Source organism: Vipera berus, assembly GCF_964194415.1.
Source record: "Vipera berus genome assembly, chromosome: 2".
Taxonomy (NCBI): domain Eukaryota; kingdom Metazoa; phylum Chordata; class Lepidosauria; order Squamata; family Viperidae; genus Vipera; species Vipera berus.
This window is the reverse complement of record NC_138203.1, coordinates 60,155,622-60,227,710: the sequence shown is the minus strand read 5'-3', so window position 1 is coordinate 60,227,710 and position 72,089 is coordinate 60,155,622. Positions and strand designations below refer to the sequence as shown.

At 38.0% G+C, this 72,089-nt stretch overlaps 2 protein-coding genes across 2 annotated transcripts; one reads left to right on the top strand and one right to left on the bottom strand.

Annotated features, from left to right (window-relative positions):
- Positions 1-4,035: 4,035 nt before the first annotated feature.
- S1PR3 (sphingosine-1-phosphate receptor 3) lies at positions 4,036-5,166 on the top strand (the record flags this gene model as incomplete). Its single annotated transcript, XM_081315831.1, has 1 exon — positions 4,036-5,166. The coding sequence occupies one exon, from the start codon at positions 4,036-4,038 to the stop codon at positions 5,164-5,166; it is 1,131 nt and encodes a 376-aa protein (XP_081171957.1).
- A 12,022-nt stretch (positions 5,167-17,188) lies between these two features.
- Positions 17,189-59,216, bottom strand: SHC3 (SHC adaptor protein 3; the record flags this gene model as incomplete). The annotated part of the gene is made up of 12 exons (XM_081320554.1): positions 17,189-17,317; positions 20,158-20,453; positions 26,694-26,888; positions 27,588-27,684; positions 29,355-29,508; positions 30,960-31,086; positions 32,492-32,543; positions 33,459-33,512; positions 35,012-35,131; positions 38,244-38,307; positions 43,852-43,922; positions 58,695-59,216. The coding sequence occupies 12 exons, from the start codon at positions 59,214-59,216 to the stop codon at positions 17,189-17,191; spliced, it is 1,881 nt and encodes a 626-aa protein (XP_081176680.1).
- Positions 59,217-72,089: the final 12,873 nt, after the last annotated feature.

Here is a 72,089-nt window from a genome sequence, read left to right as displayed (position 1 = left end):
TTGCTGGCACATTTAATTGTTCTCATCTGACCGAAGGTTTAAATAAGAGGCTCTCCCATAGTTTTGTCAGGTTCTAGCAATCAGCCTTGTTTTTTCAACTTGAAGCCCTCTTTGCTGGCTGGAAATTCTTGGAAATGTATCCAGACAACCCCTGATGGAGAGGCTTTATGTATTTAACCTATCTTTTGTTTGGACAATAGAATTGATTCCAGGTCCGCCTCAAGCAAAATTCCCCACTTCTAGTTTTCTGATTTTAAGTTGCTGTGTTTGCATAAATATTAGAATAGCAGCAAAGGGTGTTGCGTTTGGTAATTAGCAACTTAACTGAATCTCCTTATAGGAGCTACGGGGAAAAATGGCAGGGTTGGGATCTAGGAAACTGGAGCTTTTAGCTAAGACTTTGTTGGGAGTTTTTACTGCCACCAGCAACTATATAAAAGAGAGGCAAATGGTAAGCAAAACTTCCATCGGTAAGGCCAAAGTAGCTTGTTGGCAAGTCCCTTCCCCTCCCCCTCCCTATCTGTATTTTTCTCTGCAGTTCTCTTTCCCTCCTTCCCCCAACTCCGAGTTTGCAGAGAGCATCCCAGGGCTCCCAGTAGCTGAATCTGAATATAAAACTTATATTTGGAAGTTGAAAAAGAGAGATGAAAGCCTTGCTTGCTCTGCTTCCAACCACTTCTCTTATTCCCTATTCCTTATTCCCGACATTTGTACTTCCAGAGTACTAGTCTTGCTATTACCTTCTGAATACCCACTATAGGCTTGAATGGGCAGCTCTAATTATTTAAGGCCATCAGGAGGCAACAGGAGCTGCCTGTTTACTGTGTTAAAAGTCTGTAGCAGGGCCAAGAGTTGTCTATTCACCTTCAGTGAAGGTGTCTTAGCCAATGATAAGAGAAAGTCAATGGCAACCTTCATATTGCATATTCTCCTCCTGGGGAATTCTTTCTTTCAATCTCTTTGTGTAATTAGGCTATCTTCTCCGTACAGTACTGAATAATAATAATAATAATAATAATAATAATAATAATAATAATAATAATAATAATAATAATAATAATAATAATAATAATAATAATAAAGTTGGAAGGGACCTTGGAGGTCATCTAGTCCAACCCCCTGCTAGTGGTAGGCCAAAAAGAGAAGGAGGGAGAGCCAAGCATCCCCTCCAATGGATGCAAACATTCCTCATTTGCAAGAAACAGTGCAAACTCCTCCTATTTTTGCACCAGGACTCGGTGCTTAAAAATGAATGTGTATGTCCGCTAGAAATTTGATTACAGCAGGAAGACAGTAAGCAACAGACCATGTCAACTAATATTGACTTGGTATTAGAAATGTCAATATAGTATTAATAAATATGTGTGCTGGCATTGCGTGAACATCCACTCTCCTTTTCCCTTGACTCTGATGTTTGTATATTATAGACAACTTCCATGCCAGAGCTGCATATTTCTTCAAAGTCAACCCCAGAGTTTCTCTGCAAATTGCCACCAAATTATAATTTCTAATATAATAGTAGAGAATAGCTAGAGAATAATCATACTTAATTTTAATCATTTAACAAGCCAATGCATGTTGTGAAAAGAGCTTTTGGAAGCATACCGGGCATTGCAAGAGAAGAATAGAATAGTTGTCAGACTGGTTAGGAAAGAGCCTGTGCCAATGCCAAATCTCAATTTTATGCCAGTAATCCTCTTGGCGTCCTTTATCAATTCTGAAGCATGTCATTGGTGGTTCATTCATTTTCAATCTGATTCATTGTATCCTGGTCAAAAACTCAGTTGCTAAAGAAGTCATGATCCTTGGACACTCTGGGTTGACTGAAATGCATTAGGTGGCTTCAAGAGGAAGGAAGAACTGAAGAGTGTGCATAACGAGAGACCTCTTCAAGGAGGACAGGTGATGCAATAATGTCTTTTTCGACAAAGACTGTCCTCTTCATCCAGTCATTTCAAATTTGATAATGCGGAGTTGTAATTTTTAAATGACCAGAGAGTGCTGTAATGGCTTGCCTAATAGTCAATTTCTTTCTTTCATTTTCTCTGGGCTGTGCAAAGTTTGAAGACGTATAGCTGTTTCATAAAGGAACATGACCCTCTCTATGCTCTAAAGAGCAAAGTGAGAGTTTCCTGTAGTTCTGGTGTGGTTCCCCCCCACCCCCCCACCCCCGCCTAGCTCTGAATACAAGTTGATGATCTTGGCTGAGACAAAGAAAAACAATAGGAGTGACTCAATGGCATGGAGTATCATATTGGGGCAAAGCATGGCCACTTCACACATTCAATAATGCAGTAGTTAGTTAGTTAATTAGTTAGTTTCATTCTTTACTTTTATATAATTGGCTTAGATGAGCTTTGTTGTTGGGCAGACTGAAAACATAACCATGGGAGATGACAATGGCCATCCATAAAAGCCCTGTGAAAAATAAATTATTTTTTTGGACTGGATGAATTGGTGCAGGACTTGGAAGAGTATGTTGACTCAGATGCTTTACCTAATGTAATGTCAGAACTGCTTTCTTAAGACACCTGGGCAATCGAACTACTGTGTGATTTTCAATCTACTCTCTGTGCTTAATACTGAATAGTCAGCAAAAAAAAAAAATAACAAGATGGCTTTTAAATAGATGGATTTTCTAATTACAACTAGTGATGCTGTCAAAGCTGAATTTCTACACAGGGATTCATAGCCACACTGGCTAGATCAGGGGTGTCAAACTCAATTTCATTGAGGGCCGCATCAGCATTGTGGTTGCCCTCAAGGGGCCGGGTGGGTATGGCCAGGATGGGCGTGGCCTACTGGGTGGGCGTGGCTAGAGTGTGTATGGCCTACTGGGTGGGCATGGCCAGCTCTACATTGTTCGCATCAAGGGTGCCTATGGGGGCCTCGCAGGAGTGGGACAGTTCTGGGGGTCTCTGGCAGAAGGAGGGTCTCTGGGCCAGGGCCAAGGCAGTGGGGGCCGTTCCCTCACTGTTTCCAGGATGGCTTCGCGGGCCACATGAAACCACTTCACGGGCCGGATCCGGCCCCCAGGCCTTGTGTTTGACATGTCTGGGCTAGATGATGCTACAAGTGCTGCTGCCCCCTCTTTTTTTTAAAAAAAAAAAAAGTACAGTTGAAATGTTTTCATCTAATTAAAAGGGGAAGGAAGAGATCAAACAGGGAATGTGCAAAAGAGGGCAAGGTAAGAAACAAGAAGTGGAGGGGAGAGAAATTGAATGGTTCACCAGGAAGTATTTTTCCTGTGAAGTGAAGGAAATCTATTTCAAGTTCTATGCGACATTTTCCAAGGCAAGGTTTGTATTGGACTGCAGTCTGTTGCGTAGTTAAGATACCATTTCAGACAGTTGCAGTCAGGACCAATTAGGAACAGCCTGACAGCAGTTTTGGGGTGTTTTGAAAAGACAAAAAATGGAGGGGTTATGAATTTATATTAATGCATTATTTATTATTGCCAGAAATGAGAAATCCTTGTGGCATTGTTTCTCTCTTATGCTCAACTAGTTTAACAGGCCCTGAATTCTATTCAGATGACTCTGGATTGTGGCAGGGTGGAAGAGATGAGGCCAGGATCATCCAATACTGTACTTCAGGCAATTCCTACACTAATTCTGTCCTTCCCCTTAATATGTAATAACTTGCTCAAGTTCTTCAGTCCTATGTGATGATATAAAATGATCTTAGCTTTTTTTGGCAGAGTGCCAATGTATTTGATAGGGAAAGTCCTTTATAATAGTGGCCTCACCTGTTTGAGATTATCTCCTTTGCCTTGAGGATCTGATTGTTCTCTATTTAAAGTGAGAGTTTCCTGTTTCTACTTTGTTACAACATGAGATTTGGGAAGTTAAGGCTATTGACTAACATTGTCTTTTACTTGTTTTTAAAGGTCCTGACCCCAGAGCCTGAAGATGCTGAGACGCATCCAACTTGGAGACATCGGTAAAGAACCGCACTCTAAAGAGTGTGGTGTGGGCTCCCCCTTGTGGAACAAAAGTTTCTTGATGTTAAAGTGCATCTCTTTCAAATTAAGTCATGGCTATTGTTAGCACAGCACCCCCTAGTATCTTTTTCTTTCCGGAAAATGAAGCCATGGACCCAGTGATAGTACTTCATTACAATTATACTGGAAAGCTTAGCCGTGGAAAAGAAAAAAAACTGACAATCATTGCACTTCTCATTATCTGTGGCTTTATCATCCTGGAGAACCTAATGGTGCTGATTGCCATCTGGAAGAACAACAGATTTCACAACCGCATGTATTTTTTTATTGGCAACCTGGCCCTCTGTGACCTGTTGGCGGGAATAGTTTACAAAGTGAACATTTTGATGTCAGGAAACAAAACCTTGAGTTTGTCTTCAAGGATCTGGTTTATTCGGGAAGGCAGCATGTTTGTGGCGCTGGGTGCTTCTACATTCAGCTTGTTGGCTATTGCCATCGAACGGCATTTGACCATGATCAAAATGAGGCCATACGATGCAAATAAAAAGTACAGGGTTTTCCTGCTTATCGGAACGTGCTGGCTTATCTCTCTTTCTCTGGGAGCTTTGCCCATCCTTGGTTGGAACTGTATTGGCAATTTAAGAGACTGTTCCACCATTTTACCACTATACTCCAAGAAATATGTGGCATTTTGCACCATTATCTTCATAGCCATCCTAGTGGCCATTGTAATTCTCTATGCCCGCATTTACATCTTGGTGAAATCAAGCAGTCGGAATGTCACCAATCACAACAACTCAGAGAGGTCCATGGCATTGCTGAGGACTGTTGTGATTGTTGTTGGGGTTTTCATTGCCTGCTGGTCCCCCCTGTTTATTTTGTTGCTGATTGATGTGGCCTGCAAAGTGAAAGAGTGCTCGATTTTGTATCAAGAAGATGGCTTCATAGCTTTAGCGGTCCTCAATTCAGCTATGAACCCCGTCATCTATACTCTGGCAAGCAAAGACATGCGCCGAGCCTTCTTTCGCCTGGTGTGTGGTTGCCTGGTGAAGAACAATGTTGCCATGTCTTTGCCTATCCAGCCCACCCCAGATCAGAGTCGAAGCAAATCCAGCAGCAGCAACACACCGAAACTGAATGATAACTTTGTGCAAACAAAAAGCTTGTCGTGCATCACTGAAAAGAATAAACCTCCATTTTATAATGGAAATGTCTGCAAGTGAAGTCTGCTGAGAGGGCACTTGGAGGATTCTTGTCCTGTGGCTTTTACAGAGCCAAAGAGAAAGGGTGTCGGGGTTTTTTTTAGTGGAATTTCATGCACTTAACTCATAGGAGGGGCAAACTTGAGATGGCTGCTTAATTCTAAGTGCCTATTTTGAGCACTGAGTTTTGGTTCTTCACCAACTGATTCAGGAAAAGTTTGGCTGCCTCTGCAAGTTGTGTTGAGGGTTGTGTAAAGAAGTGCTATCCTGATGTGGGTTTTTTTTTATGCAGTTCAATTGAAAAAGTGTACTTGCTAGAGAAATAATGTATAAATGGCCACTGATTAAAGCACTACATGAAATTCACTTCTTATATTCCAAAATGCAACTGTGGAAGTCTTTCTCTTATAGGACCCCAGCAGAGTCTTCCTCAGCCCATCTTGCACATACCCAATCTTTCTGACATCCATCTACAGTCAACATTTAGGATTTAAGAATGGGTCTGAACACTTTAGCATCATATGACTGGCTTCCTCTTTGGTAATAGAAATATCTATAAATGTTCTGTGATGTCCTAGTAATTCAGCAAGCAGTCTGGAGAAAGAGGGAAAGAATCTCATGGCGACGGCTGATCAACCTGCTGTATATATGTACAAAATGCCCTTCTCAACGGTTACTGTTCATTGGCCATAGGAGATGAGACTGTCCCTCCTCTATCCTGCAGTTTATTCTATCCAGGCCGCACTGCACTGTTATTGATTTCTGTTAACACTTTCACAAATATTTATTCACACATTCTGAGATTAGTTAGATAAAGAAATCAGAGCTTAAGTTAGAATGTGGTGGTTTATTTTGCCAGGCCTGATAAACAGTCACAGATAATAGGAAGGCTCAGCATTTGCTGTGTTGAAGTACACCGATCAAGGCATTCTAGGGGGAAAAAGGGGGGATTTTAAGCTGAGGCACCAACTTTTGTTTTTCTTTGTATTTGTTTTTCTTTTATTATGCCTGCTGTGTGGCATAGGTTTACATTATATGGCATTATAATATGCTAGTCTGTATAATATAACTAGAGACGCGGTGGCTCAGTGGGTTAGGACGCTGAGCTTGTCGATCAGAAGGTCGGCAGTTTGGTGGGTCGAATCCTGAGTGCCGCGTAACAGAGTGAGTGCCTGTTATTCGTCCCAGCTTCTGCCAACCTAGCAGTTCGAAAGCACGTAAAAATGCAAGTAGAAAAATAGGGACCACTACGGTAGGAAGGTAACAGCGTTCCGTGCGCCTTTGGAGTCTAGTCATGCCGGCCACATGACCACGGAGACGTCTTCGGACAAGCGCTGGTTCTTCGGCTTTGAAACGGAGATGAGCACCGGCCCCTAGAGTTGGAATCGACTAGTACGCATGTGCGGGGGAACCTTTACCTTTTATAATATAACTCCTTAATGTAATGAGTACTGTGAACATGTAATCTTCAAATATTTTTTAAGTAAATGAAGAAAACATCTTTATGTAAGTTTTGTGAGACAAAAAATAGATGTTCAGCTAATCCAATCAGTCTTGCATTTACCAATGCAAATTTCCAATGCAAATGTAGCAGTTGTGACTAGAAGCCATTTCTGTGTTATTCTGTAAAAAAAATCATAATCATTGTTTTGTCACTAAAACAGTTTTTTTTATTTAATATAGTTTGATGGTAAAATTAAAATGTGACTTGGAATTTCATGTATATTTCATCTATATATTTTAATGTGGGTTTTGGTTTTTACTATTTGGGAAGAATGTTACAGATTGAAAAATCAGTCTATTATTCTTGTTCATAACAGAACCAGATAAATGGTCTATTGGAAATGATATGATTTTCCCCAATATAATGAGAAGACAAAGAAACAGGAAAATTGTGACTGCTTAGACAAAGATGTACAAATCACAAATCATATTTCACAGGTGATATTGATTGGTAGTTATATCTAGTTCAAATTGAAATTTTTTCACTACATTGAAATCCTCCTTGTTTGGAGTCTTCCTAGATATTAATCTATGCTTTCTCCATATGATTTGTCTGGATGGAAGGGAACAGATAATAAATAGGAAGAAAACCACATTTAAGTTACTGAAACAGAAAAAAGTAATTTGAACCTTCCCTCCCCACACACACACACTGTAATGAAAATATACGTAGCATTCTGAGGGTTATTTATTCACAATTTTCCCAGCCAGCTTCTGACAAGCAAAGTCAATGGGGGAATGTGAATTTGCTTAATGATTGCATGATTCACTTAACAACTGCAGTGATTGCTTAACAACCATGGGGGGAAAAATGTTGTAAAATCAGGTGCCACTCACTGAACAACCTTGCTTAAGAATAGAAATTCTGTTCCTTTTTTGTAAGCTGGGGATTCCCTGTGTGTGTGTATACACAGACACACAGACACACACAGATAAAGGGTATGACTGACTGATGAGAACATAAGTTCGAAATGATCATCTCAGCCTCCCAAATTCTTTATTAGCAATTTGAATAATTTACATTATATATATATATATATATATATATATATATATATATATATATATATATATATATATATATATATATATATATATATATATATATATATATATATATATATATATATATATATATATATATATATATATATATATATATATATATATATATATATATATATATATATATATATATTTGTTGTTAGCTGCAGAGTCATGTCCAACCCATCGCAACCCTATGGACAATGTTCCTCCAGGCCTTCCTGTCCTCTACCATCTTCTGGAGTCCATTTAAGCTGACGCCTACTGCTTCAGTGACTCCATCCAGCCACCTCATTCTCTGTCGTCCCTTTCTTCTATTGCCCTCAATCTTTCCCAGCATTAGGCTCTTCTCCAGTGAGTCATTCCTTCTCATTAGGTGGCCAAAGTATTTGAGTTTCAATTTCAGGATCTGTCTTCTAAAGAACAGTCAGGGTTGATCTCTAGGATTGACCAGTTTGATCGCCTTGCAGTCCAAGGAACTCGCAGGAGTCTTCTCCAGCACCATAGTTCAAAGGCCTCAATTCTTTGGCGCTCAGCCTTTCTTATGGTCCAACTTTCACTGCCATTCATTGCAACTGGGAAGACCATAGCCTTGACTATACGCACTTTTGTTGACAGGGTGATGTCTCTGCTTTTTAGTGTGCTGTCTAGATTTGCCATTGCTTTCCTCCCCAGGAGCAAGTGTCTTTTAATTTCTTGGCTACAGTCCCCATCTGCAGTGATCTTGGAACCCAGGAAAATAAAATCTGTCACTACCTCCATTTTTCCCCCATCTATTTGCGAGTAATTGAGAGGACCGGATGCCATGATCTTGGTTTTCTTAATGTTAAGTTTCAACCCAACTTTTGCACTCTCCTTCTTCACCCGCAACAAGAGGCTCTTTAGTTCTTCTTCACTTTCTGCCATTAGAGTGGTATCATCTGCATATCTTAGGTTGTTAATATTTCTCCCGGCAATCTTAATTCCAACTGTTGATTCATCTAGCCCTGCCTTTCTCATGATGTGCTCTGCATATAAGTTAAATAGGCAGGGCGACAGTATACAGCCTTGCCGGACTCCTTTCCCAACTTTGAACCAATCATTGGTTCTGTGTCCAGTTCTCACTGTTGCTTCTTGACCTGCATATAGGTTTCTCAAGAGACAAATAAGATGGTCTGGTACTCCCATCTCTTTAAGAACTTGCCACAGTTTGTTGTGATCCACACAATCAAAGGCTTTAGCATAGTCAATGAAGCAGAAATAGATGTTTTTCTGGAACTCCCTAGCTTTCTCCATGATCCAGCGTATGTTGGCAATTTGATCTCTAGTTCCTCTGCCTCTTCGAAATCCTGCCTGTACTTCTGGTAATTCTCGATCCACATATTGCTGGAGTCTAGCTTGTAGGATTTTAAGCATAACTTTACTAGCGTGTGAAATGAGTGCAATGGTGCGATAGTTTGAACATTCTTTGGCACTGCCTTTCTTAGGAATTGGAATGTAACCTGATCTTTTCCAATCCTGTGGCCACTGTTGAGTTTTCCAAATTTGCTGACAAATTGAGTGTAGCACTTTTACTGCATCGTCTTTTAAGATTTTGAATAGCTCAGCTGGAATACTGTCACCTCCACTAGCTTTGTTGTTGCTCAGCTTTTTTAAGGCCCACTTCACTTCACATTCTAGGATGTCTGGCTCGAGATCAGTGACCACCTCATCGTGGTTATCAGGGATGTTAAGCTCATTCTTGTATAGTTCTTCTGTGTAATTTTGCCACCTCTTCTTAATCTCTTCTGCCTCTGTTAGGTCCCTGCCATTTTGGTCCTTTATTATGCCCATTTTTGCATGAAACATTCCCTTCATCTCTCCAATTTTCTTGAAGAGATCTCTGGTCCTCCCTATTCTATTGTTTTCTTCTATTTCTTTGCACTGTTCATTTAAGAAGGCATTCTTATCTCTTCTAGCTATTCTCTGGAATTCTGCATTCAGTTGGGCGTATCTTTCTTTTTCCTCCCTTGCCTTTCGCTTCCCTCCTTTCCTCAGCTATTTGCAAAGCTTCCTCAGACAGCCATTTTGCTTTCTTGCATTTCTTTTTCTTTGGGATGGTTTTAGTTGCTACGTCTTGTACAATGTTGCGAACCTCTGTCCATAGTTTTTCAGGCATTCTGTCTATCAGATCTAATTCCTTAAATCTATTTGTCACCCCTACTGTATATTCAACAGGGATATGATTTAATTCATACCTGAGTGGCCTAGTGCTTTCCCCTACTTTCTTCAGTTTAAGCCTAAACTTTGCAATGAGAAGCTCATGGTCTGAGGCACAGTCAGCTCCTGGTCTTGTTTTTACTGACTGTATAGAGCTTCTCCATCTTTGGCTGCAGAGCACATAGTCAATCTGATTTCTGTGTTGACCGTCTGGTGATGTCCATGTGTAGAGCCATCTCTTGGGTTGTTGGAAAAGAGTGTTTGCTATCACCATCGTATTCTCTTGACAAAATTCTATCAGCCTGTGCCCTGCTTCATTTTGTACTCCAAGGCCAAACTTGCCTGTTATTCCAGTTATCTTTTGGCTTCCTACTTTAGCATTCCAATCTCCCATGATGATAAGGACATCATTTTTTGGTGTTAGTTCTATAAGGTGCTGTAGGGCTTCATAGAACCAGTCAATTTCATCCTCTTCAGCATTGGTGGTTGGGGCATAGACATGGAGTACTGTGATACTGTATTGAATGGTTTGCCTTGGATTCGAACTGAGATCATTCTGTCATTTTGGGGATTGTATCCCAGTATTGCTTTTCCTACTCTTTTATTGATTATGAAGGCTTCTCCATTTCTTCTGAGGGATTCTTGCCCACAGTAGTATACCTGATGGTCATCTGAATTAAATTCACCCATTCCTGTCCATTTTAGTTTGCTGATTCCTAAGATGTCGATGTTCAGTCTTGTCATCTCTTGTTTGACCACGTCCAGCTTGCCTTGATTCATGGATCTTACATTCCATGTTCCTATGGAGAAAAAATCCTTACAGCATCAGACTTTCCTTTCACCACCAGATACATCCACAGCTGAGCGCCCTTTCGGCTTTGGCCCAGTCGCTTCATTCTTTCTGGCGCTACTAGTACTAGCCCTCTGCTCTTCCCCAGTAGCATATTGGATGCCTTCTGACCTGAGGGGCTTATCTTCCAGCGTCATATCATTTTGCCTTTCGGTACTGTCCATAGGGTTTTCATGGCAAAGATACTGGAGTGGGTTGCCATTTCCTTCTCCAGTGGATCACGTTTTGTCAGAACTCTCTGCTATGATCTGTCCATCTTGGGTGGCCCTGCACAGCATAGCTCATAGCTTCATTGAATTACGCAAGCAGTTTGGCGGGTCGAATCCCGAGTGCCGCGTAACAGAGTGAGCGCCTGTTACTCGTCCCAGCTTCTGCCAACCTAGCAGTTCGAAAGCACGTAAAAATGCAAGTAGAAAAATAGGGACCACTACGGTGGGAAGGTAACAGCGTTCCGTGTGCCTTTGGCATCTAGTCATGCTGGCCACATGACCATGGAGACGTCCTCGGACAAGTGCTGGCTCTTCGGCTTTGAAACGGAGATGAGCACCAGCCCCTAGAGTCAGAAACGACTAGCACGCATGTACGGGGGAACCTTTACCTTTACCTTAAAAAGGGTTTAGACCATGGGTTTCTCCCTGTGGTAAAGAATAAACTATCATAAACTGTCATAAACTATCTGATATCCTCCATAAGTTTTGAACTAATTTCATCATTCTCAGCAAACACAGCCAAAGGTCAAGGATACTGGGATCAAAATATACAGAGGACACCATGTTGCCTATCTTGTTCTATAACTATATTTCAGGCCAAGTTAAAACTTCAGAATATAAAAACTGCACTGTGCATTTCATAGACTGCATTGCAACTAGCAACTTATCAGTACTAAGTCCAACTTGAGATCATTATTTGATTGCCAATGCTGAATTTCTGAGAAAGTAATAATTATAAATTAGTACTCCAAGTTTGGTTTGAGTATTTAGTTTTGGACACGATATTTTTTCATATGTTTCTGGTGATTCAAAGGTTTGGAACTGTTCGTTTTGAACAGAAAAATGCATATTTTGGGAAGTGGGAGAGAAGAGTTGCTGGCTGACAATGATCTTTCAGCTGAAGCAATGTTTCAATAAAATATTAAATCAGATGATTAGAACAGCACCATTATATTCTTTAGAATTATAGTTACTTGAAAGATTCCGTATTCTTCATCTTCTGTTTTGAAGAAGAGCTCCAGAATTTTTATTAATGAGTTCAGTTTGTGAGCTCTTACCTTCCTATCCTGTTCAGGCAAATGCTTTGTTATCTTAGATGATAGAGCTGTACCATTACAAATCTGGAAATATAAATTTGGAGAAAGCTGTAATATTGCATTTGCACACAATTCTAAGTAACCATCTGATATGTCCTCAGGACAAAGTAATCATCAAGAAAAAAAAATGTATTCTAGATATAGACAGATAGGATTCTTATTTTTAATGAAAAATTGAATCTTTCAGATTTGCAATTTGCTGAAATTGTGGGCAGGAAAAGCATGTTTTCTATATTTAATTCCCGTTCAAAAGTAGCCAAGAGCCTTGTTTTCTTTATTTTCTAATTTCTTTTTTAGAAACTGCCTAGGATGGTTAGCAGCTGTTCTTTGTGAAGTGAGTTGAATCATAAGCAATGTTTCATCAGTTTCCAATTTTAAAACTCTGTAAGAAATTATGTTTTTTCCCCCCTGAAATAAGTTGGGAGACAAAATACCATTGTTCAAATGGTAATATAGCTTATGAAGAGATGACTTCTGGCAGCTGGGCTGCTAGCAAGGAGGACTGTTCGGTTATCTTCTCCAGATGTTAGTTTTCCAAACTAGAAATGGCTTTTTGCAAGATTTGTTTAATGTGACCTTGCTACAAATACATAGCATTTAGAGGTAAATATTGACATTATAGAAAGTAAAAGGTTTTGGGTTTTTTTGGCTTCCATGATTCCTGGAATGTTGAGATAGATATAGACAATGCAAAAGTGGCTATAGATATAGAGACAATTGCATTTGTTTGAAATGAACAAAGACTTTGGGATCTGAAATTCCAAAGATACAGCAGACACATATCACTATCTATCTATCTATCTATCTATCTATCTATCTATCTATCTATCTATCTATCTATCTATCTATCTATCTTCATCTTCATATTTATTTTTCCATTTCTTCCACAAACAAATCAACACATATACCGCAATACATAAATACATACACGTAAGTTTGGGTGCTGCTCATCCATTTCCCCTTACACTGTATCCACCCTCCTTCTCTCTCTTTCCTCTTCTCTACTTTCTTTCTCCCTTTCTCCTTTCTTGTTCTGTACCAGCCTGCTACCGGCCCTGCAGAAAAGGCAGGGACAACCCCTTTTACAAGAAGGCAAGAGGCTGGAATTACGCCTGCCAAATTTATTGCTACAAAAACAAACGGAACAAGACAAACCAAGAAACAGGAGCTTTAAGAAACAGGAACTATCCAAGCGGTTGCCTTCAGCAAACCAGCCCTCCCACACATTCCCCTTAAATACAGTTCAGGGCGTGGCCTGTCTCTGCCTCCTTCCGAGGTGCCCCATTGCCTTCCTCTGTTTACTCCTGATTGACTGCCTCCTGCGTCGGGCGTCCTTGAACAGGGCCAACTGTGGGTCATCTTCATCCACGCTGTCAGGCTCACACAGCTGGGTCTCCGTGGTGACCAAGTGGGAGGGGCCTGGCTGAGGGCTCTCATCAGCAAGATCTTCAACACCCCCAGCAAGGTCTTCAACACCCCCCTCCTCCTCTGAGTCGTCCGACCCAACTGCCAAACCCACAGGCTGACCCTGAATCACAACATTTCTTTCCTACTTCCCTCTTCTTCCTCTCCTCTCCTCTATCCCTCACCAATCCCCTCCCGTTTTTCCCCACTTCTCTTTTCCTCCAACCTTCCTACTTCCTTCCCCCTCCTCTACTCTCTTCCCTCTCTCCTCTCCTTTCTTTCCTCCCATTCCTCTTCCGATACAATTCAGGGGTGAGGTCCGAGCAGCTCCTCTCCTTAGATTTTCAATATCTATATTAGGTATGATAACGTTAATTTTCTATTACATCAATATTTCTATGAATCTGACCTTCTCGGTATATACTTCTATAAATTTTTATACTACCTCCGTTATGCAATACTGTGTCGCCTGGGTCTCCCTCCTTATCTCCTCCTTTTTCTTCCATCTAAATTAGTGTTAGCTGTCTTTTAAGCCTATTCTCTTTTTCACCCACTCGTAAAATTTTCCCAAAATTTCATAATACTCTGACTCTGTCTTATCTTTAATTATCATTGTTAATCTATTCATTTCTGCACATTCCATTATTTTCCCGACCACCTCTTCTTCTGGAGGAGCTTTCAGTGCCTTCCAGTTTTATGCAAACACAATCCTAGCTGCAGTGGTTTATATGAATAATCAAATATGTGTTCTCTTTGCTATATTTCTCTTTTAAAATACCCAACAGGAATATTTCTGGTCTTAGTTCTATATGTTGTATCATCTTTTCTATCCATATCTGATTATATTCCAATAGGTTTTAGCTTCTGCACACGTCCACCACATATGATAGAAAGAGCCTGGTATTTCCAACATTTCATAGATCTGTCCTTAAACATTTTAGCTAGTCTTTCTGGAGACATATGCCATCTGTAGAACATCTTATATATATTTCTTTATACGCTGTCGCCATTGTCAGTTTATAGTTTCTTTCCCACAATTGCTGCCATCTATCTTATTCAATCGTATATCCAAAATTTCTTGACCATTTTATCATTGACTCCTTAACTTGCTCCTCCTCTAATTCCCTATATAATAAGTAGCTATACATTTTTTTATCCATTTTTCTTCAGTTCCCGTAAGTATTTCATCTAACTCTGTTCTCCCCAAATTAAAACCATCTATTTTAGCATCTTTTTCTTATCTAGATTGTATTTGCGTTCTCATATACTAATCCATCTTTATTCCTTGTTCCTCTAATTGTTGTTTGGTTTTCAGCTTCCCCGTGTCTGTTAGTAGGTCTTTATATCTTATAATGTTTCCCATGTTAAACATATTGGGGTGTATTAACGCTTCCATCGTTGAGACCCGATCTGGAATCCTCAAGTAATGCTTTCTCTTTATTTTCTCCCAAACCATCAATAAAGAATTCCTGATATGACACTAGGGAGATGATTAATCCACCTAAATTTAATTAATATATTTCTTCTTAGGCTATTATTTTATGCAGCTGATCCAAAAAAGAAACCTTTAGGTTGCCAGAAAATTATTTGGTGTGTATACCTGAAAGAAATGTTAGTCTTAGCTTTGTGAAGATGAATTGTAAACTGCTTGAGTCCAATTAAGTCAGAATTCACTTCCAGAGTTCTGAAATACCCTCAGATCAGGCATGAAAGATCAAATCCACATATGAAGGTCCAATTAAACTGATTTATTGCTAATCATGCCTATGCACAGAAATCTTCTCAGCTAATGGTTAGCATCTGCTTGGAGCTAAATAAGGGTCAACGGAATTCAAGGGAGGTTGGACTTAATTCACTTGTCGCTACATAGGGATTCTAGGCTGATCCCCTCTTTTAACTCTGCTCCCAGGTTCTCTCACTTCTTCTTCTATACCACATATCTCATTTTCCCCCTTTTCCCAAATCTTGTATTTAGAGATTTAATATTACTTCTGTTAAAGGAAGTATTGTCAGTTAATGTAATTTATAGATCTAAATGTCAGAGGAGGTGGCTGCAGACTTTGGGAAAAAATAAATGAGTTGCTCCTTGGATGAGAAGCCACCACAAACTCTCTAGGCCAGTGTTTCTCAAACTTGGCAGGTTGAAGATGTCTGAACTTTAATTCCCAGAATTATCCAACCAGTATGGCTGGCCATGGAATTCTGGGAGTTGAAGTGTACACATCTTCAAGTTGTCAAGGTTGAGAAACACTACTCTAGGCTGTAGGCAGAAATCTAGTCTAATCTGTAGACTAGGCTGGGAAGTTTCAAAATCCAGAAGATGGTAGCAGCAAATAATTTCGGTTTTGTTGCCAAAACCACAATCTATTTGAGGGTATAAAGTATAGAATTACTTTACATTTTTATAGCTGTCAATAGGCTTATCCTTCATTAATCAAACCAATCCAACATTTTTTTTAAAGTCTCAGAGCAATTAATTTCATAATTTGGGGTGTGGTGGGGTTTTGGGGGATTTTTATTACATCTATAATATATGAACAAATGTAATTAAAAAGTAAATGGGTATTTGAGTAATCCAAATTCTTATGAGGATAAGATAATAATGTTCTTTATTGTTTCCTTTATTAATTTTAATCTTTAAAAAACCTCTTTTATATTTCCAGCAGGCTTCATATAGCTATTAAATAGATAGCCTCACCACCCCCAAATCAGAAAAAAGATGAAAAAACTGGAAACCCTATTTTACCTTGTAATGTTATAACATTACCATCACCACCACCTGCCCCCTTTTAAAAATACTGTATAGTCTTTGGCTCTGACAAAATATGACCAGCAAGACAGTCTCCCCACTACTACATATGCTTTCCCCTCCACACACAAACACCCTGAGCATTCTTCTAGAAAAAGATGGGCCCATAATTGACTTGACTGCAAAAGAAGAATTACATGTATAATAAAACCTTGATATTGAACACTATTTTATTAAATCAAAGTAAATTCATACAGCATATTATTAGAAAATTGAATGCATGTACTTCATACACAGATCACATCAAGTCAAAGTCAAAACAAATCGCAAACAATCTGGAGTAGTGTTATATACAAACCGAAATGAGACATCTGAAGTGTGGGGAAATGATCATTTACTTGAGAAACAAGAATGTGTTAAAAAGTTAATTCGGGATAACATTTCCTGTTGGAATACTATCTCACAGTCATTTTCCTTTATCTGATGCTCACTTGTTGCATTTTTTTCTGTTTGATTTCTACTGTTGTGCTTATTATATTACATTTCTATTCTTACCCTTTTTAGCTTTAATTTTCTAAAGGAAACAAGACTTGTGATACTTATATTCTAACTTCACAATCGTACACAACTCAGATCTTTTCTTCTGTTAAAACTGCACGGAAGAGTAGAAAAAATGGTTGTTGTCTTCAGCAGATTGACTTCAAAAATATAACTATCTACCATGTCTACACAGAATGGGACATGTGTGTATGTACACAAGCAGTGTTCCTGTTAAGGAATGAGAACACTTTGAGTAAAGACACTTTTCTGAAAATCCTCCTAAGCAGTATTTTTTAAAATGCTTCCCTATTCCAAAATCCTAAGAACATATTATTCTAATACCCTGCAGGAATGGTATTTCTTCAGTCTACAGAAAACCTCAAGAGGTGATGTTCTTTTTCTATGGACCTACAGCTACACTTTATTTCTGATTCTGGCTTGTTGCACATCTCACCAGCCACAGAGCCAGTCACTGGTTTTTTTCAGCAGGCTGTTGGAGGCAGAGTTCAGTTCCAGAAGAGACAATGGGCAAATTGTGCTCAAGATGATGCTTGATCAGGTGACTAATGCTGTCAAAGGTACGATCCTTTGTACGAATCTGAAAATAAAAAAGGACATGCAGTCATATCATTTGCCAGAGAAGGCAGTTTTGATGCTTAACTTAAGGCCAAAGCCAGATGTGACAATCCAGTTGTATGAATTTGATAGGTATGGCAGTCTGGAAAAATTATAAGGTTTGGAAGGTCAGACTGGGAGAAAATCAATGAAATCAGTGAGGGGTCAACTTCAAAATGAACCTATTTCTTTGGTCTCTGCTTATTTCTTTAACTACCATGCTTGAGTCTATGTGAACATTATCTTAAAGTTGTGAAAAAGACTACTTTTCATCATTTGTAGATTCCTTTGCAGATTTTTAATGTCCAAGTTACTGATGTAAACAATGAGTAAATACATGGATCACATCGTGAATAGGGAGACAAAAGTTAAATTCAAGCACTGGGATATTGTTTAAAAGCTTAGATCCAAGCGTAGGAACTGTAGTCTTTAACAGACTGGCAACTTTTTTGAGCAGAAAAATCAGAATCATACTTCTGAAATGTGGTATGTCTCCTCTCTCTATGAAGCGTCTCCCTGCTTTGCAACTTCAGCCTAATACTGCCTTGTTGATGTTGTGAGAATAATCTTGGACTGTCCCCTGCTGTTCAAACATGAAAGTTACAGACCAGCCTATAAAGTAGTAGTGGAATTTAGGGCCCATAAAAAGGTTTTTGCATCATTTTGTGGGCGCTAGGGATGATACAGAATTATCCATTCTACTTCAAATAATATTTTTAAAAAACTTATCAGGAAATAATTTTTCCCCTTTCTCTTTCCTGATGGAAAAGCAATTCCCACCTAAATTAGGGTTGATGATCCAAGCCATGTCAGAGTTGGCTTCCAGGGAATGTGGTTCAGTACTCAGTTTTCAAAGAAATTGGCTGGGAACCCGAAGCAGATCTGCTGGGTCATTCTTGAAATAGAGACTTATTTGTAAATAAAACTGATTCCACAGAAAGAACCAGCAGATTTATTTCTCTTTCAGAAGAAAATGATTCCATGTACAATCTAGCTAGTTATGCTGATCCCTTGAAATGAATTTGATGCGTATGTCAGAATCATGTCATTTGACACCTGAATTGCCAAACTAATCCAAAGCATTGCATCAGTTTATTTCCTCCCAGGTTGCTTTGGAGAGGTTCAACCACCTTTCTGGCCTTGACGAGGGCTTAAACAGGGCTGAAACTCTTCTTCCATATACGAATAAAGCTTTAGTGGAGCAAGTGGCTCGACTTTATGCTGAGTTCTCCGACACAGACTGGGGAATCTCTTCACAAACTTTGCCTTCAGACGGGAGAAAATGACATAATCTGCTATTCTCAGTGTCTGTGCTTTGCCATTCCTGTCTCACTCTTCTCCTAGAAAGTTCTCTTAGAGTGAGAATCAACAGACGAAGAGAAACCATTCTCCTGTTGTTCTGTCACTGCTGTTGATTGTGGTGGAGAGAGAGAGGTCATGGCTTTGTTTATATATAAGAAGAAGGATATTACTGGAATAGGAAATTCCATCATCCAGTGCCCTCCAAGCAATCCTCTTCAGACAGTGAACAGTGTCTTCAGCTAAACCTGAGGCTTGCAGTGGAGATGGGGATGAGAAGAAGGCAAACCTTCAGCCAAGAACTATGCAGGTTGCTTTGTGCAGGAATACTTTTAGCAGCCAAAAAATGGCATCTGGGTCATCAGATTCAAGCCTAAACTCAGGGAAGGAGTCCAAACTTTATATCCAAAACGTGGAGCAAGAGAGAATGACCTTATTCTTTGTAACATCTTCTCAAGTATTTGAAGTGTGTAACATAACCTTAGCTGTTCTCAAAGCTAAGCATGGCTAATGACTACAAACTATCATCATAGGGCTTAATTGTTCCCTTCTCCAAGCTCAATCCATCTTAAAGCTTGTAGGCCAGAACTGGACAAAATATTTAAGGCTGCATCTCACCAAGGCAGATTATGATAGAATGATTTCTTATGATTCAGAAAAGATATAAAGAGAAAAGAGATAATCGTATGCAGAATGGACTTTTGCAGTTTTTAATATCTTGGTTATTTCATATCCTTCCCAGAGGAGGATTCCCTTGCCAATCAACCATGCCAGCAAGCCCTGCCAGCCAAGTAAAGTACTGTGGTTGTTGTTGTTGTTTTTCTTTTTCTTTTTTAAAAAAAGGTTTTATTTTAAAATTGCAGTAGTTCTACACAACTGTGTTGGCTTTTTGATGGGCAATTTGGGCTGATTAGGCTACCTTGTCCTTGTCTTGCTGTCTTACCTGAAATGAAGTGCAGGGGTAATGTCTCAAAACTTTATTGCAATGAAATCCTTGAGGTTATTAAGCTGAACCTCTGCAGCGTCACTCTCCCTTAATGATCTCTCCCCCATTGAATTGTAGTCCCATTCGTCCACCCTCATGAGGCACTTGCAGATATTTTGATGCTTTCGGTTGAAGCTTTTATTGACTCATATCCAGCTGAACTGAATCGTATTGTCTATGAATTTCAAAATGCAAAACTGAATCAAGCCATGCAACTATTGAATCTCAGCTTTTCAATCCGAACTAAATCAGGGCTGATTTGCACACACACCGAATCCTGACAAGGCTTCTGGGGTGGCATCCCTCAAGAAGAAGGACTTCTCTTCAGTGGGTTTCCTCCCAGCTGAAGCATCTCTTCAGAATTGCCCTGGCTGGTCCCTAAGATAAGATTCTCTATTGCTCTGAATATCCTAGTGCACCACTAGCAAGTAAGTCTGAATCGGTCTGCTTTAACAATGAAATTGGATAGGGCAGAAGGCTGTGTCTCTACAACCTAAAATAAAAAGGGGTCTCCACTGTCCTTAGGATCAAATACTTACAACTCCTTCAGGATCTACCAACAGAAGATGCTTGGCTTGTCCATTCTGTAATCCAGTGAGTACATAGGATCCTGGATTGGAGGTACTTTTCCTCACCAGAAAGTCCCCACTTTTCTTTAAGAGCTCTTCTGCTTCTTTCCTGGTCATTCCTCCTTGATACCAGGGCTGAGTGTTCAGTTCTTCAGCTACAGCTGCCTCAGTTGTTCTGGAAACGAGAGGACTGGTACATTCAAATGAGGTAGCCTTGTTCAAAACAGGCCCAGGCATTTGATTCTTGAGAGCATCTTCAAAAGGGCCTGGGAAAGAGAGGAAATAAAAGAGAGAAGTTAGCCCAGTAATCATTTTATGCCATCCAAATTCCTTAATTTTGCTCTATACTGTACTCGGGAAAGATATCTGGATAAATTGCAACTACTGTTCTCTTCCACTGAGACCAGGGGGTGGGGGTGGTCTTAAACTAGCTTAATCTGAACTGGGTTGTTCTCCTATATGTCAACAACCTCTGAACTATTTTAATTACAGGTGGTCCTTGACTTATGACCGCAACTGAGCCCAAAATTTATGTTGCTAAGCAAGACAGTTGTTCAATGAGTTTTGTCCAGTTTTACGACTATGTTAGTAACATAGTTGTTAAGCAAATCTGGCTTCCCCGTTGACTTTGCTTGTGTAGAAGATCACAAAAGAGGATCACATGACCCCCAGGACACGACAAACATCATAAATATGAGCCAGTTGCCATGGGGAGGCTGCAATGGTCGTAAGTGTGAAAAACCGTCAGAAGTCATTTTTTATGTCGTTGTAACTTTGAATGGTCACTAAATGAATGGCTGTAAGTCAAGGACTAGTTGTAATTCATTTGGGTAGAAAACAAATTATATTTAATTCTTTTCCCCAAAACTAAATACATTTCAGTATAATTTTTTATGAATAGTGTTATGTACTGGGCTCTTGAGGAATACCACGTGGGTTGCTGGAGCAGCTAACGGCTTTCCAGCAACCCAGACTACAAGTCTCCTGTGCTGCAATTGGCTATCTCCAGGAGGCAATGGTTGATTCAAACCTATTGGCTGCCGCCTAGGGGCTAGACTATATATTGCAGCTAGTTGCAGCCATTTCCCCAGTACAGTTTCTGCATGAAATAAGCTATGAGTTACCTTGTACTCAGCTACGCGTCTTCTTTCCTGTGCCAATGCCTTCTTAAATGAACATTGCAAAGAAATAGAAGAAAACAATAGAATAGGGAGGACCAGAGATCTTTTCAAGAAAATTGGAGAGATGAAGGGAACATTTAATGCAATAATGGGCATGATAAAGGACCAAAATGGCAAGGACCTAACAGAGGCAGAAGATATTAAGAAGAGGTGGCAAAATTACACAGAAGAACTATACAAGAATGAGCTTAATGTCCCTGATAATCACAATGAGGTGGTCACTGACCTCGAGCCAGATATCCTAAAATGTGAAGTGAAGTGGGCCTTAGAAAAGCTGAGCAATAACAAAGCTAGTGGAGGTGACAGTATTCCAGCTGAGCTAATCAAAATCTTAAAAGACAACGCAATAAAAGTGCTACACTCAATTTGCCAGCAAATTTGGAAAACTCAGCAGTGGCCACAGGATTGGAAAAGATCAGGTTACATTCCAATTCCAAAGAAAGGCAGTGCCAAAGAATGTTCAAACTATCGCACCATTGCACTCATTTCTCATGCTAGTAAAGTTATGCTTAAAATCCTACAAGCTAGACTCCAGCAGTATGTGGATCGAGAACTACCAGAAGTACAGGCAGGATTTCGAAGAGGAACTAGAGATCAAATTGCCAACATACACTGGATCATGGAGAAAGCTAGAGAGTTCCAGAAAAACATCTACTTCTGCTTCATTGACTATGCTAAAGCCTTTGATTGTGTGGATCATAACAAACTGTAGCAAGTTCTTAAAGAGATCGGCGTACCAGACCATCTTATTTGTCTCTTGAGAAACCTATATGTGGGCCAAGAAGCAACAGTGAGAACTGGACACAGAACCACTGATTGGTTCAAAATTGGGAAAGGAGTCCGGCAAGGCTGTATACTGTCGCCCTGCCTATTTAACTTATATGCAGAGCACATCATGCGAAAGGCAGGGCTAGATGAAGCAATAGTTGGAATTAAGATTGCCAGAAGAAATATTAACAACCTAAGATATGCAGATGATACCACTCTAATGGCAGAAAGTGAAGAAGAACTAAAGAGCCTCTTGTTGCGGGTGAAGAAGGAGAGTGCAAAAGTTGGGTTGAAACTTAACATCAAGAAAACCAAGATCATGGCATCCAGCCCTCTCAATTCCTGGCAAATAGATGGGGAAGAAATAGAGGTAGTGACAGATTTTATTTTCCTGGGCTCCAAGATCACTGCAGATGGGTACTGTAGCCAAGAAAATAAAAGACGCTTGCTCCTCAGGAGGAAAGCCATGACAAATCTAGACAGCACACTAAAAAGCAGAGACATCACCCTGTCAACAAAAGTGCATATAGTCAAGGCTATGGTCTTCCCACTTGCAATGTACGGCAATGAAAGTTGGACCATAAAAAAGGCAGAGCGCCAAAGAATTGAGGCCTTTGAACTATGGTGCTGGAGAAGACCTCTGTGAGTCCCTTGGACTGCAAGGCGAACAAACCGGTCAGTCCTAGAGGAGATCAACCCTGACTGCTCTTTAGAAGGCCAGATCCTGAAGCTAAAACTCAAATACTTTGGCCACCTAATGAGAAGGAAGGACTCACTGGAGAAGAGCCTAATGCTGGGAAAGGTTGAGGGCAAGAGAAGAAGGGGATGACAGAGAATGAGGTGGCTGGATGGAGTCACTGAAGCAGTAGGTGTGAGCTTAAATGGACTCCAGAAGATGGTAGAGGACAGGAATGCTTGGAGGAACGTTGTCCATAGGGTCGCAATGGGTCGGACACGACTTCGCAGCTAACAACAACAACAACCTCTGGTGGCCTGGCCTTGATAAGAACATTGAGGCTCAAGTCCATGATTGTTATACATGACAGCAATCTAGGCCTGAAATGCCACAGGCTCCAGTTCACAGGTGGGAGGAAATGCACACTCCCTGGTCCCGGGTTCAGATAGACTATGCTGGGCCTTTTCAGGGACAGCTCTTCCTTATAGTAGTGGATAGCCACTCCAAATGGCTGGAAATAATTCCAGTTCCTAACATGACTACTGCTAGGATCATCCAAGTGCTGAGAAAACTTTTTGCCACACATGGGCTGCCAGATGTCTTAGTTTCAGACAATGGGGCCCAATTCACTGCTGCTGAATTTCAGGCCTTCCTTAGAGCTAATCTCATCAGATATGCAACGTCTGCTCCTTTTCATCCATCTTCTAATGGTCAAGCTGAACACATGGTGAGGACAACGAAGGAAGCACTCAAGCGCATTGTCACAGGTGACTGGCATCACAGATTGGCAGATTTTTTACTCTGCCAGCATTCTACGCCCTGCACTGCTACAGGCAAAAGTCCTGCAGAACTACGTTGGGGGAGGCATTTGATCACTAAACTGGACAGGTTGCATCCAGATAGAGTCGCAGCAGAAGCCTCTCGACCAAAACCCCCAAGGGGGCTGCACATGGGCAATTGGGTTTGAGCCAGGAACTATGGTCATGGGAATCTGTGGGTTCCTGGTCAAATTACCAAGGCATCCGGTCCCCTATCTTATGAAGTAGGGTTGGAGGGAGGGTGAGTTGTCAGACGACACATTGATCAGCTCAGGAAACGGTTTCCAGAACGGCCACTAAGTGAGGACTGCATCATACGTCCCTCCCAAGGTCCTCAAACTTGCGACCAAGCCAGTCCTCACATGGACTATCAGGACTTTTCCTTCTTAACTGAGGTGGAACCGGAAGGAGAACTGGGGAGTCCTGGAATGCAACATGGATCCCCTGAAGGAGCAAGCCAAACGAACTTCAGCAACCGCTGTGCCCACTCTGCCGAACAGTCTGACTCTGGGCTGGGCCAACCTGATGAGGCCAGCCAGAGTGCATCGAATCCCCTTGACTCAGGAGCACAAAGGGACACAATTTTACCCAGCCCACTGGGTAAGCTGGTAGACCACAAAGTGATGGGAACTCTGAGACGTTCCTCTAGGGCACACAAGCCTCCTTCATATCTTGCAGATTATGTTGTAAAATAAAGAGCAATGTATTGTTGTAATTCCTGTTGCCACTACACTACAGAAACTAGTGCTATGATGTAACTGTCTAAGTGACATTTTTGAAGCCTATTCATTGAGACGTTGTTTAATAACATTGTAACCTACATTTTTTTTACTTTTATTATTATTATCACTTTTACTTTAGTGTGTTTGGATAATGAGTCTTGACAATTGTTGAGACTAATTGGTGTTATTATGATCTGTTCTAAGAGGGGAGGGGTGTTATGTACTGGGCTCTTGAGGAATACTGCGTGGGTTGCTGGAGCAGCTAACAGCTCTCCAGCAACCCAGACTACAAGTCTCTTGTGCTGCTATTGGCTATCTCCAGGTGGCAATGGTTGATTCAAACCTATTGGCTACTGCCTAGGGGCTAGACCACAGGTCTGCAACCCGCGGCTCCGGAGCCCCATGCGGCTCTTTCAGCCGTCTCCTGCGGCTCCCAGTCCTCTGCCATGTGCAGTCCAAAAAAAAAAGTGGGATTAAAAAAGTTCAACCAATCAATTCAAATATGCAGGGTAGGTGCATATCTCGCCTTGGCTCCTCTCTTCAGTCAAACCCTGTTCTGCACATGTGCGCATGTACGCGCATGTGCACACATTTTTTGCGGCTCCCAATTTTTCCTTTTGTGAGGGAACCGGTTCCGAGTGGCTCTTTCACTGTTTCAGGTTGCTGACCCCTGGGCTAGACTATATATTGCGGCTAGTTGCAGCCATTTCCCCAGTACAGTTTCTGTACAAAATAAACTATGAGTTACCTTGTACTCAGCTACGCGCCTTCTTTCCTGCGCCAAAGAACCCGCTATTTAACAAATAGCATGGAATGTTTTTGTACTAATTTAGTTGTAAAGTGATTAAAGGACTTTTTAGATTAAAACTTGGGCAAAAGAGAAGCTGCAGAGCAATGGAGTGATATGTAATAAAAGCAAGTCTACTACCTTAGCACAGTACATAAATTTTAAAAAGCAAGAAATTCCTAAATGTTTTCAAGCACCACTTTCTGGACCCTGCCTAACAGGAAGGATAAGAACTAAGGTCCAATCTCAACCTGCAGTCCAAAAGGATCTCATGATTTTTGGTATTCAAAGCCTTGAAGAGATTTAAGAGAACCAGTCACATATCTCTATCCATTTTCCAGCACATCATTCCCCAAGGTAATTTAATCATCCAGGAGAGGGAGAAGGAAGGAAGGAAGGAAGGAAGGAAGGAAGGAAGGAAGGAAGGAAGGAAGGAAGGAAGGAAGGAAGGAAGGAAGGAAGGAAGGAAGGAAGGAAGGAAAAAAAGGGCTTGCTGGACAATTTCTGTCCAGACTCCAACCTTTCTTTTTTAGAGAGGAAGGTTAGGTTTTAAATCCAGAAGACTCTCAAGGGAAGGGTTTATCATTCTAGCTTGTTAAGAGTCAGGCTTCAGCATGCAGTTAGCATTTGTTGTGCTTACTGATGACCTGTGACAGAGTCAGGATGGAGGAACATGGTTCTTGATCTCTCAGCAGTGCTGAACATGGTATTCTTTTGGATCGGCTACAGGCTTGGGAATGGAGGCATTGTTTCACAGTAGCTCTTCTGCTTTCTCTGTGACCAGGTTCAATTGAAATTGGAATATTAAATTAAATTAGTACATCAATGGAAATTGCTCACTGATTATTTTTGTGTCCTAAAATGAAGATTATCACTGCTCACAGCAGCAAATGATTGGAAGTTCAATTAGTCCACCCTTTCCTCCTTGCATAAGAAATGGCAGCCTTCCTGCTCAGCTCTCATTTGCTTTTCCAAAAGCACAGATAGTCAAAAATAGTCCCCACCCTAAAAAAACAGGAGGAATGTGAAAATTTGGTTTGAAATTAGCTAATTTTAGCAATTGTTGGGGAAGTTGAATCATGCTATAATTTATTAGCCAATATGTGTCCATTTTAATCTCTTTCCAGGATTGCACTTTTCAACCAATATAATGGTGGTTATAAAATTGTTGACAACTTAATAAATTCTAAAAATTAGCTAATTTTTAGCAATTGTTGGGGAAGTTGAATATGCTATAATTTATTAGCCAATATGTGTCCATTTTAATCTCTTTCCAGGATTGCACTTTTCAACAAATATAATGGTGGTTATAAAATTGTTGACAACTTAATAAATTCTAAAAATTAGCTAATTTTTAGCAATTGTTGGGGAAGTTGAATCATGCTATAATTTATTAGCCAATATGTGTCCATTTTAATCTCTTTCCAGGATTGCACTTTTCAACAAATATAATGGTGGTTATAAAATTGTTGACAACTTAATAAATTCTAAAAAGCAAAAAAAAAGATAATCTACTTCAAATTAGATTTTTAAAAGATTGTAAGATGAATTTACTCATGTCAAAAAGATCTTTTACTGGTCTGCTGTCTTTGGTGCTTTCTATTTTTTCAGTAAACAAATGTTCAGCCTCCGTCTGAAGAGCATGTAGAGTTTCCATATTTATATGTCGTGTATTCACATACATTGGCATCTCCTTTGATGGATCAGCATTGGATTTTCCTTCTGGCATACTATAAATGTCCAAAGACCCTGTGAAAACCAAGATATCTTGATTTCAATGGGTCATTTTGCTTCAATTCTACATATTCAATTGTCACTCTTTGTCCATTATGTAGAATTCATTCTGCACCACTGTTGACCACTGCACCATTCCAATATTATTTATTCCTATCCTATGAACAATCAGGCATGTGCAGTTTTAAAAATGTTTATTTGTTTCAATATTAATTTTGTAACCTTGTTTTTCTCATTTTCATATAGTAAAATAGCATTATCTGGACACAAAAACATACAAATAGATAAGAAAAAATGGGAAAATGTTAATAATTCTTGTCCTTTCCAAGTACAGCTAAATGTAATTATTATAAATAACTTGAAGTCAATTAATAGCAACTCATCTGAAATACCCCTACTACTTTTAGAAGAATACAATAAAAGTGACAGAGACAGGCAGCAGGAAGTTTTTAATTAATTTTGGAATTATTCTTTGCTAAATAAAACTGACTTCAAGTAAACTTACAGGGGGATTTTTACAACAGAGAAGAACTCTGCTAGATATGTTTGATAGCTAAAGAACCATAGTGTGAAAACAAAATTTAACCAGGATAAAAATAGAAAGCTCCTCTAACACAATATTCTCTATTCTGTCAATTATAAAAGCCTACATTGCTTGGATTCTCACATATATTACGCTGGTACATACTTATAAAATACAAGAGTGTAGCTTACCTTGCCTGCTGGGTGCCTGTTGCCGGTCTTCACCACATAGGTTTCTAATGTGCTGGCTCTGGTAGTATGTTTGCTCTTTTCCCAATGCTGATGCAGACTAAGGTGGTAGTAAAAATATACTTCATGCAAACATTAATTTTAAAAACTGTAATGCATTATCAGTAGGGTTTTTTTATGATTGGTCCAGGTGCAATTCTACCCAAACCCAGTCTTTTTCATTCATCATGTATGACACTATGCCTGAGCATGAATGAGTTTGCATAGGAGGATGAGAGTAATGATGACCTTCTGGAAAACTGCATTCTTTTCCTGTTTTATTAACCCCTGTAATTCTAAATGACAAAGTTGGTATATTACATCTATAAAAGGAACTCCTCCAGTTGAATCACTCTCTCTTAATGAAAGAAAGAAAGAAAGAAAGAAAGAAAGAAAGAAAGAAAGAAAGAAAGAAAGAAAGAAAGAAAGAAAGAAAGAAAGAGGGAGGGAGGGAGGGAGGGAGGGAGGTAGGAAGGCTATCTTAGTTAAATTAGGAGAGTGTAAAGAACAAGTTGGGACGCGGTGGCTCAGTGGGTTAGGACGCTGAGCTTGTCGATCGGAAGGTCGGCAGTTTGGCGGGTCGAATCCCGAGTGCTGCGTAGCAGAGTGAGCGCCTGTTACTCGTCCCAGCTTCTGCCAACCTAGCAGTTCGAAAGCACGTAAAAATGCAAGTAGAAAAATAGGGACCACTCCGGTGGGAAGGTAACAGCGTTCCGTGCGCCTTTGGCGTCTAGTCATGCCGGCCACATGACCACGGAGACGTCCTCGGACAAGCGCTGGCTCTTCGGCTATGAAACGGAGATGAGCACCGGCCCCTAGAGTCGGAAACGACTAGCACACATGTGCGGGGGAACCTTTACCTTTACCTTTACCTTTAAAGAACAAGTTACCTGAGTAGTACTTTTCTTTCACAATCTTGTAAACATTAAATATTAAATAAATATTAAATATTTCCTTCATTCTATTATTAGATGCAAGATACCAGAACATTTAGAAACTCAGTTAATGTACATTGGAGAAAAACAACCGTTAATTTCAAACATGACCAAGTAGGAAAGAGATGTTATCAGGTCATGTTATTATTCTTGAATTAACTACACCAACATCTCTTTTTGATATATGGCTCACTTATGGAAACAATATAACATACCATTCTCCCTCTAAATGCTGTCTTTGTGCTACCTATTGCATATTAAATGAAGATACTACATTCATTAATATCTGCCCAATTAGTAATGGGATTTACTGTAGGAAAAACAAAGCTCAGCCTTAGATGTAAATGGGAACTCTAGTGAAGAACTTGTTCCCGTGAGCAAAAGCAGTGGCAATATAGAAATAGAGATTTATGATGGGGCTGTTCTTCTGCATACGATTACCATTTTGAAAAGATGCTGCAGAACTGGGCAGGATAAAAAAAAAGTTACAAGAAAGCAATGAGGACAATGATCAGCTTTCATGGATCAAATAAAAATATGGCAAGGAAGGACTTACACAATTATATACGTGCAGATAGATATTGTATATATCATACTTGACATAGATAAAATGAAGAGGGGCAAGAACTTCATCTTCTGTTATGATATCAAATCTTTGGATCGTGTAGCTACATGGACTGGCTGGAGAGGCATTAGCAAAGTTCCTCTCTATCCTTTACTTCTTTTAGCCAGCTATTTTCAATCCATCTTCAATCTTAATCCATTAAGTGACCTTCATAGGGACTGCTTTGCTTACCTGAGCAGGATCTGAAATAGGGGGGATTTTGACCTTGACTCTTTCGTCCACTAGGCCCCCAGTGGGATGCGTTTTGTTTGGGAAATTATTGTAGTAGGGATGTTCTGCCACTTCATTGTCTTCTTCCATCCACAGTTCATCCAGACTTTGCATCCTGCAGAGAGAGGCTCTGTTAATTGCTTCTTGATTTATCTTCATTTGTTATCATAAGGAAACAATATTTTAATATGGGAATGGTTTGTAAACAATTAAGGGTTTTTTTTATATCACAGAGTATCTGTGGATTGTAAAGTTTGAAATAATATGGGCACATGTTTACTGTAGAAGTCTTTCTTTTAATTATTAAGCAATTAGGACTATTTTATTGGGGTACTATGTTTCTGTGATGAACGAAGGCAAATATACGTGTGCCAGGACAGAGGATTTGTCTTCTGAGATTTCAGACTCGTACTGGAACCCATCTTCAGGAAACTTCTCTATAGCAGAAGCCCTGAAGATGGAGCCCGTCTTCTCCCTGAAGATGAGCTGCAGTACAAGTCCAAAAGCTCAGAAGAAAAAAATCTCTGGTCCCAGTGACCGACCCAGATTGGATCCTAATTTTCTCTGAGTTCATGTCATCCTCCAAAGGACAAATATGAAGTGTGAGAAGGATGCCAATTTCTATCTTCAATAGTATGTTACAGATGGGATATTCTTTATTGGAATCAGGATTTGATGCATTGGGACTGAAAGCAATACTATGGTACAATTTGAGTCCCCAATCCTTTAAATGGAATACAAATAAATAAAGAACTTCTTCACTTTTACTGAAGGTTGCTCCTGCTCCTAGACTATTCAGCCCAACTTCTACATCTACTTTGATAATTTAATAACAGTTATTCAAAGGTAATAATAACAATATAATTTATTCAATTTATGAAAACACCTAATCAGAACTCAATGATATACAAATACCACTTTGCCCTGTCTAATTCTCAATAGAAAAGCAGGGCAATTCAGCTGTCTAAGATCTTCCACATAAAGACATTTGCTCTGTCTCCTATCTTATGAACTTATTTGTCCCATTAAAAGGCATCCTAATAAACTTTATTGCCCCTTCAGTCTCTTAGATGCAGAAAAATAATCAAAATAATATCATATTATATTATGTACAGTATAACAAATATATAATATAGAGAGTCGTGATGGCACAGTGGATAGAATGCAGGATTACAGGCTAACTGCCAAGTGCCAGGAGTTCGATCCTGACCAGCTCAAGGTTGACTCAGCCTTCCATCCTTCCGAGGTTAGTAAAATGAGGACCCAGATTGTTGGGGGCAATATGCTGACTTTTACAAACACTTAGAGAGGGCTGAAAGCACTATGAAGCAGTATATAAGTCTAAGTACTATTGCTAAATATATAAGATAATGTATCAAAAGAGAATTTCTTCTGACATGCTACTCAGTTATCATATATAAACACTCTAGTTAAAACATTTGCAGGTAGATCTAATTAAAACATTTGCAGGTAGATCTAGTATTAAAATTCTTGAGTAAAATAATTTTTTGTATTCCACTAAATTAACAAATCTATGTGTATAAAAATCTTGGTAGTACTACTCGCCTGTCTTGAAGTGCTGGAATCTTAGAGGGGCAATGCAAATATTGCTTAAAACGAAGTTCAAATGCTTGCCCTATGGTACTGATTATATCCTGGGCAAGACCATCACAACATTCAAGAATATGACATGCTGGAAGTGATGAGAAAACAAGAGCATTATTCAAATATATATCCATAACAAATCTGTATTACGCTTTCCAATTTTATTTGCTGACTTTTAGAAATATGAAAAAAATCATCTAAGCCAGACATGTCAAACTCGTGACGTCATGTATCGGCATAGTTTTGCCATTGCTGGCAATGGGGTGGGCACGGCTTCTGGATGACGCATCCGGCTGGCGGGCCGGCAGTTTGACACCCCTGATCTAAATGACATCATACTGGTATTGTTTTAATTCTTGATTGGGAGCAGCCCAGACTTTGATATAAAATGAAAAGCTAGACAAATGTTTTAAATAAATAAATAAAATTTTATCTGGCCACTACGCTATCCCTGGAAAGTAAAGCAAAAATTTGAAGATCTGACTGGAACTATAGGATGTTTACTCCTGATATAAGTGGTTAACATGTTTCATTTCTTTAATAAAGTTTGATACATTAATTAGTCTTTAAGGTATCTCAAGATCATATCATCATAATGCATTTCTAGCTACTTCTTAGCCAAAAAGAGCTCCCAAAGTGGCTTAAGCATCATCAAAAATTATCTTGCGTCAGTTAACTAGGTGGTTCACTGTTTCTTCAGCTTCTCTGCAAAATCTGATGATCAAAAATTCACACACAAAAGAAGACTAGCCCACCTCAACCTTTGCTGAACTCTGCCACTTCATTTGTAAAATGCTGAGAATATTGCCCTTTCTATTGGAGGGCATAGGTTTACAGGGACATGGAGCCAATCCAGGAGCATTGCAAATGCTGCATATCTAAGTATCCTCAACAAAGTTCTTATGAAAAGCATTTGAGGAAGCAAAGTTATAAAAGTAAGTTCATCTCTCATGCAGATGCAATGCACTCTGCTGGACTGGCTGCTAAGATAATCATTCTTCTTCCATTGCAAAGAGCCCTGGTGCCATAGTGGTTATAATGCAATATTGCAGACAAATTCTGCCAACTGCCAGCAGTTCGATTCTCTCTGGCTCAAGGTTGACTCAGCCTTCCATCCTCAATAAAATGAGGACTCAGATTGTTGGGGGCAATAGGCTGACTCTGTAAACTGCTTAAAGAGGGCTGTAAAGCACTGTGAAGCGGTGCATAAGTCTAAGTGCTATTGTGATCGCTATTGCAACTCTTATTTCTAACATAAAAACATGGGAGAGTCAGTCTCAAATATTTGATTATTTTATTAATTTGGCCCACATCATTTTGAAGGCAAGATGTGTTATAAAGGAAACAAATATCCAAACAAATAAATACAAGCAAACTGCTAGCCAAATATCTTCAGGAAGCCATTAGAAATAAAATATGTGGTTACTTGAAGAAAATCTGAACAATATATGCTTTCAAAAGGAAGATGAGACTAAAGATAAGACATTCTTTACCTCTGTGATTAACAGGATCTTTAGCTACATATGCAACATAGTCTGTTGTATCCTGTTGGAGGAGGAAAGAGAATGAAAAAGTGAAGCATCTGTCATGAATACGAAAGTTTCCTTTTGCGCTGAATCAGAAGTCAGTTGAATTTTCATCTGAATCTTTGCAACCTGGTACTTATGTTCTGGATCCCATGGTGACAAGTACGTTACAAACATCGATCCAATTAGATTTTAAAACAGATACATTAATCAAGCAGGCATTCTCAACATCTTGCACAGGTTACTTTGGAAAACAACTGAGCAAATATTTAGGTTAGAAAATCAACTGAAAGCTTAATATGCTATTTTTAAAAACTGAGCTGTATTTTTCAATATCCATTAAATGAAGCTGTTACAAATTATGAAATTATTATTGGTAAATCTTGACTAAACGTCATCCATATTGTAAGCCCCACTGAAAATATGTTCACATATCACAAGCATGTTCAAATAAACTGAAACTTTCTTCACCTTTCTCCCATACCACTAAGCCACGAGGGTGTAACAATGAGCAATTTTTCCCAAGAAAGATAATAAATTTGAGACAATAACCTCTTACATCAGACATGTGAAACACAAGGCCCGGGGGCCAGATCTGGCCCATGAAGTGGTTTCATGCGGCCTGCGAAGCCATCCTGGAAACAGTGAGGGAATGGCCCCCGCTGCCTTGGCCCTGGCTCAGAGACCCTCCTCCTGCCAGAGACCCTCAGATCTGTCCCACTCCTGCCCAGGCCCCCATAGGCACCCTTGATGTGAACGATGTAGAGCTGGCCACGCCCACCCAGTAGGCCATACACACTTTAGCCACGCCCACCCAGGCCACACTCACCCGGCCCCCTGAGGGCAACCGCAATGCTGATGCGGCCCTCAATGAAATTGAGTTTGACACCCCTGTCTTACATCAATAGCAAATGGTAGAAAGGAAGAGACTTACCACGTCTACTCCAGATGCAAAAGAAATAGATTGCATATGATGGTTTGCTATAATCTGCAGAGTTAAGAAAACATAAAGTGTGAGATATACAGAATGCTAGCTATCCTTTTTTCCCCAGCTGTGTTCTTGAACATGTAAAATCAGAAGCCCAAACCTGAAATACAAGGGTATCAGTGACAAACATCATGCATCTCTATGCCTCCATTTAGATTATATTCAAATGACAACTCTGTAAGATCTTCAAGAGACTTTCAGATGTGAACTGGGAATTTAGTAATGAAAGCCAATGTCTTGCCTTGCCTTGCCTTCCCAACTTTTTTTAATTTTCATTTTTTATTCCAGTATGGCTCTTAATATACAGAGAGCCTTTCATTATTAGATACTTCCAGAATCAGTGTAAAGAGCTCACTACCCCAGCGTAATGCCTGTCCCCATGACACTGTTCTTGTCTCATCCCTAGCCATGGTTTACATAGCTGTACCCTATTGTTTTCTATACTGACAAACACCCAGTCCTTTCTCTTTAAACCACTAAAGTAGCATCACAATGCTGTGTAAAATTTGTAACACTGGACTCTGGCTGAAGTTTTAGGAGTACTAAAAAGCTAAATTATTCTCTTCTTTCATTTCAATATGAATTCTTTTGTGTTTATGGCTTTAAGATCAAGTTCCAGAAAAGGTGTACATATCCATTTCTTTAAAACATTTACATTTCTCTTTTCTAACTGAAAATTTAAAAAACCCATAAATATATAATGCAGGTAATCTAACAACATACAAAGTGAATAATAATAATAATAATAATAATAATAATAATAATAATAATAATAATAATAATAATAATAATAAGAATAAGAAGAAGAAGAAGAAGAAGAAGAAGAAGAAGAAGAAGAAGAAGAAGAAGAAGAAGAAGAAGAAGAAGAAGAAGAAGAAGAAGAAGAAGAAGAAGAAGAAGAAGAAGAAGTTGGAAGGGACCTTGGAGGTCATCTAGTCCAACCCCATGCTCAGGCAGGAAACCCTGTACCATTTCAGGCAAATGGCTGTCCAGTCTCTTCTTAAAAACCTCCAGTGTTGGAGCATTCACCACTTCTGGAGGCAAATTGTTCCACTGGTTAATTGTTCTAACTGTCAGGAAGTTTCTCCTTAGTTCTAGGTTGCTTCTCTCCTTGACTAGTTTCCATCCATTGTTTCTTGTCCTGCTTTCAGGTGCTTTATATATATATATATAGCTTGAATATATAGCTTGAAAATAGCATAACAATAACTGTGCAAAGAAATATCCCTGATCATTACCCATTTTACATCTGCAGTGAGTACGCGAAGCGGGGGTGGTGAGAACTGGAAAATGATCTCAATTAGTGGTGAGTTCAAATGGAAGAAGCTGCCTCTTGAGTTATACACAGCTGTTAATGTACCTGTATTTTTACTGAAATGAATTGGACTATTCAAATATTAACTTTTGTTTAACAATTATGAGTATTAAGAACAGAAATAGCTTTCTCACAATAACCATAAGAGTTTTAAAAGAGAAAATAGGGATGATGAAATACCAACCTGCTTGCAGTCGGGAGTCATCAGATTTAAGCTGGTAGTGGATATATTCAGACTGATGTTCATTCCTGCAAACTGAAGATTGCTCTTCCCCAGAATATTAGAGAGAGCTTTACTTGGTGGCTGGAAAAGCAAAATGCATGTGTTTCAGTACTCTATCCACATTTGACACCCTCTGAATCCCACTGGATAAATTGTCACCCCTGAAATTTAATAGTCAAGAATGTGACATTTTAATCAACTGTGTGCTGATGCTTTAAATGCTGGTTTAAAAGAAAGAGAAAATACAGTAAAGAAGAAAATTGGATCTCATTTTGTACAACTGAGAAATGGAAGAAACAGTTTTAAAACTGGAATAGCAACCTTTTCTGATGATACACCACTGTGCGAATGATTGGTGCCCAGTAACCCGGATTGCTGGTGAGAATTTGCAGGACTGCAAATCTTAAATCCTGCTTAAGATGTTTTATTATTGGTTTTCAAAAAACATTTACAGGTAGTCCTTGACTTACAACTACAACTGAGCCCAAAATTTCTGTTGCTAAGTGAGATGGTTGTTAAGTGAATTTTGCCCATTTTACAACCTTTCTGGCCACAGTTGTTAAATGAATCACTGCAGTTTTAAATTAGTAACTTGGTTGTTAAATGAATCTACCTTCCCCACTGACTATGCTTGTCAGAAGGTCGCAAAAGGTGGTTACATGACCCTGGGACGCTGCAACTGTCATAAATATGAGCTAGTGGCCAAGCATCTGACATGTGACTGTGGGGATGTGGCAATGGTTGTCAGTATGAAAAACAGTCATAGGTCTTTTTTTCCAGTGCTGTTGTAACTTCAAATGGTCATTAAAGGAATGGTTATAAATCGAGAACTACTTTTTAATGAACACTTATGTTGACAGAAGACAAATAGGTTTCTGAATAGGCACTGCATTTTTTATGATCCTAATTGCTAGAGGGTGGGTTAATGATCACACAAATATGTGCACACACAATACACATTAAATGCATATAATTGTACATAAATATAAATATTGCCTAGCTATTTCAGGGACCATCTATCTCCTGAATTAAGATCATAAAAAATGCAGTGCCTATTCAGAAACCTATTTGTGTTCAGTCAAAAAAAGTAATAAGAATATTAACAAATATAATAATCCACCTTTGTTAAAAAGATAATAAGCCAGGAGAAATCTAAAATGCTAGAGATGAAACCTTAATACAAAACATAGATCAATGGAAGAACATTTTGTAAAGAGGAAAGTGACACATGCTGTGACAATTTTCTATTTCTATATAGGTCTTTAATACAACTCTCACTTTAACATTATCTTCTGTACTGTCACGACTTTCAAACTAATTTACACACATGTTTGTGAATCATTACATAAAAACATAAATATCATACATGTTTAATGTTCCTAACATTGCCTCAAACCCATTGTGCTTAATACAATCTGAACAGGAACAGCAGATAAATAATTATATAGGTAGATGTAACTTTGTAGCAGTGTTTGAACTGAAGTATCCACAAGTTACTTTATCCATGTAAAGAAAACTGCACGGAGCTCTATCATGTCACAGTGCTAAGACAGATACACAATACTTCTTGATACAAAAATATCATACCTGTGAAAAGCTAAAAATTACATAGAAAGATATTCTACTTGTGTCTTTTTCTTAACGTGGTTCCATCTGCAATAGAGCATTTGGTAAAAAAGAATTGTGTGCTCCGATCTATTAAAATAATACTCTCCTTAGAGCATTACCTAATATTAATCTAGAAAATAGGATCAAGAGTAGCTTCGGGATAGGTAATTTTATGATATTCAGGTTAGGGCTACCAAGTTTGGGATGCCCCTAGACAGCTGCTAGGTTGTTAAATGGCAAGACTTAAAATTTTCTGTGTCTCTTCACAGTCATCTAGTAGTCATATGGACTGAAAACCATTTTGGTTTAATGGTTAATCTTTAACTCTGGTTAATTCCAGTTAATACACCAAGCAAGGAACAATAAGGTGCAAGTTCCAGTCCTGCTTTAGGTATAGAACCCAACTGTAACGTCGTGTGGTCTCACACAACGACAGACGCGCAGCTTGGGTATGCAGAATTCTTTATTGCAGTCAGGAACGGAGCTGAGGAAAAGGGGTAACCTGACATACCTTTATACCTGCCCAGGTGAATACCAGCCAATGGATTCAAACCTGGGCTTCCCGCCAGTGCAGGTGGTCAATAGATTTAAACCCTGGCTTCCCGCCAGGACTGGCTATAGCCCGGGGCTGTCAAGCTCGTTTAAACCAGGCTTTCCCGCCAAATGCGATTATAGCCTGGAGCTGTCCAGCCCCGCGCCTCCTGCTGTGCTGACATCCTGTGTATGCTTTAGCTGCATACACTACACCAACTATGTCGTTTCGGGTGGTTACTCTCTTTCAATCTTAGGAAGAAGGCAGTAGCAAGCCACTTCCAAAGATGTTGCCGAGAAAACTGAATGAATTTATCCATGCAGTCACCAGAAATCAAAATATAAATGTAAATAAAAAGTTGATTCTTCTTCCCCTATCCTGCTTAAGTTCTTATATATGTTTGTACAAAAAGCTAAACATAAACATACTTAAGGTAAAGGTAAAGGTAAAGGTTCCCCCGCACATGCGTGCTAGTCGTTTCCGACTCTAGGGGCCGGTGCTCATCTCCGTTTCAAAGCCGAAGAGCCAGCGCTTGTCCGAGGACGTCTCCGTGGTCATGTGGCCGGCATGACTAGACGCCAAAGGCGCACGGAACGCTGTTACCTTCCCACCGGAGTGGTCCCTATTTTTCTACTTGCATTTTTACGTGCTTTCGAACTGCTAGGTGGGCAGAAGCTGGGACGAGTAACAGGCGCTCACTCTGTTACGCAGCACTCGGGATTTGATCCGCCAAACTGCCGACCTTCTGATCGACAAGCTCAGTGTCCTAACCCACTGAGCCACTGCGTCCCTTTATAAACATACTTAGTGCTTATCAATTATTCGTATCCCATTACCTTGGGTAGAAGCAATATAAATTAATAAAGAAACAAGACAGCAGTTCCATTTGAGGGTGAAGATGTTCTAGGACTGAAAAGACTCAAGTTCATGTCTGTCCTGATCCACAGAAGCTGACTGGTTAATTTTGGGACATTTTTCGTAGATAAAATTGGAGAAGGACATGATGGTTGGACAACAATATAGTGGCAATAAATAAGTAATTAAGATTACTACCTTTCTTCTTTTAAAAGCTCCTTTGGTTCCTGGCAGAGCTTCACAAACAAGGCCAATTGCTTCTCTAAAAAAGATGAAATACGATGTCAAAAGCAAAGGCTTATGCTATTTTTCTTCATTAATTTTTACGAACAGTGCTTGAAAATCTAAATTGGTCCCTTATGACATTTATGTATATGAGAATCTGCAGAAAAATCTGAAGTTAAATTAGCATTGTATGGTATTAGGCAGTTGAAATGTTGTATATTTTGACAATTTCATAGATTGCATTAATTGTGCTAACAGGAACAACTGGATGACTCAAGCAGCAAATTCTGCTAGAGGAATGTGAGTATAGCATAATATATTTTTAATGCATGGATTTTCCTTCTACCTGAAAGATATTTTTTGGGTTTCTGGAGTCAATGAGATTGATTTTAGATTAGATGTAACAGACTCTTCAATACCTGAAACATTTATTACGAATCAATGCAAATAGTCTGAATAAATACACGGCAAACTCTGGCAACTCTTAATTCTCATTTTCTTGCAGTTTTTGGTTTAAATGCACACAAGCACATAACCATACACCAACACAGATCACAATCCTTCACAGTCGAATCAGGTCAAATAAACTCTTTATTCAATATGATGTCGAGGTCATTTGAATGCTCTGTTGCAGAAAAAGACTTCTCAGCATTAACATTTAGTTCTGTTTTAGAGTGACTATTAATATTATTAGTTGTATGCTGATCTATGACTGAAATAAAACAAAATGAAATATAATGTAAAATAAAAATTTAGTGTTGAATAGCCTTCATAGTTCCATAGACAAAAAGGGTTGTTGGTAGTGTGCTATAGACACAGGAAGACTAGGGCTGTTGCAGAATAATCCCTGATATAGAATGACCACATACAAGAATCAGGAACTCAGCCCTACCTCCTCCAGAAATCATTTTGTTTAGCATGGTTTAGAGAGGATTTCATTACATGTGTGATGTATCCAAAACATTTTTCATGACTACAGTTGCTTTTGTTTTTCATCTACAATATTGCCAAGACAGTATTTTTTTTTTATTACTATCAGAAACTCTTTGGGAAATTCTATGATTGTTGAAAGGCAACATTACATAATACAGAAGAGACTGTGTTTTGGAAACTTGACCATAAGATATTTAGGGCTTTCAAAATAATTTAGTGCCTGGGAGAAGGCTTAAGAATAGACCAGAAGGCTGTGAAGATGACACATGAGGCAGATTCCCTAAACTGGATTCTGTTTCAGCAGCTGCACAATTGTTGTTTCATAGAGCATGACATAATAGTTGCTAGCATTCTCTCCTCTGCTAGCTGCTCCCTAGGCTGAGACTGGAATTGCAAGGATTCTATAAGAAAGAAAGAAGAGCACTGCATTCTGGGAATTTTGTTTGTTTGTTTGTTTTCTGGGCAAAGCAGGAACAAGGTGACTTCTTTATACCCAGCATAGAAAAAATAACAGATAATCAGGAGGAACGATGGACGCCTCTTATCCTTTCTGCCTATGGCAACAAATCAGATGATAAAAATCCAGATTAGCCTAGCAGAAGTAAGTTATTGTTTTAAAAAATAGCAAAAGAAAAAGTGAGTGGGTTATAAATAGAAAAATATTAAAAAAAAACAACTTCTTATTCACGTTCCCTGAATGCAACAAGATGACTGCCCGACAAAACCCTTATCTGGAAACACCAGATTATCAAAATCTGCTTAAAAGTGCTTTAAAAAATGTATGGCAAAAATGGGGTTAAATGCAGGCTTGCATTTGTTAACCCCTTTGAAGCAATGGACAAGCCTTCTCCAGCTTGGTGCTGTCTTCATCTGAAGACCAAAAGCATTGGACTTCTATTTCCTGATTTCCACAGCTAACAAGCATTCTCAGAAGAGAATCTGTTGGGGAAAAGAGGTCCCTAACTCTTTCATGAATAAGTATATATGAAATAATAATAATAATAATAATAATAATAATAATAATAATAATAATAATAATAATAATAATAATAATAATAATAATAAGTTGGAAGGGACCGTGGAGGTCATCTAGTCCAACCCCCTGCTAAGGCAGGAAACCCTATACCATTTCAGACAAATGGCTGGCCAGTCTCTTCTTAAAAACTTCCAGTGTTGGAGCATTCACCACTTCTGGAGGCAGGTTGTTCCACTGGTTAGTTGTTCTAACTGTCAGGAAGTTTCTCCTTAGTTCTACGTTGCTTCTCTCCTTGACTAGTTTCCATCCGTTGCTTCTTGTCCTGCTTTCAGGTGCTTTGGAGAATAGCTTGACACCCTCTTCTTTGTGCCAACCCTGAGATATTGGAACACTGCTATCATATCACCCCTCACCCTTCTCTTCATTAAACTACACATACCCAATTCCAGCAACCGTTCCCTATATGTTTTAGCCTCCAGTCCCCCAATCATCTTTGTTGCTCTTCTCTGTACTCCTTCTAGAGTCTCGACATCTTTTTTACATCGTGGTGACCAAAACTGGATGCAGTATTCCAGGTGTGGCCTTACCAAGGCATTGTAAAGTGGTATTAGTACTTCACGTGATTTTGATTCTATTCCTCTGTTAATGCAGCCTAGCACTGTGTTGGCTTTTTTGGCAGCTGCAGCACACTGCTGGCTCATATTTAAGTGATTGTCCACTAGGACTCCGAGATCCCTCTCACAGTTACTACTATCGAGCAAGGTACCACCTATACTATACCTGTGCATTTGATTTTTCCTGCCTAAATGCAGAACCTTACTTTTTCACCATTAAATTTCATTTTGTTAGATAGTGCCCAGTGTTCGAGTCTGTCCAGATCCTCCTGTATCTTAAGCCTATCTTCTGGAGTATTGGCTATTCCTGCCAGCTTGGTGTCATCTGCAAATTTTAGATATATCTTGCTTTCTTGATAAAAACTGACCACTGGGCCAGAAAAGGATTTCCAACCAATTACTAATACAGCTATTGGAGCAAAGAAGGTAGAACAATGCATAAGTAAGATCTCTCCTTCTTTCTCTCCTTCTTTATCCATCCCTTATATATTATGGCACATATCTAGCTATTTATTCACATATAATGATGATTTTTAAGACCAGTTCAAACCTAACTTAATGTCCTCAAAAATTGGGCTCAAAATATTAAATCAGATATTATTAATAAGCTACTGTAATAAATGATTCTTAAAACTGATTTACTTAGGTAGCATTTTGTACTTTTCAATACATACAGGGGCAATTCGGAAATAAATCTCCATTTGGCTGTCAATGACAGACACTCGCAGATTCAGAACTTTTATTACACACATTAGAAAACTACAACATTACTTGACTTTTTGACATAATAACCATTCTAATTGAGACACTCATCATAACGTCTTACAAGGTTTGAAATTCCTTAGTAGTAGTCACTTGGTGCCAAATCTGGGCTATGAGGGGGTGATCAAAAACATCCCAACAGAACTGCTTCAAAGGTTTTTGGGTGCATCTGAAGGTGTGTGGGTGAGCATTATCATGAACCAACATCACACCAGAAGTCAGTATGCCCTGACGCTTGTTATGGATGGCTTGTCTGAGTTTTTGTAACGTTTCACAGTAGAATTGATGGTCGAACCACACTCCACACTCCACACTCCATGAACTTCACTAGCAGTACTCCTTTGGCATCTTCACATTTGGTGGGATTTTCTATGGCACCACTTTCGGTGTGGTGTTGGTTCACGATAATGCTTGGCCACACACCGCTAGCCGCACCCAAGAACTTTTGAAGCAGTTCCGTTTGGATGTTTTTGATCACCTCCCCATAGCACAGATTTGGCATCAAACTACTACTAAGGAATTTCAAACCTTGTAAAACATGATGACAAGTGTCTCAATTGGAATGGTGATTATGTCAAAAAGTAGTGTAATGTTATACATTAGTTTTCTAATGTGTGTAATAAGTTATGTATCTGCGAGCATCTGTAATTGATAACCAAATGGAGATTTATTTCCAAATTGCCCTCATATATTCAGAATGGACCCAGTGTCTGTTATTCAATATTATCATAGTTTCACCTTACTATTTAGGAAACCTATTCTTTTCCCCAAGTGACAGACACAAGGCTTTTCCACAGAAATTATTATATCCTCCAGATTTATAACAGCACATCCTCGCTTTCAAATATATACACTCTTGTGGATTTATAGAATCAGTCACAGATTTGAAACTATACAGAAGTTGTATTGAAAATATGTTCTGAGAAATCGTGCAAATATATTTTACATTGAAAACATTGATCCAAAATTTACAGCAGTATGCTTTAAAGATTAGACTGAAATAATATACTAGCTACAATATTTCCTGCCTTAAGAAACATTTCACATGACAAAATAGAGTCAAGTAAAACAATCTTAAGTTGACATACTTTATTTATTTGAAATTTCGTACATAAAGCAGTCTTTTCCAGCTTAGGACATTTTCCCATATCTCAAATAAAACACTGAGCCTGCATTTCTCAAAAGCTTATTGCTAAGCTTGTAAACCGCCCTGAGTCTTCGGAGAAGGGCGGGATATAAATGTAATAAAAATAAAAATAATTTTTTTAAAAAAAAATTAATAAATTTGTTAGTCGGCAGAAGAATCCCATCAAATTCCTGTTTTTTTTTGCAACATAGACTAAAACAGCTCTCTTCCTATTCTTCCTACTCTTCCTAATAAGCAGGCATATACATAGAATGAAGGCTACTGCTAAGCTTGTAAGCCGCCCTGAGTCTTCGGAGAAGGGCGGGATATAAATGGAATTAAAATAAAAAAATTATTTCCTCTCTGAGAAAGCCAAAAAGTAAAGCTGCGCAGGTTATATTCTCCCCACGGTCAATTTCAGTTGCTAGCTCATATTAGGGCTGATATCCTAATTTTCCACTCAGAAAAGCTTACCGTCTGCACTCTTCTCAATATTTCCAAGTGGCTGGAAAATCACCTACCAATCACCGCATTTCAGATAGTTAGATCTGTAGGATTAGTCAGAACAACAGTGGACAGGCCCAATGAAGGGATCCTGCAACATCAGCACCCTCCATCTCCCTTTCTGTCTCTCTTTGCTGCTTCACTGCGCAACTCTTGGTGCAAAACTCGTGTTCAAAAGAATCCCAAACAAGAGGTAGAGATAATGGGCATGAGGTTGTGCTACAAAGTGGCTTGCTTCATCCTTCATCTTTTCCCTACAAACCCCACAAATCACTGCTGCTCCACTGCTAGGTCTCTTGAGTTGGAGATCAGCTCATAGACCTGTTGAGTACAGAGGAAGCAAATGTTTGGACTTCTCACTAGCTGAAGTAGAATAGTCCCTGAAGACACTGTCCAAGAATATGTCAATCATTTTATATGCCATATTGTATATCCATAAATAATTAATTTTATATGCTATACTGTATGGCCATAAATAGTTTTATATTTTCAGTATTTTAAGGCAGAGCAGATATCTAAAAACATTTGTTATGTGTACAAACTTATATATAATTAGCAGCAGCAGCAGCAGCCCACACTCTGCCCTATTGCTCTTGTCTCCTTCGAGTAAATTGTACCTGACTCAAAATACAGGGATGGGAATGTACGTAGAATATATCATCTTACCTTGTAATCTGTGTTCTAGTATTAAAATCCAGAGATTTCATGGACCGCAAGACTTCTATACATCCCAAATACTACAAAGAGAAAAAAGTATGTGTGTAAATATAACTGAAATAAACTTTGTCTAGCATAATCCATACTCATACTTTGATAGATGGAGGTTGTCGGTTTTATTTATATCTCTTTTCCAACAAATAGGCCATCAAAATGGCTTGCTAAGGATATATAGTAAAAAAAACAACCAACACCCCCTTTCTTCTTATTTTTTTCACTTCTACATACAGTAGCAATCCTTTTAAAAAAAATTAGAACCCTCTTTTTGGTTTTTCCTGTTAGGTTAGAAGCCACACAAAAGGCCCTTTCACTAGCATGTGTGCACATTTTTAAGCATACTATTATTAGTCTAAGTTGCATAGTTAGTTAATGCAGCATAAAGTCCCTTATAGTTATAATTTAATTTGATGCTACACGTAAGTGCATAATAGCTGTGCAAGAAAAGAATGAGTTAGAAAATTTGCATACATGATATCTTGTGTGTACAGGGGGAAGATATATCCTGTGCCACATGCATGACCCTCAAATTGTGAAAGGCATCAGAGGCTATGCAGACTGTTTCAGGCTCTTTTCATAAGTGTTTATACACCATCACATCTGGACGAGAATTTAGATTTGACAGTAAAAAGGCTAACTGGCTATTGACTATTCTATAGCTGTGTAGATATATTTAAATTAGACTAAGTGATCATAACAAGGTCTGGCCAATCTCTCCTGTCTCTGCTGGAAAAGAAATAGAAGGCAGCTGTAAATTTTCCTGGCCACAAACATCTTTTGCCTGGTCCGGATATTTCAGTCAGTAAACAACTTTGGGCCAGTTGCTGGGATGCTGAATATAGAAGGATAATGGTTGGAATTCAACTTTGCATGCACCAGTTTTCTGCACCAATAAATCTATTGACCATTGGGGGCAATAGATGCAGACATAATTGGCAGAGGGACTCAGCACTTTTGTCTTCTTTGTCTAAAAGGCTTGCTTTGTATGTTTTTTTGTAATGGACCTTCTATGGATTATGCTAAAATTTTGGGGGGGGGAGCTTTCATCTCTTCCTTTCTCTCTCTGCAACCAGCTTTGGTCACCACACTATAAAAAAGATGTTGAGACTCTAGAAAAAGTGCAGAGAAGAGCAACAAAGATGATTAGGGGACTGGAGGCTAAAACATATGAAGAACAGTTACAGGAACTGGGCATGGCTAGTCTAGTGAAGAGAAGGACCAGGGGAGACATGATGGCAGTGTTCCAATATCTCAGGGGCTGTCACAGAGAGGAGGGGATCAACCTATTTTCCAAAGCACCTGAAGGCCAGACAAGGAATAATGGATGGAAACTGATCAAGGACAGATTCACCTTAGAAATAAGAAGAAATTTTCTGACAGTGATAACAATTAACCGGTAGAACAGTTTGCCTTCAGAAGTTGTAGGAGCTTCATCACTGGAAGCTTTCGAGAAGAGACTGGACAACCATCTGTCAGAAATAGTGTCGGGTCTCCTGCTTGGGTGGGAGGGTTGGACTAGATGACCTACAAGGTCCCTTCCAACTCTGTTATTCTCTTCTTTCAGTTCAGACTTCCTTCCCTTCTGACTTGAGCCTGTGCAATTTAATGGCTAATCTGACCACTCTTTCCCCACACTAGAGGTGAGCATACAATACAGGCTGTTACTGGTAAACAGACCTGAGTAGCTTAGGTTTGCCATTGTCTCCCTTCCTAGGGCTGAGAAAAAGCAACTATTCCAAAACCCAGCCCTCTTTATTTACTTTAGATTTGAGTGAGGCTTTAAACTGATTCAAACAAAGGTGTTATAGAGTCATAGGTGTACACAAACATGCTTTTTATGGCATTTATGATTTCAATTTGCATAGACAGTAAATAAATTTACCCGAGCTGTTCAGCATGTTATGTAATTCAATTAGAAATACAGATATTCCTGAGTAACATTCACAAATAATCTGACATTTTGGGTTATGAACTTGGCTATCGATAAACACCATAAGAAAGTGTGCGTGTATAAAAATACATAAAATTGTCTTGCTGAAGAAATGAAAATGATTATGTAGAATTCTGCAAAAATGATGACTGAAATAGGAAAAAAACTTGCAAAGAGCAGGTACTAAATTCTCTAAGAAATTCGCCACATCCCCAAATACAAGATAGGAGCCTGAACAAAATGCAATATATATATAAGCACTATTCTTGCATTTTTTAAATCATGAAAATAGCATTTTCATAGCTGCTTCTAAAGCTAGCACCAAACTCCTTCCCTAGGTTTGGTAGTTTGCCAGTCAGCCAATATTCTAAAAATAAGCTTGCAGAATTAGACATTTCTTATATAGGCACATTTGAATTCATGCCTGTCTGAATGCAATCTGTCTCACTACTGCTGCATAATACTTTTAGCTGGGAAAAATAAGCCTGTCTTTGAGAACTTGCCAATAGTTATTCATGTTGAACTGATTATGTGTATAGTAATGTCATAAAACAGAACTGGCTTCATAAAAAAAAGCCAGGATATTAATTGCATATGAATAAGGGCTAAGAATACGTTTTCTTTCAGGTATTTTTATGTGTGGAGCATCAACGTGTGAAGCGCTATAAATATTCTGTTACATTTGATTGAAATTTATTTTTAAGATAGCAGAACTATGCATGATTGCATTTTATTATTCTTAGATTTTCAAATCAAAATTACAATATAAATAGATAAAATTTAATTACTTAAATGGAAGAATTAAATAGAAATTTTAAATTTTAATGTATTAAAAATAGAAAAAATAAACAGAAGGAATTAATTACATTATTGAAATAGCTCTTACCCATTTGGGAAAGTAATAACAGAGAACAGAGGTAGATACAGTAGTAGCTATGCAAATCAGGTTCACAGTTGGATTTTCTAAAACACAGAAATAAAATTAAACTAAAAATGAAAAAGCAGGGGAGAAGACTACACCCACTGATGTGATATTATGATATGCTTCTTCTGCCTTTGCAGGGGTATCCACAGGAAGAAGTAAAAAAAGTCTCACCATGCACAAAAAGACATTGCTTGTGCAGGCACAATTGTCATTTTGCCTTTTTTAACCTCTACCCCACACATTTATTTATTTATTTTTCACAGTTCCTTTAATATACCATAATATACCAATGAAATATAAACATTTTTTCAAGTATTTAACATTTGTTTTATCAGTAATGCTGTAGGTATTATATATTGCCATACATAACTACATACACGTAAGCTTGGGTGCTGCTCGTCCATTTCCCCTTTCACTGTATCCACCCTCCTTCTCTCTCTTCCCTCTTCTCTACTTTCTTTCTCCCTTTCTCCTTTCTTTCCTACTTCCCTCTTCTTCCTCTCCTCTCCTCTTTCCCTCACCACTCCCCTCCCATTTCTCCCCACTTCTCCTCCTCTTTCCCTCCAACCTTCCTACTTCCTTCCCCCTCCTCTACTCTCTTTCCTCTCTCCTCTCCTTTCTTCCCTCCCATTCCTCTTCCGATACAATTCAGGGGTGATGTCCAAGTAGCTCCTCTCCTTAGATTTTCAATGTCTATATTAGGTATGATAATATCCTTATCTCCTCACTTCCATCTAAATTAGTGTTAGCTGTCTTTTAAGCATATTCTCTTTTTCACCCACTTTTGAACTGCTAGGTGGGCAGAAGCTGGGACGAGTAACAGGCGCTCACTCTGCTACGTGGCACTCGGGATTCGACCCGCCAAACTGCCGACCTTCTGATCGACAAGCTCAGCGTCCTAACCCACTGAGCCACCACGTCCTTACCCAAAATGTACACTCAAGCTTTTACAGAATTATTATAAGAGCTAAGAATTATCTATACTGACCTGAGATCCTTATGGGAAGAGTAGCATAAAACATAATAATCTACTCATGATAACATTTTGGTGAGACCTATTAAAGTTGATCTCTTTTTCTCCTAAGTCTTTATTTTCCTGATCTTAGATCCCATTCCACTAAGCATGCTTTTATCATTATTAATTTTATATTACAGGTGGTCCTTGAATTGTGGCCATAATTATGACTGGAACTTCCATTGTTAAGCCTTTTTGATCATCGAGTCATGCCCAGTCTAATGACCTTTTTTTTTTTTTGCTATGCTCATTAATCTGGCTTTCCCATACTACCTTTGTTTGTCAGAAATCCTCAGGGAAAGATGCGAATGATGATCATGTGAGCCCAGGACATTGCAACCATGGTAAATACATGCTGGTTGCTCAGTGCGTGAATCACAATCATGAGACTGCAAGGACTCTGATGGTGATAAATGCAAGGACCACTTACAAGTCACCTTTGTCAACACCGTTATAACTTCGAACAGTCGTAAAATGAATAGTCGCAAGTTGAGGACTACTGGTATGTTATACAGTTTTATTTGGGGCTATTTTCCGTATGAGAAAATAACAATTATTTTACAGTATCACTATCTCAGTTGTCTTCATTATTGCTGCAAATCTGTTGTGGAGTTGGAGGGAAGAGTTAAGAGACTGGCTAGTCTGGAATCACGAAAGGGGAGGAAGCAGACAACCTCTCCAAACCTTGGAATGCTTACCTAGTTGTTCTGTAGTGAGTGCAGCTGGTCTGGCGAGATTTTTGTAAATAGGCAAGTGGCAATAAAAATACTGCCCTGATCAATTTTTAGTGTCATTCTGGTTCCTTCTGCCTGACAAAAATCTAATGAAATAGAGCTGAGAATATCCCCATATGCTTGTTCGTGTATTCCAAAAATAAAGAAAAAAGCAGCTAAGATTTCTTAACCCTTAATACCATTTGCACAGATAGAGAATTTTACTAAATGTGCGATCACAAATATTAATACTTCTAATATATACTTCTCATTAATGTATGTAGTGAATATGTTTTTATTTCCAGATGAAAACTATGGAAACCAAACATAATTTGATAAGAAATTGTTCAGAAAATGTAAATACCCAGAGCAGAGTCCAGGAGAAGGATGTTTTGATAAATCCTCCTTGAACTAATCAAAATTGTGTTTTATTGCTCAGAAATTCCTCATTAATACTAAGAAAGAGTCATACTACATTTTATTTGTGAAGTCAGCTGAAATCTAATTCTAGAGCAGCTCTCAAATTAAAATATTTTGCCTTATGCCTTTTTTTCTAATTGTGCTGCACTTCATTATTTATGTTTTTGGCAATAATTAAAAATATTGTATAAATTAAAGGAATTGTTATCATCATATTTTTAATAGTTTGCTATAGCCCTTTTTATTATATCAAATTGTCAGATCATGGTTCTGTTCAGTCACAATGAATACAGAGATCAGTCACAGTAATTTCAATGGTGATGCAATATCAAAATTCCCAAAAGTTTCTTTAGCACAGGGGTGTCAAACTCACAATGTCATGTGACGTGTCGCAACGTATCATGACTTTTTTTGCCATTGCCAGCAATAGGGTGGGCACAGTTTTGCTATGATGCATCCGGCCTGCAATTTGATACCCCTCCTTTAGCAGCCGGATTGTTAATCCCTGTTCTTGATGTGTGCTACTTCCTGGCACTCTAAGGTAAACTAACATCATGCAAACGCCACCATGGTAGGGAAGAGGCAAGTTATTGGCAAGCCCTAGTTGGTTTGTATCCGTGGAATCAAATGCTACTCAGAACCAGCAAAGTATCAGAAAGTCTTATGAACCTGGGGCCCATATTCACATTCCTTTATCTGCAGCATAAACATATTCCAGTAACTGTCTCTGTGAAGTTGACTTTACCACACCTCAGCCCAAAGCTGACATATGTTAAAATCATCTTCAGCTGTTCCAGTTTTCAAATCACATTTTCTCTCTATACTTAACACAATTTCTATCATTGGCATGCCTCCTGTTATTGTTGGTGAAGTTGAGAACATGGGTTTGCCCTATTATTATTTGACAATTTTAAGCAGCTATGGATGTAAATCCTTCTCTCATCTTTACAACAGGCCACAGTCTTTCACTGTTATTTCTAAGACGGGATCCAGTTTCTCCTGAAGTCAACCTGAAATATTGAGTGCTAGTCTTTTACTGAGAGAGTTCTATTCCTTTGCTGAACAGGGAGCCATTTTAAACTAAGAAAGAAAATCAGATTGTGTCAGAATTTTGTTCCTTTCAAACAATGTTGTTTTTAGCTAATTAGATCACTGTCAGATCACTGCTGATTGTAACTCTAATTTAAGGTCCAGAAGATAACACATCAAATTTCCAGAGTCACAGATTCACTAGGTAGCTTTGCACAAAATAACCTAGAAGGTCTGAGCTAAAGGGAACTGTTAAAATGCTTGTATAGTGTTGTGACATGAACTCCAGACCTTATTACTTGCATGTGACATCACAACAAAAGTAGAAACAGGTGGAATGATTACTGCAATGTCACAATATGTTTCACCATTTTAGTATAACATTTAAAACCTGATGTCTATGCCTCAATAAGACAGCTAAAGCCTTTCAAGAAAAGGAAAAACCTTTGAAGCTTTGTGTTAGATTACCAGAGGTAAAATGATTAATCGAGTATACATTTCATCAATGAAGGATATTTTTTAAAGATAACTTTAAAATTTCCACCTAAATGCTTTTTTCACTTGTCACAAACATAAACATCAACTTCCCATGCCCAAACACTGAGAAACATATTTGTTTCATATGTTATGCTTACAGGCCATGATGCTTTGTAGAATTCCACTGCATGACTGAATCAGTACATTTTATTTTATGATCATCTTTAAATAGTTTTAAATTGTTTCTGGCTAATTTCCTGATCAGTGTCTGTGGCTGTAAAATGGAGCTTTGCATTTTACAAAGTTTCTGCAATTTCACAGCAAATAAATCAGAAGAAACTTTTGAACAAAGACTAATGATTGAATTGCTTTTTTAAATTTACAAGTCAACCGGAACAATAGAATCTTAATGCATACATATAGAGATTTCACACACAAATATGTTAGTTATGTATATATTAACAAAAGGTTGCCTTGACTTGTTTAATTTGATAATAAGGAAGCCTCTGCTGGCTGGTCTTCTGATTTTCAGCAACTCACCCTATTTGAAGACCAAGTGAGAACTGTATTGAAGGCTGTGAATCCCAGCAAAGCCGCAGGCCCAGATGGGGTGCTGGGGATAGTGGTTAAGAACTGTGCCAACCAATTAGCAGGGGTCCTCACAAGGATTTTTAACATCTCCTTGCAAACGGCATGTGTACCATCATGCTTGAAAGCAGCTACCATTGTCCCAGTCCCAAAGAAAACTGCAGTTGAGTGCCTGAATGACTACAGACCTGTTGCATTAATGTCCATTGTTATGAAATGCTTCGAAAGACTGGTTCTCCAACATCTCAGGACATGCCTCCCACTGGATTTTGACAAACATCAATTTGCCTACAGGGGGAACAGGTCGACAGACAATGCCATAGCTACTGCTTTACACTCTGTAGCAAGTCATCTTGAGAAACCTGGAAGCTATGTCAGGATGCTTTTTGTTGGTTATAGCTCGGCTTTCAACACCATTTTGCCGAGCACTCTCATCGAAAAGCTGACTGACTTGAAATTTTCCCCCTCCATCTGCGATTGGATTCAAGACTTTCTCAGGGACTGGTTACAAACAGTGAGGGTCAGGTTTACCCTATCCACCCCTCTGAAGCTTTGCACCGGCTCGCCACAGGGCTGCGTGCTTAGCCTCTACGTGTACTCATTGTACACATATGACTGTGTATCATCCGACCCATCTACTGCGATGATTAAGTTCGCAGATGATATTACCGTAGTGGGTCTTATTACAGGTGGGGATGAGACAGCATACAGGGGGGAGATACAAAAACTATCCATATGGTGTTGTAACAACAACTTGCACCTGAACATTGGCAAGATGAAAGAGATGGTGCTAGACTTCCAGAGGAAAAAGGAGGAACCTACCCCACTTTACATCGGGGGGGGGACTGTGTGGAGAGAGTTTCCTCCTTTAAGTTTTTGGGAGTCTACCTCTGTGAAGATCTTACCTGGAAAGTTAATACAATCCAGGTGGCCAGAAAGGCCCAACAGAGACTTCACTTTCTCAGGGTCTTATGGAAGAACAGGGTAGAACAATGGCTAATGACCCTCTTTTACTGGTCTACTATAGAGAGCGTCCTCTCGTACTGTATTGTGGTTTGGTATGCTGGTCTGACAGCCACGGATAGGAAAGCATTACAGAGGGTGGTGAGCACAGCACAAGACATTGTGGGCTGTCCCCTGACACCACTGGATGACATTGCCAGTGCTCACTGCCTTGGAAGAGTGAGAAAAATTCTCAGGGATGACTCACACCCTGGACGGTACCTCTTTACTCTGCTACCATCGGGTAGGAGATACAGGAATATAGCCAGCCATACCAACAGGCTGAAGAACAGCTTTTATCCATGGGCTGTTAGGCTTTTGAACAGGAAATAGTTTTATAAACTTTAGGCATGACTGACTTGTGAGGCTGGTGTGTTGTGCAATTAGCTCACATGGTGTAATAAGATGGAGGGTTTGTGTCACTGTGAGTTGGGGGTGGGGGCACAAAGGGAGGCTCAGCCAATCTCAATGTATACATGGTTGTACTTTGACAATAAAGGTTCATTCATTCCAACAGAAAGAATTTTTTCTCTATTGGTAGTCACTTGTATCCAACAAAAATGGTTGAAAGAATCAGGTGGCTGGCTTTGAAAGCATGGTTAATTGTTTTTAATATAATCTAGTTATATTTTTCTAAATAGGGAGAGATGTTAATTGGATTTTCTATCAATTGTAAGACAAACTGTATAGCTTTAGGAATTACTCATCTTGGTTAGTTGGTAAGTGTTGGTATAAGGCAGTTGAAAAACATAATTTCCTATTCTCAGAAAACAAAATATCTTGACCAACATAATTGTATGGTACTTCTGCATAATATAATATGGAGGCCAGTAGCCACTAATGGAAGTTTCAACTTGCCATAAGTAAAATATTTTTTTCTGGTGCAAAAATGGAAGAAACAAAACAAAACAGAAGAAATCCCATTGTACATGACTAATGCATGTTAGATGTATCCCCGTATATGGCATTGTCACTTATAAGCAGCAATATTGCATCTTTCCATATTTATTTTTAAAAGGCCCTGAATTTAAGATGGTAAATTAGGCTAAAAAAAGTTGGCTTAATTTTATTTTCAGAAAATATACTTTCACCTTCCCTTTTAAAAGGTACATTAATAGGAGAGGCATAGTCATCCTTTTAGATAAATATGCTAAGAGCTGGTGCAATTTTCTAAACTATATGAAGATATTCATGTATTTCCATATATATATGAAACTGATATTCAGTAGGTTTATAGTCTCTCTCTCTCTCTCTCTCTCTCTCTCTCTCTCTCTCTCTCTATATATATATATATATATATATATATATATATATATATATATATATATATATATTCTACGCGGGAATTCTACGCGGGAAAAAACCCGAATGACCAAAGATCCACATACAAACACCCGCGAAAACCTCAGAAAACATACATATATATATATATATATATATATATATATATATATATATATATATATATATATATATATATATATATGCTATAAACCTACTGAATATGTTTTCAAAATATATTTATATTTATCACAGAAAATTGGTTGTAAGCACCACCTGCATTTTTATTTTTTTATATTAATTTAAACCAGCAAATCAATGCAAACTCACAACAGTTTAAAAAAACAATAGAGATTTTAGCTGTCTTCAGCCACTGATCCTTGAGGTTAGATTACAGTCACGGTTCCAAACTGTTAGATATTACAGCATTAAAAAGGGATTGACTTGAATGCATTGTTTCCATCCATCGTAAGAACTGATGTACTGCATTGCACAAAGAATTCTGGATGTCTGATAAAAGAAATACAAGCATTTTGAGTCTCCAATACATACAATATATATTGTACTATATATTTTAAAGCAATATCCATGTATTTATTAAATTTATTTATTATCCTCACCTTTTTTCAGTAGCATTTAGTAGAAAGGAGCCTAACATATTCTAGAACCCTAATTAGATCACAGCAACTGCCGTAATCCAAACTATATTTCAGGATTTATAATACATACAAATTAACCTGGTGCATATCTGATAAGTGATAATCCTTACCAACATGAATTTACTTTTCTTCTGCACAAAGAAAATGCTTTTTTTTTAGCTAATTCCTGGTTATGTTAAGTTGACAGATGCTAAATATTCCTGTGGAATTAAAAGACACACCTGGCAATAATTTATATACATTTTTGAACTAGTCTTTGTATGTATATTTGAATGATAAAGAACTATTAACCAGATAAAAAAGATGGCTACACATTTTTTCTTTTTAATTTAATTGCTTTACTATGGGCTTTACTACTATATAGACCTCTGGATTTTATTAAATATGAATTTAACAAGTGGTACATTGCCAAATCAGAATTTTTATTACATTGCACCAGGCATAGATGCTGGGGAAGGAAAGAAAAATCTAGGAAAATGCTGACCTTATAGTTCAACAAATTCAGTAATTGCATCAGTACCATTGTATACTTGGGAAATGTATATAGATTCTAAACCAATTATTCAATGGTTTTTAAAATTTTACTTCAAATTAAACAGTTTCAATTTTTCATCAATGGATAATGAGATTATTGCAGGACTATTTTTCTAACCCTGTCTTCAAAAAATTGTGAATATAACTAAAATTTACTGTTTTGTAGAAGTCTGCTGATCTTGGTGATTTCCCAGCTAATTTGATTATTTTTCCTTCTATTTAATAGGTGATATAAATCAAATCTTTTGCAAACCTCCTCATATTTCTCAGTTTCAATAATGCATACACACAAACACACACACACACACACACACAGAGAGAGAGAGAGAGAGAGAGAGAGAGAGAGAGAGAGAGAGAGAGAGAGAGAGAGAGAGAGAGAGAGATTGAGATTCCCAAGTCTTAAAGTTCCAGTTAAGCAACTGTTTCTTTAAATGTAGATACTAAGATTTTATCATCTACCTTGGCTCATAGATTTGCTGCTTGTTCTTCTTCCTAATATTGCACAATTGTTTAAGTTGGATTTCTGTGCGGTCATAAAGCTTCTGATAATGTTAAATTGTTAATTAATGCAAATTCTGCACTTATTTCTTTAGATGCAAAGAAAGCTTTTCCTCAAGTTTCTGACACAGTTGTTAACTCACACTGAATTTCTCCAAAATTTTGCACTTTGGATTAATATGTTTTATTGAACTTCTAATCTTATATGATTGTTAATTATATCACCAATGTGAGAATTAATTTTCCAATTTCTGAATATTTGAATATTATGTCAATTCCCACAGTCTGAACTTGCCCTATTGTCACATTTTGGCTAAAATTCACAGGATTGCTAATATGACTAAAAATAATCACTGACTTCTAAAATTATGTATAGTTCTACACTTTTTTTAATTATTTTAATTCCATTTATATCCCGCCCTTCTCCGAAGACTCAGGGCGGCTTACAAGCTTAGCAATAGCCTTCATTCTATGTATATGCCTGCTTATTAGGGCTTTCACACACACCCCAAGCGGCATTATTACAAAGTCAGCTTAATTGCCCCCAACAATCTGGGTCCTCATTTTACCTACCTCAGAAGGATGGAAGGCTGAGTCAACCTTGAGCCTGGTGGGATGCGAACCTGCACTAATTGCAGGCAGCTGGTGTTACTTAAGGAGGCATTAGCCCACTGCTCCACCAAGCTACTTGGCTTCATGTATATAATATAAACTTATTTTATACAAGATACAGAGAGAAAGAAAATTGCAAAAGGAAATTTCTAATCAGATCCTTTAAATTAAAGCAAATCAAACAGTATGAAAACAAGTTTAGTTATTAAAATATTAGACAAAATCTAAAGTAGTTAAAAATTAAATTGGCAAATTGTTAGAGAATTAATAATGTGCATTATTAAAACGAAGGATACTAAAATACTGAACTTCTAAGATACCAAAATGCTGAATAATGAGTTGCTTTTATTCATTCCTTCATTTATTCATTGTGTATATTATAGATAATACAGATTTTAAACTACTTCACTAACAATTAGCAGGTTAGAATAAAAATACTCGAAGTTTTAGATAATTAACTAAAATATGACATGGACAGTATATCTTTGCTGAATGCATTACTGAGTCACGACTTCTCATTAAATCTTCTTTTTCAAAATTATCATTCGTGTTTGTCCCACTATATATTTAACATTGGTGAAGATAAATGTTTCCTAATGGATTCTGAATGTGTTATAAGATAAACATAGTCTTTCCAACTTAAATATAAGAGATATTATGATATAATGTTCTGGATTTAATGTATTGTATCCTGGAGTTTTTCTATTAGGACTGTTTCTAATAGTTTGGAGTACTAAAAGTTTAAATTTGGAATACTCATCTCCTTCCATTTATGAACTGTAGCCATCCTTCCTGTCACCAACATAACTTAATCAAATCCTTATTTTCTCCCTCAAGCAATACTAAAAAATATTGTTTCTGTTTTACAAGGATGGAGGAAGAATAGATCTGATTCCCTAACAACAAATGTTCAAAAACTGTTGGATCATTGGACAATTCCATCAAATATGCCAGTTAATCATTTTTAGAAAAGCATATTGATATTTTCATTAAAAAAAGAATTGTGCATAATGATATTGTTATATAATGTAAATATATTATGTTCTTATTATCAGAAAGACAAATCTATTCCTGAGTTACAGCAAAAGACTGTTGATATGTGTTTACCATCATGATCAACAACAAGGAGACAAGAAAGAAGATTTTTCAGCTGTTTGTGAATTTTTTCAGACATAAGATAAATTTCTAGTTCTTTCTTACTTTCTTTTTGGAGGAAAACTAATATCATTGTTATATTATTTTTTAATTCTGTGTATTCATGTAATGTCTTACATATACCAGGGGGACTAACAGAAACATTAAAAATTCAAAACAATAAAATATTATTAAAATAATTATCAGTGAAGTCTGGAAACAAGTGGAAAAAAACACTTTAGGCAGCAAACTATCTGAAATATATGGAATCACAATCCATTATTCTCTATGTCAATAACTTTTTTAAAAAAATTGCTTTAATAATAAAAAAGGAAATGGAAAAAAAGAATCTAAAAAAGAAAAAAATACGAGGCAAAAAAATCAGTAAAATAGAAATATCAGTTTTCTATTAAATACATTAAACTCTGACCAAACAGAATAATACTGGTCTACTTTCTATTCCATTCCAAGTCAATTCATAAGCAGGAAGCAAAAAACAATGTCCAATAATGATAATCTTTTTGCTAAACTAGAATTATATACTGAGATCATGAATACACTTTGTTTTCTATTTACCTATCCATCAAAAGTCAGCACAAATGTTTAAGAGAAGCTTTCAATAATAAATAGTTAAAATGAACATATTTCTATCGAGCATATTATTTAATCCACCAATAATAGTGCCTCATCAATCAAGTTTTTAAAGACAGCTGAAATTTGCAACTGACGCTGCTTCATCAGAATATCAGTAAGCAAATGATACAGAATAGCTATTCTAAAATCTGTCATTATCCAAAAATAAGATAGCATTGAGAAGCATAGTTTACTCTACATGCCATGATCAATTTATTCATTAAATATGGTTCTTAAGTAATGCAGCTATAATTACAAACAATTACAAATTACAAACAGTAACAATTTTCCTATTTTTGTAAAAGCAAACTTTTAAAACAGATAATGAAGAAGATAACTGAAATAAAAGTACAGTCGGTGTGGAATCTTGAGCAATGAGAAATTATAGGTCTGCACTCTGTTGTACTATATGGTCCATCACAATTTTTTCCTTTAAATAATCATTCCTATTTTCAATAAATAAAATATAAATAAAATGCTTTTGGCTTAATTTTATGAAACATCAAATGATTTTTTATGAAAATCTGCTCTGTTACAATAAATGTTCATTCTCAACAGTGCCATTTTAGAACCAAGTAACTATCAGCATACAGTCACAAAATAAATCATTAATTTTGCCTTTACGTCTTAGACTTCACCTGGCCAGATGAGATCTTAACTACATTGAACAGAAAAACTAACCTAGAAATGCACAAGGATTTTTTTTTGTCCTACCCCTCAACTATCACGGAACATAGAGAGAAAAAAAGTCCTGTTAAAGACTGTTATATAAAACAAGACTGCATTTTGAATGCACCACTTGAAGGAAGAGTATTTCTGTTTGCAAATAAGACACATTCTACAAGCTGTTGCTCTTCTAGCCTTGACATGCAAATAAAAGAGTTGCGTGTGTATTTGTACACACACACACACACACACACACACACACTCCATTTGAGATATTTGACGTTTGAACTCAGAATTATCATATGGAAAGATGTTACTCTTACCTCACCTACTACAGATTCTCTAGAGACAATACTAATGAATATAGACAAATACATGCAGCGCTCTGAAGAGCTGGATATATAATCCCTTTAATTTTGGAAGTGCTCTTTCCCACTGCTTTAAATCATTTAAACTGCCAAGCAGTCAGCTTGAATGCTCACTTAATGAAAGCAAATTAACGTAGGTGTTTTTTTTCATAATTAAGTCTTTTGCACTTAACAGTCTTTTTCAGATTTCCAGAAATAAAACACTAGCATTAAAAATCCTTTAGCCGATATGGCTGGTGTCTAGATTTCACCCCCCATCACATTTATTAAACAGATACAAAAAAATAGAGCTTAGGGGGGAAAAGACCAACCTTCACAATGTACATCACTCCAGGTCCTAGGATCTTCTCATTTGAATGCAGCCACCCTTGGGTTACTTTGTTGGCAGTGCTGCCATGTTGATTCCAGTCCTCACCTCCCAGGTACATTTCCTCCGACCATGGTTTTTTCCCGGTATTCATCTTGTTCTCGTCCTGCTGAGAAGACAGGGTGGAAGTAGCAAGGCTACATATGTTGTCTGAGGTCTCTGCTGCTGAGCTACCCTGCAACCTGGACACAGCCAGCTCTTTCACTGCAGAGGAGAGGGTCTTGATGCCCCAAAGGCTGCCTGTAGATGAGAGTTTTAAGTGGGACGCTTTAGGCACAAGAATAGAAAGGGTGGTGTGTCCATCATGCTCTTTCTGGAGGTTCTCAGGTGAGGCCAGATATGGTGAAGATGCTGAAGTGGTATCTGTTGAGGAGAACTTGCTGTTGATGGACCAGTTATGGACAATATCATCCACTGATGTCATCGAATCATTCCTGAAGCGGTTATACTTGGAACGCTGAAGCATGCCCTTCTATCTGGAATCTTGTGTACGTTCCGGCAAACAGGAAACTCCTCTACTAACATAGCAGATGATTCAGAGTATCAAAGATGGTCAGTAAAAATGTGACCATGGGGAGGAGCTTGTGGGGTTTTTTTAAAGAAAAAAAAATGAAAGGAATTTTGCTTAAGGTTCCATGGCAAGGCTAGGCAAAGCGGTAATTTTCTGTGCAACAGAAAGATCCCAGTCCAGCTCAGAGCTGCCAAGTCTCTCACAGCAAAAGCATGACTCACACAAATGAGAAGGACCCTTTTCAACAAAAGGCTCAGTGAATGCTGCAAAGCACTTCCTGTAAGGAAAAAAAAATCCACCCACTTACAGCACACTACCTCCAATCAATTCTCACATTTCCTTTCCCTATTTGAAACAAATATTTTTCCTTCCTTCCTTCCTTCCTTCCTTCCTTCATTCCTTCCTTCCTTCCTTCCTTCCTTCCTTCCTTCCTTCCTTTCTGGTGGATGTCTGCAATGGCTCAAAGCAATTGCATTAACTTTTTCCCCTATGTTAAGTACTAGCCTATTCCAATAACTTTATAAAATATGCCCCAGTGTGCAACTATCCAAATTAGAAAGCAATGCTACAAATTCTATATAGTACAGAATCTTTCTCTCTCTCTTTCAGAAAAGCTCATTATCGATTAAAATAGCCATATGTTTGTCACCATAATCAGCAAAGTGCAGTCTTTCTTTTAAAACCACAGAGTTCTGATTATGGTATTTTCAGTGCCAACAGTTTTATATTAAATGTTGTGCTGTACAGTATGAAAAACATACGGATTAAGTAATTTGTATTAACACACACACACACACACACACACATACACACACATGCATATTTACTTTAATCTAATATTTCAGAAATGCTAAAGGACAACTGAAAAATATTTAAGACAAAATAGTAATGCCTCCTTTCCAAACTGAAAATAAATCCATTAATAAGCATTTTGATTTTCATCAATAATAAAAGATGCATAAAATTCCCAATATGAAGAGATAAGTAACACACCAACCTTTAAAACATGTGTAATGTACTTATTGTAATCATGCAAAATGTAACATTATTATGGAAAGCTAATCTTGCTTATGTTTTATTAAATTCATGTATTTATATTTTAAACTATGAATTTGAATAATTAGACCAAAAAGGCAAATTTCAGAACAATCCTACTGCAACTTAAACAAAAAAAAACAGAAAAGAGAATGGCAGCACACAACTTAATATATTATCCAGAGAACATATGACAGTTTTCTCAGAGTAAAGGCTGAATTACAGAAAAAGCAATCACACAATAGCATCTTTCAATGCAGGTATTTAATGAGACAAATTTATGATACATAAATGAAGGCAGCACCTCTGATCCCAGCAGTGATGAATGAAAATGTCCCATTCATTGTAAAAAGCAAATTTCTAGTGATCTGCAGAACAGCCTTTCATCACAGTGCAAACCTGCTACAGCTTCCACACTGCATTCATTTTTCCCCCTTTTCTCTTGCTACCCTAGCAACAGCAAATATACATGGTATGGATCGTTTCTGATCTTGTGTTCTGCAATAAGCCGCAATCTCTGTCATTCAGAAATTATTCCCTTCATGAAAAGTAGATTTTTTTTAAGAAAAACAAAAAAACTGGAAAATATGAATGGATTTCTGTATATGTGAATGAAAGAGCTGGCTAGCATACCAGCATTTCTGTGAATGAAGCAGGCCTGGCAGGCTCTACCAGGCAGCAATTCCTTGGATGCTAACTATGTGAACCAATAAGATGCAGCCAGGATGACTCATTCAACAAAGGCTTGCTAAATAGTGGAAGATTCCATTTCCCACACAGGTAAGATATTTCCATACATATACAATCCACAACTAGGAATCAATACATATCACCAAGTAAATAATGAATACATTACTACAATATTTTTCTCCAGCATATGGTGTGTGTTTGTGTATGTATTCCTCAAAATTCATTTAGCTGGTTTATGTTTACCAGACAATGAAATAAGTTCATAGATACCTTGATGCTTATGAATACTTGCTGCAAGTGTACTAGATGCTGGGCATGACGCAAGCCTTGCATGGAGTCCCTTTCTTGGGCAGAAAGATTATTGGGACTTTGGAGTTATGATAAAGGTGAGTATGAAGGGGATGCGGAAATGCATATGATTATGCATGAAGTGGAGAAGCACGTAGCTTTTCTCTTAATACTACAACTCAGATCAACCAACACAGACTATACTTCAAACAATGCATAGTCATTTCATACTGATGAATTCAATGTTACAAAATGGAAGCAGCAAATAACCTTGTGGCTGAAAAAGGAGATTCAATGAATTTATGAGGGATAGCACTACAAATGGCTATTAATCAAGATGGTCAAAGCTTATCTATAGCTTGAAAAGCACTATGTCTCTGAGTAACAATTAAGTAACAAAAAGTAACAAAAAAATGAAAGATCTGTGCCCTTCATGGTCTTCCTGTAATTGTTTGAAGAAAATCAGTTCATACAAAACAAGAGGCTGAAGTGGAAACATCTACTGTGTTTCCCCCAAAATAAGACCAGGTCATATATTAATTTTTGCTCCAAAAGACTCATTAGGTCTTATTTTCTGGTTAGGGCTTATATTTGGGGAAATACAGTACTAAATGCATCCATCTGGCTGACAATCTTAACTGGGGCTTATTTTGGGGGTGGGGCTTCTATTACAAGCATCCTGAAAATTCATGCTAGGGCTTATTTTCCGATTGGGTCTTATTTTCAGGGAAACATGGTATGAGCTGAATGGAAAGGACTTCTTAATGTATTGTATGTACACTTGGCATGCCATGCCATTTCTACATGTGTTTCTTCTATGTCCCTAGGCAGATTCACCAAGCAATTTTAATTGTTTCTGCTACACTGAACCAACAAAGAACAGTTATCTGAGACAGTGTGGAACTTCTCCTGGCACTTTAGTTCAGACTGGCATGGATATTTATATAATTACACTGACAATGACTACTTTTCATTATTTCCAAATGAATAGAATTTAAAAGATATAAACAGTTATCACAACTCTGAGGGTGCTATCAAAGTTCATTTCACTGTACTTAAGCCTCTAGTCAGAATTTAGAGCACTAGGCAATACTGTATTGCTTTCCACAGTGGGAAAGACAATGCTACATTCTTCTCAATACTGAATTTTGGAACGGGCTGAATTTTGGAAAAACTTTCCTTAATGTTTGGGCATTGGAAAGATTCATTTAACTCTGGTTGGGAGTTTACTCCTACAGTTTTGGACAACCTTTTTTTTAATGTTTAAATATTTTTTATTACAATAGAATAGACATATTCAATTTTCTTCTGGTTTATTGAAGCAGTATGTCAAACAGCACTTGCCACAATAATGTCTATCAAAGTAGCTAGCCATGAACACTCCGGCCCCACATTCTTCAGATGGACACTCACAGAGTAAATGGCTGATTTTACCGTTCTCATCCATTTTATAGTTTTAATCCCAGATTGGCATTAAACATACCTTCCTAAAATCATTGCTTTTTGTCTCTTTGGTTTGTCAGATGTGTGGGATTAGTGTGTAACACTAATATGAAGTACAAAAAATGAATTTTAATATAATTATGAAGTAAAAGAGGCTGTAGATGAAGGGAAAATGCATGTCAGGAAGTAATTGCTGCAAATTATACAGTATAATGCATATATAGGAAAAAAAATTCAAAGAATATTGGCAAGGGGATTGAGAAATGGTCAAAATTAAAAGAGAGAAAGTATAGACCAATGGTGACAGAAATATAACAGAAATGATGGGATTATCTGGGTGAGGTAAGGGGATATAGTATTAGAGATTTGTATAAGGGATGATAAAAATGAATGCTACGAATCTTAGGTGGTCAAGAAAACATTGATGACAAGGAAATCATACACAATATGGGAATATTGAAAATCGCTAAGGCCGCATGAATGGATGATATAACAGGAAAAATGTTAAAATATGAATTGCTTATCGAACAACTGAATGCTTGTGGTAATGTTACTGAGGTGCTGTTGTTAGGGACATAAATCTGTGTGTCACTTTGTATGCAAACAATGATTGTTGCTGGGTAATAACCTGAATGATTTTCAGTGCATGTTAGATACAGTGAATGCTGCAATAAGAGTACAGATCTGAAAACTAATATATCAAAACGAAGTACTTGATGGGGAAACGGAATGAACAAGTGCAACTTGTACATAAAGAGATAAAAGTATACCTCAGTAGAATGCTTACTAAAAATAGGGAAATGGATGCAGAACTTTTCAAACATACAAATACTAGTAGAAAAGTGGTAGGTGGTAAGGGGTCTATCATGAGGAATGGATACTTCACAAAAGGATTACATAAAAGAACGTATTTCTTCTCATTTTGTTATGTAGAAGTGAGAATTAGGTATGTCGCAGATGATGAATCAGAAGGATCAGATTAAAGGGTACTGAATGAATATGGATTACATACAAACAGTGAGCAGTAGAAAGGGTATATTAAGGTATTCATGTAGAGGGAATCAGTGAGAACTGAAGCACAAAACTAATGTGTTGAGGAAAAGTAAATGGGTTGAGAGGAAGAAGACAGGAAAGTCTTAATAAGAGGATGAATTCCTTAAAAAGCAGGAGGTGCAAAGTTTAAACAGCCAAAGGCAATGTATGAAGCATTATGGATATGGAGGAATCACGTATTATTCATGTTTTGCAAGACTAAAAAGCTCTGGAGAGGTATAATGAAATGTCTGGTATAAACAAAATTTAGCTGTGGTTTCTTTGCTTTTTCTGATCTCATGCCTAAATTTCTATGGTTTACTGTTCCCTATTCCTTTTCTCTGTTTTCTCTGTTTTTTCTCTGTTTTTTGTCTTCCTAAGACGTGGTTTGGGGTGGGTCCTGACACTTACCATGGAAAGGTAAAGGATATAGCTGAAAGATTTGTATGTATATGTGCATACGTATATTCAGATTAGGGAAAAGAAATCCCCACAGATCCACTTTCCTTCACAATAGATGATTCTCTCAATTCTCTTTACTGAATGTAACACTAAAATTCTTTCCTTGTCGCATTTTCATATGTTCAGTCTGTCCACATTCTCTCTTTGTTTCCAAATCTATTTAGCCAATATCTCTGAGTTTCAGATGATGTTTCTACTTTAACATAGTCAAAGCTTTTTATTCATAAGGCCTTTTAAAAATGATGAAGGGCCTGAGGCTCCCCTCCTGTCATCATCATCATCATCATCATCATCATCATCATCATCATCATAGAGTTGGAAGAGACCTTGGAGGTCTTCTAGTCCAACCCCCTGCTCAGGCAGGAAATCCTATACAATTTCAGACATCTTCTCACTGCTTTCTCCACTGATTAGTTTTTTTCTACTGTTTTTTTTTCAACCAAAAACCAAACACTGGGAGTGTTTGGGAGAACTTAAAACATCACATGTTAAATGACTGTTTTGCTGTTTTGACCAAAAATATTGATCCATGCAATCATTTTAAATCCTGAATTACATGATGAATGCCCTCTCCAGAACAATTGGTTATCCCTTTAAAAAGGCTTTCATTAATCCTATTTTAGGGATGATGATGGAACCTTTTAGAGACCAAGTGCCCAAACTGCAACCCAAAACCCGAGTGGCGGTGGGGATTGGCTGGGCATGGCCCATTGGCTGGGCATGGCTGCAGTGGTAATGGCAGACTGGGTGGGACTAAAAAGTTCAATCAATCAATTCCAACTTTGCGAGTTCTTTTTTTTTTCCTGTGAGAAGTTGAAATTGATTGATTGATTGATTGAATTTTTTTTTTTGCACACGGCAGCAGAGGCCTAAAGCAAAAAGGTTTTATAAAACCCAGCTGAAGGCCTAGGACTGGGGTGACAGTGTTCGTGCCCACAGAGAGGCCTCTGCGTGCCACCTGTGGCACGCGTGCCATAGGTTCACCACCACGGGATTAGGTAGTCTACATAATACTATAATTGCAATCTTCCCATGTCTTCATTTATACCATACCATTCATCATCGTTTTCCTTACCAGAGAAAGAATAAACTCTGAACCGTTCAGTGGTGGGATTCAAATATGTGAACAACCAGTTCTTTGTGTGGATGCCGCTTCCGGAAGTCCATTCTGGGCCCGGGCAACAAAAAATTATCTACCAGTTCTGCCAAACTGGTGCAAACTGGCTGAATCCCACCACTGGAACTGTTGAAGAGTAGGGAAAGAAAATGCATTGCTGGAACATGGCAGAAAGGGCTATCTCTGCAGGAGATTTCTTGTGCCATGTTTCCTTCTTCCCCTTTACCAATACATATACCCCTTAGCTAACAAAGCAAAAATATCAGTGAGTGATTTTGTTTTGTTTTATACTCTGAACTTGTTGGCAAGGGGGCAGTTGTGGCTTTCTGTATAAATAGAGTAGAGTCAATGGACACTCCCCTCCACTGCATAGGTGATGTAAAAGAAGAAAAGGGACTAACAGATAATTTCTCCTCCCTAGCCTGCTCCCCAAATTATTTTGACGGAAAGTATTAGTGAGAGAATTCCTGAAGTAATGCTTTCCCAATGGTGAATAGGGCATTATTGTGGTTGAAACATCATATAGTTCCTGGTAGAATTAATATAAAAATAGAGAAAGGTATGCTATGAATATCAGCAGGGTGATGTTTCTATGGTATTGTGACGCTGCCTAGAAATTATTATGAAGTAGATTCTAAAATTGACTAGAGAACCATCATTACCAAGGAATGGAGCAAGGCAACTTCCAGGGCAATTTGCATTTGTCCATAAACACAAATGCAATTGCAACCCTCTAGCTCTGTTCTAAGGGCACTTTTTGAAAATTAAACATATGTTCCAAATAGCAAATTTACTATTAGTGCAAATTATCATTTAAATTTATAAAGTCTTCTGTGTATCTGTGTTAGGAACACACAAAGAAAAACTTAAAACCAGCAAATTTAAGTGCTTCGAAATTTCAAAGTGAGCCACAGAGACAAAGAATGAACTAAACATTGGCGTGGCAAAACAGAAATCTAGGAAAAGATCCTCACTGCCATCTCCGTGACGGCAGCTTACCATTGATAGAACGGTGTTCAGTACAGAAGCAGAGGCCTGAAAATGCCACACTACATCTGCACAGGCTTTGTCTTGATCTCTTCTGTTGTCCTTAAGGGTGGTAGCACATTATTATTTTTTATTTTATTTATTTTTTATTCCATTTATATCCCGCCCTTCTCCGAAGACTCAGGGCGGCTTACAAACTTAGCAGTAGCCTTCATTCTATGTATATGCCTGCTTATTAGGGCTTTCACACACACCCCCAAGCGGCATTATTACAAAGTCAGCTTAATTGCCCCCAACAATCTGTTTTTCCATCACTGACATCAGTTAATTTTGAAACAGACTTGAGAAAGTCTTCTCACTAGCTGGGTGGATCAGACAGCAACAGACTTTGTTCAAGTGGTGCCTATTGAATTCCATAGTAGAGGTCAGCAGAACTAGGAGAGAAATGAACTGATACTTAGGCCAACAAGGCAAAAAACAACAACATTCAATTTACTTTCTCCTACATAAAAAGACAGGCTAACATCCACTCACATAGGGGTAAATAAAACAGAGTATTTGGAAGTGCTATAGAGGAGAGCAAATCACACCCACAATCCTTAATATCACCCTATTTGGGGATACACTGTGCCTCTGTAGCATAAAAATGAACATTCCTTCACTTATTTTAATCAAAGGGGAGGGAGTGGAGAAGGGAATGGAAACATTTGACAGAAAGGATGGTTTGAAAGAGCATCCTTTATAGGCCCATGAAAGAAAAGACTAGTTTTGCCAAACAGTTCACCTCTGCTTTTTTTTTAATCTGGTGATGCTTATTATAACACTTCATCAAACAGGCAGAAATTTAGTTAGTGATATTTTACCTAAGCATAATGTTCCAGTGAACTCAAGAATGTTGGAGGATTATTTCTTTTTATTTAAAGTAAGCCCAGGCCCCCACCATAAAAAAAAATATTGGCAAGCTTCACTTCTAAAGAGTGAGCCACGTCATGGGATTGTTGGGGCACCACACAATTTATAAAGCACATTGCAAATTTAAAATAGTTTTTTTAAAAAAAACAAAGAGAGAGAGAGAGAGGAAAGATGTGATGTATTGATTACAGAGCTTTCTTTTTAAAGCAATACATAGTAATCATAATAATGCCAGCATGTAAATATACAGAAATGTAGCATTTGACAGAATTTACTGGAGATATATCTGGTAAACTTTTCAATATATATATTATTAATATTAAAACATTTACCAGACATATCTCCAATAAATTCTGTCAGATGCTAGATTATTATCAATTAGAACAGAGCTGGGAGGGACTTTCAAGCAGGAGACCTTATACCATTTCAGGCAAATGGCTATCCAGTCTCTTCTTAAAAACCTCCAGTGATGAAGCACCCACAACTTCTGAAGGCCAGCTGTTCCACTGGTTAATTGTTCTGTTAGAAAGTTTCTCCTTGATTACTTTCCATCAATGACTTCTAAGTTCTAAAGCAGTGAATTCCTTCTTCTTGAAAATAGATTGAGATTTAAAACAGGTTCTTCCAGTCCAGCAAAAACCTTACACAGAAGTGTGGATCAATGTGGTTAGAGGAGAAAAGGTATCTCTGAGAGTCATCTGGAAAAACAAGATCCACTTACGAATGCTTTCTATGAATCTCTCCTCTTCTCTGCACTGTTTGGATTTGCCTGACTTCACTGCTGAATTATTTATTTATTTTTTGTCAGATGGAGAGAGAGCATCTTGGGGCAGAGAAGGTAAAAGGCAACTCCAACTACATCCAATTTATTCTTTTAAAAAAAATCAAGCAAATCTAAGCCTTCAATATTAACATGACTATTGCTGTAATATGCTTTGTCTAAAACTCATGCCCAGTCCTGTGAATTTCCAAATTAGAGCCTCCATCTTCCGCAGAAGAAAGAGCTGCTGCTCTATGAATATTTTAATAAAAAGCATTCTGGTTAGTACAAATCTAAAAACAGGCCCTTGGATTTTCCCATACCAGGCATTTACATCTCTTCTTGCTGCATGCAAAGATACAAAACTATTGTTGACGAACACATGAAGAATAATCATACAACAGAAATACATTTTTTGATTTCTCCTGATCTGCAACTTCAGATTTCAGCATTTCAGTTTAAAATTCTCTCTCTTTCTCCATTTATATTTGCTGTTTCCATGGCAGTCTGGTTGCTAAGGTGGACCCAATAAACACATTATAGCTTAATCTTCACGTGGAAGTTGTTCTTGAACAAACAGGACAGCAGAGCAATTACAAAAAGCATTGCAAGATTTTCAAATCTTGTAGTATGAGTTGCTGTCATGATTACATTGTGTAACCAGTATACCAAGTTAATATTTCAGGATATTAAGTTAATCACTAACAATGAACTCACATTGTCATTATTGCCAGAGAGGCAGGAACATACAAACAAGATGCACAAGCGAATTAGGTTTCTCCATTCTCATTAGTTCACAACCGATAAAAGCTCACCCACTACACTACAGGTACTGTAGTCAATCCTCAACTTATGACTACAACTGAGCCCAGAATTTATGTTGATAAGCAAGACAGTTGTTGAGGGAGTTTTCTTCCATGTTATGACTTTTCTCGCCCCAGTTGTTAAATGAATCACTGCAGTTGTTAAGTTAATAACATGGGTTGTTAAGTGAATCTGGCTTCCCCATTGCTTTTGCTTGTCAGAAGGCCGCAAAAGGGGATCATCACATGACGTCAGACACGCCAACCATCATAGATATGAGTCAGTTGCCCACTGTCTGAATTTTGAACATGAGACCGTGGGGATGCTGCAATGGTCATAAGTGTGAAAAATGGTCATAAGTTTTTTTCAGTGCCATGGTAACTTCGAACAGTCACTAAATGAACAATTGCAAATCAAGGATTATCTCCCATAGCTTTTCCATGTAGAAGATGCTGGGGCAAATTAGGTTTTGATTGACTGCTGAAGAATACAATACAAAATGCTGACATGAAGGCCAGAAAATTTAGACAAAGCTTTATGTCCAAAGAATTTAGAGGTGATAGAAAAAGATCTGTATTGTGCAGAGACTATAAATTACCAGCTTGATCTGAAGATCTGCTAAACAATTTCATATGGCAGAAATACTTTTAGAAAAGAACTAAAATTCCATAGTTCATTAAGTTAACAATTTAAATTGTAGGGAGGGGGTTAAATCTGCACATGGTCACTTGAATTCTGTCCATAGACATTAATCACAGGTGAAGTCAGCACAAAGTGCTTTGAATTAATTCAATCCATTAGCAATGTGCAATCACTTATGTATCAGGCAAACATTTTGGCTTTTCTGGCCACTTTGGATCACTTCCATACTTTTTTCAGAATTTTTTCTAGAATTCCCCCAAATCATTGATCCTTTTTTCAATATTGGCAATAATATATTTACTGAAAGGTTAAGAATGGAAAATGATATATTATATTTGCATCATATATTTATATGATTATTTTTCCCCCCAAGGAACTCAGTACAGTTTGGAATTTTAAGTTCAGGATCGATAAATCTTACAATGACTACTAGTTGTGACATCTATTTGGGACTTTGAAATCAAAGGCAACGTTCCATTGAATGCCATATGGGAAATGTTGGCATCATCATACACTGGTTGCAGGTACTCCAGTAGAATTTGATTGAACCCTTTAAGGAAAACTTTTACTCAATTAGATGAATTTTTGGTCTTGTCCAGCAGGATCAGAAAAGCTAACAAAAGGGAGAAATAATACTTGAGGTTCTTCCATATACATACATACCGTACATACAAACATATGAAAAACAGCCAAATTTAAACACTACCTGCCTTTTTGTTGTTGTTGTTGTTGTTATTGTTATGTTTGGGGTCTGCAGGTTCTGCCTAACAACTTGTTCTTGGGTACTCCTTCTTATTCCTTATCCATTGCTTTTTTACTAAAAGAAGAGCAAGGCAATCTTCCCCTGAGCCAATAAGTGCAGGTTCGAGTCCCACCAGGCTCAAGGTTGACTCAGCCTTCCATCCTTCCAAGGTAGGTAAAATGAGGACCCAGATTGTTGGGGGCAATAAGCTGACTTCGTAAAAATGCCACGTGGTGCCCCCCGAAAGCCCTAATAAGCAGGCATATACATAGAATGAAGGCTATTGCTAAGCACATTGATTTGTGCTTCTTAGATTGTAAGCCGCCCTGAGTCTTCGGAGAAGGGCGGGATATAAATAGGATGATTAAAAAAAAGGCTTCCACAAAAATGTCAAACTTAAGTTTACTTTTCAAAACGCTTATGAATTACAAACACTCCATATCTACCAATTAAAATAAGAGAGTTTACATTAATTTAGATACAATCAAAGCCAAGCAGTTAGATCACAGACAACCATTAGGTAGGCTCTGTTTTATTTTTAATAAGCTATCCTGCCTTTAGGCTATGAGGATTTGGATTCTATGAAGCATATTTGAGCTTACTTGGTATGAAAATGAGATGTGCTTGGAGAGTTAATCTGGTGAGTCGTGACTATTTGTAACTGTCAGCTTCTCTATGAAGATAAATAATTAAAGCTTCAGGAAGAACACACACGCAGGAAGCAGTGGAGTATGCATATACGTAGGTGTGGAAAGCATTTGTTTTCATCCAATCACTGAATGAAGAGCAAAAGCATATATGCTTATCCATCACACCATTCTCTTTTAGATAAGAACTATTAGAGCAAAGCACAGAAAGGGAGTAGAAATAGTAGACCAAAAAAATATGAGATAAGAAAAAGGCAGAAAATCTAGCTATATCTAGCTTATTCAGACATATAGCTAAATAAAATAAACCAGGTTCATTCAGTGCTACATAATGTAAACCACAATGGGAAGTTGCAGGATCCAGTGCTGACCTGAGCTGCATACAGAGAAAAAGACTGTATGTGTAAACAGCATGGTGCTTCAAACATAACAAAACAGCGTATTCAGGATGTGCTCTGAGCCAAGGACCCAAGCAAACTCTCCAAAATACTGAGTGCTGATTAAGGACTAACACTTCTTTACAAAGGAATCTTATTTTCTGTCTTCATCTTTACCTTTGTCTTATATTATTTATTCATTTCATTGTAAATCTGTATTCCTCTTTTTAAAAATATTTTAAAAACAATCCTTTCCAAATAATTTGACACCAGTCTGGGAGAAAGTAACAATAAACAACTACGGTGCTTTGTGACAGACAAGAATCAACTGAATTGCTTTCAAGTGTGATTGCTTTTAATTTGAACCTTTTCTCCCTAACATCTTTACAATAAACATTTTCTTTGTACCTGCCGGTTCAACTTTAATCCCCTAAGAAGCTGCCTTCACCTTATCATAGACATTCCTGGGGATGTTGAATCTGAAATATGATGAGTGTGGCACTGTGAGAAAAGACCTGCCTATTTATCTGAGGGATGTCAGTTATAATCCCAGGCCTACCATTTTGCAGAATGCAACATCCCTCCCCCCAGACATTGATGATTGATTGCAGGTCATCAAGTCATTGTCAATGCTTAGTGACCATGTAGACATGCATTTTCACCTTGATGATCTGTCCTTAGTCTGATCCTTCAGCTCTTCCAAAGATGCCCCCATTGCCACTGTAACTGAGTTTATTCACCTTGCTGCTGGTCATCCTCTTCTTCTCTTTTCCAAACATCAACTTTCTATACTACGCATTATAAAAATTGTAAAAGGCTATTGAACTGGAATTCAATAATGTTAACAACTAAGCATTTAAAAACACACTTAAATAATATCCTCTTGACTT